The sequence below is a fragment of the Triticum aestivum genome, chromosome 6D (assembly GCF_018294505.1).
Source record: "Triticum aestivum cultivar Chinese Spring chromosome 6D, IWGSC CS RefSeq v2.1, whole genome shotgun sequence".
Taxonomy (NCBI): Eukaryota; Viridiplantae; Streptophyta; class Magnoliopsida; order Poales; family Poaceae; genus Triticum; species Triticum aestivum.
Window position 1 is genome coordinate 107,489,178 of NC_057811.1, and position 72,089 is coordinate 107,561,266.

Here is a 72,089-nt window from a genome sequence, read left to right on the forward strand (position 1 = left end):
AAATTGTGAATGTGAACCACATTGGTATGTTGCAAGTGACCAAATGCTTTCCTTATAAATACAGAATCTAAGCAATCAATCAACAGACAAATGCTTTCCTTCATAAATGCTAATGAAAATCCAAGCTGGATTCTTGACATTCCCTGGATTAACCCAACACTTTTCTTTTGAGGGAATCCCCCCCCCCCCACACTACTTAATGGAAACATATAGTATATTTTGTTGCTAGGATCCTGCCTTGGAATGTTTACTTCATAGTTATACAATGGTGACATCCTAGCTGCATATTTTTGTAATTCATCATAAGTATTTGCACAAGAGGAAAATCTCTGGCCAGGTTAATTTTATGAGGCTGGACAATAGGCCTGCCTACAACATTTGGTTTATAAAATTTTGGGCAAGGACAATATTTCAAGGCCATGTTACTGTTTTTGAGGCCACCCTTCTGCAATTGTAAAGTGAGTTATCTCTTAGCCCCCTAAATATAAAATTACATCCATTGCTACTAATTACAGAAGCCAACTACAAATTTTAATATGCACAAATTACTGTTTTTGGGATAATGCAGCAAAGCTCCTACACATATTAACATAATGCAGTAGTTAATTAGGTACAACTTCAACTATAAATGCATACATCTCCAACAAACATCTAAAATTTCATTACTTACCTAAACAACAACAAATTATACTATAGATGAATCTTGTATCATCTAAATCAATTCATTGGCACATCAAAATTAATGCATTCCAAATCAAATATGTTTCCATCCAGTATCATTGAACCACAGATCAAATCAAATAATCATATATGTCTGCAGCATTGAACTACAGATCTAATAATCATATGACGTCTATCTGACCTTAAATTCCCCCTTAAATAAGGTATTCAACCTCATACTAATTAAAATCTAACAAGCAAAAATTCCACTACTAACCACTGAAAAAACCCCAAGGTGCTTTTATCTCTGAAGCAACGGCATTGGAGAGGATGTTCAATGCTGTAAATATCTCTGAAGCAACGGCAAAATTCCACTACTAACCCAAACTAAATAAGCATAGACTGCCCCTTCCCCTCTCCTTCAGAAGCCCCAATCCAACACAAACAAATCCAGCCCTTGAGAAGCTCTTTTTGATTAACATGACAACACCCATTACATGAGCACATCCTTCACTATATTTACAACCAAACTAATGCACCATCTAATCACCTCAGGTAGACATTTTCCAAAAACACAAGGACATGCACAACCCATCTCATAGCCTCTGCCTGACAGGCATCAATCAAGCATCAAAGAACTGCAACTATGACAACATGCATCAATCAAGCATCTAAGAATTGCAACTATGACATGCATAATCCCTAGAACTAAGCATCCATTTAATTAATCATCAAGCCAAAGAACTAAAGCAGGCACCAACCCAAACCAATAGAGAAGTATATATTTGACTAATCCATCGTCTAATCCTCAAGCCAAACACCTAAAGAATTGCAAAAATTCCACTACTAATCTAATAAGCATCTGAAAAAAACCCATCCCTCAATCCGGCTACTTCTAACCTAATCTAATAATCATATGAGGTCCACCATTCTTGCACGAATCAAATACACAAAAACCCTAATGCAGAGAAAACCCTACATCCAACAAATCTAACCAAAAAACCTTCTGGCCACAAACCCTACAATCTAAAAACTACCACATTAAAGTGATAAGCAGATACCTTCTGCTCCGCCTGCTCCTCGCCAGAGCCGGCCTCCACCTTCCCTTCCACCTCGTGCGCCTCGCCAGAGCCCGCCTCCACCTTCTGCGCCTCGCCAGAGCCCGCCTCCACCTTCTGCGCCTCGCCGGAGATCGCCAGAGCGGGCGCATCTGGCTGGACTGCGCCGCTGCAGCCCGCCCCCGCCTTCTCCAGATCTGCAGCGGGGGGAGCACCGCGCTGGACGCCGGCATGTCCCCTCACAAAGGTGCCCGCAGCGACCTGCCGCGCCTGCTCCACCAGATCTGCGCCCCAATCGGGGCGCTCGCCTCCTGCGTCCGCCATGGCGATGGAGAGGATGCGGTGAGGGCGACGAGGAGGTTGGAGAGGAGAGGGAGTGGGGAGAGGGAGACGATGCGGCGGGGGGAAATGGTGGGTGATGCGGCCGGAGGTGGTTGCCGTCCACATTTATATGATGGGACGGTTTTGAAATCTACCCGTGACACGTGCTGCCCCACGCGCGGGCGGCTCCACGCATGCACGAAACGCCGCCATATACAAATACGTATACGGCCGGGCATACGATCTAACCGGGCCCGTACGGGCCTCCCAGGGCTCCTCGACGGCTATACGCGGGGGCAACAAAGACGATCCTGCCCCTCGTTATGAATCCTTTTTGGTTCATCCTGGTCGTCGACGTGTTTTTTCACCTCGCGTTCAGCCCGGGGGACCACCGGAGCAGAAACGGCATTGTGTCTGTGGAAAAGCTAGCACCTGACATCCATGGACCTCGCGGCGCGCAGACCCGGACGCGGAGGTGGTGGCGCTCTCTCCGCGGGCGCTGCTGGAGCGGAAGACGTACGCGTGCGAGGTCTGCGACCAGGGGTTCCCGCGGGAGGCGAGACTGCAGACGCACCGGCGGTGGCACGGCGTGCCGTGGGAGCAGCCGCCGAAGCGGCAGGCCGGCAATGCCAATGCGGCGCCGCCGGCCCGGAAGCGGGTGTTCGTGTGCCCGGAGCCCAGCTGCGCGCACCACCACCCCTGCCACGCCCTGAGAGGCCTCGCCGGCATCAAGAACCACTTCCGCCGCAAGCACGCCGCCCACCGCCAGCGGGCATGCTCCCACTGCTCCGGGTCCTACGCCGTGCACGACGGCTACATTGCCCACCTCAAGGCATGCTGCGCCCGCCTCAGCTACCCCTGCCGCTGCGGCTGCGTCTTCTTCCGGTACGTAATTTACGACGTGATTATTGGTGCCCGGCCCTCTACTAATCGGTGGCCGCGTCTCCAAATGCAGTGCAGGGTGGACAAGTTTGCAAAGCACCAGTACACGTGCAGTGCCGGCCCTCCACAGGCGGACGCGTCGTCGGCGCCGGTGTGCGGGGCGTTGTCGGAGCCGCGGCAGCTGGCGACAGCACTGTCCCTGTCATGCTTCGCCAGCCCGTCCAGTGACATCCTCGTCGGCGGGGTGATTTGGACCGGCGACGCGGCAATGCGGAGACCGAGCGCCCCCACGTTCCACCGGCTCTTCGACGAGCTGCCGCCGCCCGACACCAGTTGCGTCGGGCACGACCTCGAGCTGCGGCTCATGCCGCCATCATGCCACGCAGCGCCGCGCTCACCGCCGGCGCCCATCTCGCGGGGAGACGACGACGCCATCCAGCTGCAGCTTTCAATGGCCCAATGCAGCGGCGAAAGCCGTGGGGCAGAGGTGCGGCAGAATTAGATGATGCATGCCCGTGTTTTGAGTGTTTTGATGTGCATGCATGGAACTTTCCCATTGGTTTTCTTGAAATATCAAAAGTCAAGTGTACTGACCGAAATGGACGCGCTGCTGCATGCATGCAAATGCAACTGGACAAAATTTAACCGAAACATGGTTCACGAACCGGCTTAGCTAACTGGAGGCGCTTTATTTTAATAAAAAACTGGCTACGATGAGGATTATAGAACACCCCGTTTTATAGCACTTCTAGTGTACAACTGTTCATACGAGAGACATGCATGAACAATAGCAATCTCTAGAAAGAGACGAGGCCGGAGACCATGCTGGCACGCTGCTGGTACATGGTGCAACAAAGTGTCCTTGATGGTTCGTTAGTGAAATCAGAGAGAGCCCCTCTTTCTTTTATTACTACTAAAAAATGAGTAAGGTTCTTTTACCAGCGGACTGCGTTCCGCCAAGTTTTCGTCCGTTCCTCCACCGCAACCCTCATCCTCTTTTTTGAGTAAAATGCATCCGCGGTCACCGAACTTGAGCCAAAAACTCACTTTAGTCACTGTATTTAAGAATACGATCAATACGGTCATTATATACGACTTCCGATGATTATACGGTCACTGACTCTTTGTATAGATCCGTATTTCACTTCGTTGACCGGTCAAAATAGTCGTCAACACTGTCACATCATGCGGGTCCCGCCCGTCAGTGGATGAAATAATGTAATAAGGAAATAATAAAATAATTTACACTAAAACAGTATTGTTATATACACACGGCCAGACCCGAGAGGACTATGTGCAACTGTTCGTTGTGCGCGTGCGTCAGTGTGTACCAGTGCATGCGTGCTTTTTTGATAGAAAACTGTATGATATGCGTGCGTTTTTTTATCAAAAAAATGTGTGTTGTGCACGAGGAAAAAATAAGTTAACACATTTATCAAAAAAAATGTATGATGTGCGTGCGTTTTTTACCCCAGTTTGGAGGAGAAGCAGGGTCTTTATCAAAAAACTTCCTATGCGGGTCCCACCTGACAGTGAGGAAGAAGTAAAGAAAATAAACCAAAAGGCATGCGGTATGGTAATCGAACAAAGGATCACACACGCTGTAGCCCACAACACATACTTGCACTCACGCACGCACACAACACACTGGTCATGTACACGCACAACACGCATCTTTTTTGATAAAAAGAAACGCACGCACATCACACGTCTTTTATCAAAAAAAAAAAACACGCATGCACTTATACGCACAAACACGTACGCGGACTGGGATCTGGTCGTGTCAATGAGAAATAAGTTAACGCTCTAAATATTTATCATGACTGGTTATGTGCTCAAATGGCTAGCTGCCGCGGTTTGTAGCGTGAGATCCCCGGTTCAATCTTTCGTCACTGCATATTTTAAATATTTCTTTATTACTCCACTGGCAGGCGGGACCCGCATAAGGATGAGTACTTTGACCGGTCAACAGAGTAAAATACAAAGCTATACAGGGTGACCGTATAATCATCAGAAGTCGTATATAGTGACCGTATTGATTGTATTTTTAAGTACAGTGACCAAAGTGAGATTTTGGCTCAAATTCGGTGACCACGGATGCATTTTACTCCTCTTTTTTTTGTCCCTCGGTCCACCCTCTCCGGTGCTTCTCCCTTCTCTCCCACACCAGCGCACCTACCGACGAACTCTGCACGCCACCGCATCTACCACCCCTCGCCATCGCCGCCGCACCGCATGAGCCTCTTCTTTGTACCCCGTTTTGCCATCATCTCTGCCCTGCGCGGAGCCTTTCATCGATCTGGTCGTGTTTCCCGTCCGACATCTCCATGCCGCGCTCGTCTACCCTATGATGTCGTATTGGACGTGTGGGGGCGGCGTTGGGGGCTGCAGGCATAACATATCTTCAACCAAGAACTGGAGTTGACTAACACCTTGTGTTAGAAAAAAAATCATTTTGTTATTCTGTGTTTGTGAGCAGTCTATCATGATTCTGTTCAGTTGGACGGTCTTCTATGGCTGCATAAGAAATAGTACGCATCTAACCATCCAAGATCCAACATTCTAAGATTTGCTTAGCAACTTCTTTTTTGATGTACTTGGGCAGCTAATTAACTGATTTTAAGGTGGATTGCGGAAGAAATTGCAATAGATAGTCATGATATTTGGCACTTTTAAGGTGACTAAAAAATAGCCGTATGTGCCTTGTTGAATTTTATTTTGAACCGTCCATCATATTAGACACAAGATGTTGGCTTGAAATATCACATGCCTTTATTAGGCATCTTTAGGAATGGAGGTTAGGCATTGTCAGTGAGTGGGTGGGGGGAGGGAGGGAGGTGGGGTGTGAAGCATACCATTTCTGAAATTACCAACAGCTACCGATACTTGGTTATTCTGAATGCACAGAAGTTTCATTGTTTGTCAATTTTATCCACGACCTTCATGTATTTATAGGAAATTATTTTCAATACTATGATTGTCACTCTCACTATCTATTATCCTCCTTGATTATCTTGCATTGCAGAATTGTTGTACGATTTGAAGTATCGATCGAGAAAATAAGCGTCTAAATACCAAGTAATTTGTCCGAGAATTTGACACTTCGGTTTAGGAATTCAGTACTGTTTTCTTCATCGTACTATCTTGAGTTTGTTGCGTAGGAAGTATTGACTATCTTTCTAAAAGGATAATTAGAAGCCATGTGATCATAATGCACTACTACTTTCTTCATCTTTACATGGAAGAATGGATTGGTTAAAGAGGACAGGCAAGTACCATTTTAATTTGAAGTGGTACAGTATGTTTTGTTGTTGTGAGAAAACTTTTTAATATGGTACTTAGAGATTTACATATATATATTTGACTCAAGCATGGAATGAACACACGCTATGGAGGAACTTTTTAATCAACCGATTGATGTATGGCGGGAATCCCCTATATTTAGTGATTTATGATTCATGCAAGTATATGGGGAGTATTTTAGCCACATCGTAGGAAAATAATTTAAAATAGAGAGTTGTGGTGAACTTGGCTACAATGATGTGAGCTTGCTTCCTTTTATTTGAACTTCGTGTTTAGTATCCTTGATTCATGCTTGCTTTGACACTAATACGTGAAATTGATGCTTACATATCTCAATGTTGCTCAAAATACCATGTTTGTAAGATCAGGTAGATCTTTTGGTGATCTCATAGCTGTTGGAAATATGCCCTAGAGGCAATAATAAAATGGTTATTATTATATTTCCTTGTTCATGATAATTGTCTATTGTTCATGCTATAATTGTGTTATCCGGAAACCGTAATACATGTGTGAATACATAGACCACAACATGTCCCTAGTGAGCCTCTAGTTGACTAGCTCGTTGATCAATAGATGGTTACGGTTTCCTGACTATGAACATTGGATGTCATTGATAACGGGATCACATCATTAGGAGAATGATGTGATGGACAAGACCCAATCCTAAGCATAGCACAAGATCGTGTAGTTCGTTTGCTAGAGCTTTTCCAAATGTCAAGTATCATTTCCTTAGACCATGAGATTGTGCAACTCCCGGATACCATAGGAGTGCTTTGGGTGTGCCAAACGTCACAACGTAACTGGGTGGCTATAAAGGTGCACTACGGGTATCTCCGAAAGTGTCTGTTGGGTTGGCACGAATCGAGACTGGGATTTGTCACTCCGTATGACGGAGAGGTATCTCTGGGCCCACTCGGTAATGCATCATCATAATGAGCTCAATGTGACCAAGTGTTTGGTCACGGGATCATGCATTACGGTACGAGTAAAGTGACTTGCCGGTAACGAGATTGAACAAGGTATTGGGATACCGACGATCGAATCTCGGGCAAGTAACGTACCGATTGACAAAGGGAATTGTATACGGGATTGATTGAATCCTCGACATCGTGGTTCATCCGATGAGATCATCGTGGAACATGTGGGAGCCAACATGGGTATCCAGATCCCGCTGTTGGTTATTGACCGGAGAGTCGTCTCGGTCATGTCTGCATGTCTCCCGAACCCGTAGGGTCTACACACTTAAGGTTCGGTGACGCTAGAGTTGTAGAGATATTAGTATGCGGTTAACCGAAAGTTGTTCGGAGTCCCGGATGAGATCCCGGACGTCACGAGGAGTTCCGGAATGGTCCGGAGGTAAAGATTTATATATGGGAAGTCCTATTTTGGCCACCGGAAAATGTTCGGGATTTTTCGGTATTGTACCGGGAAGGTTCTAGAAGGTTCCGAAGTGGGGCCCACCTGCATGGGGGGACCCACATGAACGTGGGTAGTGGGGGCAAGGCCCCACACCCCTGGTCAAGGCGCACCAAGATCCCACCTTAGAAGGAATAAGATCATATCCCGAAGGGATAAGATCAAGATCCCTAAAAAGGGGGATAACAATCGGTGGGGAAGGGAAATGATGGGATTTCTTTCCCCCACCTTTGCCAACGCCCCAATGGACTTGGAGGGCAAGAAACCAGCCCCCTCCACCCCTATATATAGTGGGGAGGCGCATGGGAGCAGCACCCCAAGCCCTGGCGCCTCCCTCCCTCCCGTGACACCTCTTCCTCCCCGCTTGCGCTTGGCGAAGCCCTGCCGGGATCCCGCTACTTCCACCACCACGCCGTCGTGCTGCTGGATCTCCATCAACTTCTCCTCCCCCCTTGCTGGATCAAGAAGGAGGAGACGTCCCCGCTCCGTACGTGTGTTGAACGCGGAGGTGCCGTCCGTTCGGCGCTAGGATCATCGGTGATTTGGATCACGACGAGTACGACTCCATCAACCCCGTTCTCTTGAACGCTTCCGCGCGCGATCTACAAGGGTATGTAGATGCACTCCCCTCTCTCTCGTTGCTAGATGACTCCATAGATTGATCTTGGTGATACGTAGAAAATTTTAAATTTCTGCTACGATCCCCAACAGTGGCATCATGAGCCAGGTTTATGCGTAGATTCTATGCACGAGTAGAACACAAAGTAGTTGTGGGCGACGATTTGTTCAATTTGCTTACCGTTACTAGTCTTATCTTGATTCGGCGGCATTGTGGGATGAAGCGGCCCGGACCGACCTTACACGTACTCTTACGTGAGACAGGTTCCACCGACTGACATGCACTTGATGCATAAGGTGGCTAGCGGGTGTCTGTCTCTCCCACTTTAGTCGGATCGGATTCGATGAAAAGGGTCCTTATGAAGGGTAAATAGCAATTGGCATATCACCGTTGTGGCTTTTGCGTAGGTAAGAAACGTTCTTGCTAGAAACCCATAGCAGCCACGTAAAACATGCAACAACAATTAGAGGACGTCTAACTTGTTTTTGCAGGGTATGCTATGTGAGGTGATATGGCCAAAAGGATGTGATGAATGATATATGTGATGTATGAGATTGATCATGTTCTTGTAATAGGAATCACGACTTGCATGTCGATGAGTATGACAACCGGCAGGAGCCATAGGAGTTGTCTTAATTTATTGTGTGACCTGCGTGTCAATGAAAACGCCATGTAATTACTTTACTTTATTGCTAACCGTTAGCCATAGTAGTAGAAGTAATAGTTGGCGAGACAACTTCATGAAGACACGATGATGGAGATCATGGTGTCATGCCGGTGACGAAGGTGATCATGCCGTGCCTCGAAGATGGAGATCAAAAGGCGCAAGATGATATTGGCCATATCATGTCACTTTATGATTTGCATGTGATGTCTGTCATGTTTACATCTTATTTGCTTAGAACGACGGTAGCATAAATAAGATGATCCCTCACTAAAATTTCAAGAAATGTGTTCCCCCTAACTGTGCACCGTTGCGAAGGTTCGTTGTTTCGAAGCACCACGTGATGATCGGGTGTGATAGATTCTAACGTTCGCATACAACGGGTGTTGACGAGCCTAGCATGTACAGACATGGCCTCGGAACACATGCGAAACACTTAGGTTGACTTGACGAGCCTAGCATGTACAGACATGGCCTCGGAACACAAGAGATCGAAAGGTCGAACATGAGTCGTATAGTAGATGCGATCAACATGGAGATGTTCACCGTTGATGACTAGTCCGTCTCACGTGATGATCGGACATGGCCTAGTCGATTCGGATCATGTATCACTTAGATGACTAGAGGGATGTCTATCTAAGTGGGAGTTCTTTAAATAATTTGATTAATTGAACTCATTGTCATGAACATAGTCTAAATTGTCTTTGCAAATTAAGTTGCAGATCAATAGCTCGTGCTTAAGCTCCCTGTTTTAATACGTTCCTAGAGAAAGACTAAGTTGAAAGTTATTGTGAGCAATTGTGCGGACTAGGGCCGTAGTCTGAGGATTGTCCTCACTGCTACACAGAAGGCTTCTGTCCTTGATGCACCGCTCGGTGTGCCAACCCCTCTAGCGTCGTCTGTGGATGTTGTGAACATCTGGCAGACACATTCTGATGACTACTTGATAGTTTAGTGCGCCATCCTTTACGGCTTAGAGTCGGGGCTCCAAAAGCGTTTTGAACGCCATGGAACATATGAGATATTCCAAGAGCTGAAATTGGTATTTCAGGCTCATGCCCATGTTGAGAGGTTTGAGACCTCTGACAAGATCTTTGCCTACAAGATGGAGGAGAATAGCTCAGCCAGTGAGCATGTGCTCAGAATGTCTGGGTACTTCAATCGCTTGAATCAAGTGGGAGTTAATCTTCCAGATAAGAGATTGATTGACAAAGTTCTCCAGTCGCTATCACCAAGCTACTAGAACTTCGTGATGAACTATAACATGCAGGGGATGGAGATGATCCCGGAGCAGTTCGCGGTAGGCCGCGGAAGTAGAAATGAAGAAGGAGCATCAAGTGTTGATGGTTAACAAGACCACTAGTTTCAAAGAAGGGAAAGGGCAAGTAGGGAAACTTCATGAATGGCAAGCCAGTTGCCGCTCCAATGAAGAAACCCAAGAACCCAAACCCGAGACGAAGTGCTTCTATTAGGGGAACTGTCACTGGTAGCGGAACTGCCTCAAATACTTGGTAGATAAGAAGGCTGGCAACTTCAACAAAAGTATATTTGATATATGTGTTATTGATGTGTACCTTACTAGTACTCCTAGTAGCACATGGGTATTAGATACCGGTTCAGTTGCTAAGATTGGTAACTCGAAACAAAAGCTACGGAATAAACGGAGACTAGCTAGGGGCGAGGTGACGATGCGTGTTGGAAGTGTTTCCAAGGTTGATGTGATCACCATCGCACGCTCCCTCTACCTTCGAGATTAGTGTTGAACCTAGATAAATGTTGTTTGCATTGGTGTCTGCGTTGAGCATGAACATGATTAGATCATGTTTATTGCAATGCGGTTATCCATTTAAGTCAGAGAATAATGGTTATTCTGTTTACATGAATAACACCTTCTATGGTCATGCACCCCATGTGAATGGTTTATTGAATCTCGATCGTGGTGATACACATGTTCATAACATTGATGCCAAAAGATGTAGAGTTGATAATGATAGTACCACTTTTGTGGCACTGCCGCTTAAGGTCATATTGGTGTAAAGCGCATGAAGAACCTCCATGCCGATGGAGTTTTGGAGTCACTTGATTTTGAATCACTTGACACATGCGAGCCATGCCTCATTGGCAAGATGACTAAAACCCCGTTTTCTGGAACAATGGAACGGGCAAGTGACTTGTTGGAAATCATACATGCTGATGTGTGCGATCCGATGAGTGTTGACGCGTGCGGTGGATATCGTTATTTTCTCACCTTCACCAATGAATTGAGTAGATATGGGTATATTTACTTAATGAAGCATAAGTCTGAAACGTTTGAAAAGTTCAAGCAATTTCAGAGTGAAGTTGAGAATCATCATAACAAGAAGATCAAGTTCCTGCGATCTGATCAAGGGAAAAGTATCTGAGTTGTGAGTTTGGCAATCACTAAAGACAAGGTGGAATCGTTTCACAGTTGACGCCACCTGGAACACCATAGCGTAATGGTGTGTCCGAGCGTCGTAGTCGCACCCTATTGGTTATGGTGCGATCTATGATATCTCTTACCGATCTACCGCTATCGTTTTGGGGTTATGCATTAGAGACAGCTACATTCACTTTAAATAGGGCACCATCTAAGTCCGTGGAGACGACACCGTATGAACTATGGTTTGGCAAGAAACCTAAGTTGTTGTTTCTTAAGGTTTGGGGCTACGATGCTTATGTCGATAGGCTTCGGCCAGAAAAGCTCGAACCCAAAGCGGAAAATTGTGTCTTCATAGAATACCCAAACAAGACGATTGGGTATACCTTCTATCTCAGATCTGAGGGCAAATTGTTTGTCGCTATGAACAGGTCCTTTGTCGAGAAAGAGTTTCTCTCGAAAGAATTGAGTGGGAGGAAGATAGAACTTGATGAGGTTGTTGAACCTTCACTTCAATCAGAGAGTAGCGCAGCACAGAAAGATGTTTCTGTGGCACTTGCCTCAGTTGAAGAGAAAGCTAATGATGATGATCATGGAGCTTCAGATCAAGTTACTATCAAACCTCGTAGGTCGACAAGGGTGTATACAACTTCTGAGTGGTCACCCTGTCTTAAAGGTCATGTTGTTGGACAATGATGAACCTATGAGCTATGGAGAAGCGATGGTGGGCCCAGATTCCAACAAATGGCTAGGAGCCATGAAATCCGAGATAGGATCCATGTATGAGAACAAAGTATGGACTTTGGTGGACTTGCCCAATGATCGGCAAGCCATTAAGAATAAATGGATCTTTAAGAAGAAGACAGACGCTGATGGTAATGTCACCATTTATGAAGCTCGACTTGTCTCAAAGAAGTTTCCGACAAGTTCAAGGAGTTGACTGTGATGAGACTCTCTCAATCATAGCGATGCTAAAGTCTGTTAGAATTATGTTAGCAGTTGCTGAATTTTCATTTACGAAATCTGGCAGATGGATGTCAAAACAAAAGTTTCCTTGACGGTTTCCGTGAGGAAAGGCTGTATGTGATACAACCAGAAAGTTTTTGTCGATCCTAAGGATGCTAAAAGGTATGCAAGCTCCAGCTATCCCTCTATGGACTGGAGCAAGCATCTCGGAGTTGGAACATACGCTTTGATGAGGTGATCAAAGTTTTTGGGTTTATACAAAGTTTGCAAGAAACTTGTATTTACAAGAAAGTGAGTGGGAGCACTACAACATTTCTGATAAGTATATGTGGATGACATATTGTTGATCGGAAATGATGTAGAATTTCTGGAAAACAAAAAGGGTTGTTTGAATGGAGTTTTTCAAAGGAAGACCTTGGTAAAACTGCTTACATATTGGGTATCAAGATCTATAGAGATAGATCAAGACGCCTGATAAGACTTTCACAGAACACATACCTTGACATGATCTTGAAGGAGTTCAAGATGGATCAGTCAAAGAAGGAGTTCTTGCCTGAGTTGTAAGGTGTGAAGTTAAGACTTAAAGCTCGACCACGGCAGAAGAAAGAGAAAGGACGAAGGTCGTCCCCTATGCCTTAGCCATAGGCTCTATACGATATGCCATGCTGTGTACCGCGATGTGCCTTGCCACGTGTCTGGCAAGGGGGTATAAGAATGATCCAGGAGTGGATCATTGGACAGCGGTCAAAATTGTCCTTGGGAATAAGGAAATGTTTTCTCGATTGTGGAGGTGATGAAGAATTCGGCGTAAAGGGTTACGTCGATGCAAGCTTTAACACCAAGCCGGATGACTCTGAGTAGCAAACCGGATACGTATAATGGAGCAACCATTTGGAATAGCTCCAAGTGGAGCATAGTAGCAACATCTACAATATGAAATAGAGATTTGCGAAGTACACACGGATCTGAATGTTGCAGACCCGTTGACTAAAACCTCTCTCACAAGCAGAACATGATCAAACCCTAGAACTCATTGAGTCTTAATCACATGATGATGTGAACTAGATTATTGACTCTAGTAAACTCTTTGGGTGTAGTCACATGGCGATGTGGACTATGAGTGTTAATCACATGGCGATGTGAACTAGATTATTGACTCTAGTGCAAGTGGGAGACTGTTGGAAATATGCCCTAGAGGCAATAATAAAATGGTTATTATTATATTTCCTTGTTCATGATAATTGTCTATTGTTCATGCTATAATTGTGTTATCCGGAAACCGTAATACATGTGTGAATACATAGACCACAACATGTCCCTGGTGAGCCTCTAGTTGACTAGCTCGTTGATCAATAGATGGTTACGGTTTCCTGACTATGGACATTGGATGTCGTTGATAACGGGATCACATCATTAGGAGAATGATGTGATGGACAAGACCCAATCCTAAGCATAGCACAAGATCGTGTAGTTCGTCTGCTAGAGCTTTTCCAAATGTCAAGTATCATTTCCTTAGACCATGAGATTGTGCAACTCCCGGATACCATAGGAGTGCTTTGGGTGTGCCAAACGTCACAACGTAACTGGGTGGCTATAAAGGTGCACTACGGGTATCTCCGAAAGTGTCTGTTGGGTTGGCACGAATCGAGACTGGGATTTGTCACTCCGTATGACGGAGAGGTATCTCTGGGCCCACTCGGTAATGCATCATCATAATGAGCTCAATGTGACCAAGTGTTTGGTCACGGGATCATGCATTACGGTACGAGTAAAGTGACTTGCCGGTAACGAGATTGAACAAGGTATTGGGATACCGACGATCGAATCTCGGGCAAGTAACGTACCGATTGACAAAGGGAATTGTATACGGGATTGATTGAATCCTCGACATCGTGGTTCATCCGATGAGATCATCGTGGAACATGTGGGAGCCAACATGGGTATCCAGATCCCGCTGTTGGTTATTGACCGGAGAGTCGTCTCGGTCATGTCTGCATGTCTCCCGAACCCGTAGGGTCTACACACTTAAGGTTCGGTGACGCTAGAGTTGTAGAGATATTAGTATGCGGTTAACCGAAAGTTGTTCGGAGTCCCGGATGAGATCCCGGACGTCACGAGGAGTTCCGGAATGGTCCGGAGGTAAAGATTTATATATGGGAAGTCCTATTTTGGCCACCGGAAAATGTTCGGGATTTTTCGGTATTGTACCGGGAAGGTTCTAGAAGGTTCCGAAGTGGGGCCCACCTGCATGGGGGGACCCACATGAACGTGGGTAGTGGGGGCAAGGCCCCACACCCCTGGTCAAGGCGCACCAAGATCCCACCTTAGAAGGAATAAGATCATATCCCGAAGGGATAAGATCAAGATCCCTAAAAAAGGGGGATAACAATCGGTGGGGAAGGGAAATGATGGGATTTCTTTCCCCCACCTTTGCCAACGCCCCAATGGACTTGGAGGGCAAGAAACCAGCCCCCTCCACCCCTATATATAGTGGGGAGGCGCATGGGAGCAGCACCCCAAGCCCTGGCGCCTCCCTCCCTCCCGTGACACCTCTTCCTCCCCGCTTGCGCTTGGCGAAGCCCTGCCGGGATCCCGCTACTTCTACCACCACGCCGTCGTGCTGCTGGATCTCCATCAACTTCTCCTCCCCCCTTGCTGGATCAAGAAGGAGGAGACGTCCCGCTCCGTACGTGTGTTGAACGCGGAGGTGCCGTCCGTTCGGCGCTAGGATCATCGGTGATTTGGATCACGACGAGTACGACTCCATCAACCCCGTTCTCTTGAACGTTTCCGCGCGCGATCTACAAGGGTATGTAGATGCACTCCCCTCTCTCTCGTTGTTAGATGACTTCATAGATTGATCTTGGTGATACGTAGAAAATTTTAAATTTCTGCTACCTTCCCCAACAATAGCATCATGTTTTTTCATTATAATCTTGGTTGTGTTGAAAAAATGTTCGCTCCCGTAGCAACGCAAGGGCAATTACCTAGTTGGTAAAGAAAACACGGTGCAACAAAGAGACAACAAACACTATTGCATAGGGCATCTCAAACGCGAACCGCTAAAATGGACACGATATCCGTCCGTAAACATCCGAGGATATGGATACAGGAGACGACTTTCCAACCGTGTATCTCAAACGGCTAGACACATTTCAAAAGGAATTAGAACAATGTGAACGATTTCATGCAAACCCCGCATTCATGAGACTTTCGACATACTTCATTAAATAGAAGTGACCGAAAGTTAAACTAGTCTAAATCTTCGCCGACGTCCATGCTACAAGTCCTTGTTCCTTCCTATGCCCGGCATTTTTTGCCAGCCGTGAGCTCCAAGTCCTTGTTGTTTCCTATGTCCTACATTTTTTGCGAGCCGTGAGCTCCAAATCCTTGTTGTTTCCCATGCTTGATGATGCAAGGTACAAGCGCCCCAGCTCGTATCCTACGTCATACTAAAGGGACACAATGACCCCCTGGATTCCATGGCGCTTGACAGTTCACGTTACGAGCGCACGAGCTCGTATAGACGGTCATACCACCCTTCGATGGAAGCAACATAAAGCATTGTTTGCCAACGATGGGTCATGGTATGAGAGAGCTGCTCGTACCACCGGTTGTACCGTCCTTGGCGAAAGTAACAGTGGATCTTGATTTCCAAGACGGCCTTTAGTAGAAGCTGGCCGCTTCTACCAGCGGTCGTACCAGTCTTCGACTTCACCAACAGGTTTGAAAAAAAAAACTCAAGGCCACTAATGGTACGAGCGGCGGTACACGCGCTCGTACCATAGGCCGCTGATCGGTCTGTTTGCCCTATTCTTTTCAGATTTGGTTTTGATTTTATTCTAACTTCTTCTATAAGATTGGTCTCGAGGATATTAGGGTTCGTAACTATTACATAGGGGTTTTGTTTACAGGTGTCTCTTAATGGGCAATTCCTGACCAAAAAGAAAACAACCGACCGAGACATGTATTTTTTTACGGGGTTATTTAAATAGAAAACGATGATCCAAACAGGGCTTTTGCCACTAAATTATGTAGTTTTGGAATGTCGCCGTGTATCCTTGAAGCGCAGTCTCTTCGCTCTTGTTGAAGTAGCAGTAGTCAAACGGAACGTAACCACTAAACTAAACTTTGCATCTCTCTCTCTCTCTCTCTCTCTCGCTCTCCCCCTCCCTCCCTCCCTCTCTCTCTCTCTCTCTCTCTCTCCTGCAACTGCATGCTAATCTAGTCTAGGTCTCAGCGTTGCATAAATATGTGATGTGTTCTTCGTGCAATATAGTGTGTCTTCTTGTGTTTGTGCTTTTCGTGACAGAAAATGGTGTCGTCTTGCCGAGGTGTTTAGCCCAAGCCAGGTCCGTGGACGATTGGAATCTGGAAGTAGAAAAACCTCGGGTCCTTCCCCATTTTGCACTGCCAGCTCCATTTTTATGGTAGCCATCAAAGGAGGGAAACAAAGATGGCACGTCAAACAGTTGCCTCTTCCGTGAAAGACAAACCCCGAGAGGTTGCCACAGCCTGAACCAGCAGACGGCAGCTCCTGTGCAGCAGCCCGGCCGCATGCATGCATCTTGTCGCTTTGTCCACAGGCTCTTTGCGGTCTCGTCTCTCGTCGTTTCCATCGTTTAACGTGTTTCGTGTCATCGAGATCTTGTAGAATCTGCGTGACTTGGTCCGCCTGTAGCCATGCATCAAAGGAGGCAAGCAAGGGATGAGCGTTCGTCAACCGGTTGATTGCCTCTTATGGGAAAATAGAAAAGAGACCTCTGAAAAGTTGACATGCAGCCTGCTCAGGGGTCGCAAAGAGGTTTTCACAGGTCTGCAGCAGCCTTGCTACATCTACTGTGCACCGGCCAGCACCGCATATTTGTCTTTTTGCACGGACTTGCGGTGTACTATCTGCGTGCATGCATGCATGCATGGTCTACTTTCTCTTGCAGTTTACACGACGGCTGTTCTTGTGGGAGTACAAGGCACGACCAGGGAGTTCTTCATTTTCTGAGTACTGTAACCATTTAATAGAGTATGCGATCATTTTATAGAGCACTGTTGCCATATCGCATGCAGTATATATGGATGTCGTTCAAGGTTACAAAATAAACTAGTGGTACTAGCTAGTGTTAAGACGGATGTACAAATGTACACTCGACCGTCGTGTTATTACATGTGATAGTATATATGGATACTACTCCCCGCTTCCACCGCTTTTATACTAGTACTACCTCGGTCTTAGTTTATTGATGCCCTTGTATTTTATGTCAAAATTTGACCTTAAATTTCACTAATAAAATGTTAATGCATGTAATAAAAAAATATCATTAGAAACTATGTTCAAATACGAATCCAACAAAATATTTCTTAATGACATGCATTATTATTATTTTTGTTAAATATACTATTAAAATTTAGCACTAAATACTAAACCAGGACGGAGGTAGTAGTACTTCATCCTACACTAGCAATGAAGGTTCCTTAATTTTGCCCAATTTGGTGCCCTACGCCCCTACCCCATCGTGTATCCATCTTCATTAATTGTCACCACCTGAACATTCATCCTGGCGACCCGGCATAAATGAAGCGTGAGCAAATGATTAACCCAAATTTTAATGCCGCATGCGAAGCATCCAAACCTTAAATGAACGGCGAGTTGCCTACCGTTGCAAAAGTTCACTCTTGCAGCGAGACGAGGTGCGCTCATAGATTGTGTCGTTCAATGCGACTCAAGACCCCCAGGTCTCTCCCTCACCATCCGTCTCCTGCATTTATTTCACCGCATGCGACGATAACCCGTGCAGGTCATTGCATTCAAGCATAGCCCGGGTGAGAAAACTTCATTTCACATACACATGTCTTGTATAAAAAATCTTAAAAATATTTAGCATACTGTAATAATTTGCTCATCTAGTTACAAAAAGACTGCATTCTCACAGCTAAAAAAATACTTTCTGGGCATAACAAAGGAATAAGAATTGCCATGCCATTCAGAGTTAGCAACACTTTTGAAACATAGGAGTACAAGTTTTTTGACTTTAAAACATGCTTTTACTCTTGTTCTTTTGTGCAACAGTTCCAAGCTGCCCCAAACATACACCCATCATATGTGTAGAAACAAAAAGTCCTAATTTCTAGGAGTGGCCTACAGCGTGACCGTCGCGCAGCGCACATGCAGCTGCAAAAACCTCAAGACGGTGGAAACCTCAGTGCCTCCTTTTTTGTCTGTCTTCACTCCAAGACTCTGCCTTTCCCTCCCCATCTCTCCTGGCTGCCTTTCTCCTTACAATAGTCGAGATGAGCACGATCGCCACGGCCGCGCCGGCTACGAACGAGGTCGAGGAGACGGCGGAGCCGCCGTCCGGGTGGCTGCAGATCGCCGCCCCCTCCTCCGCGACCAAGAGAAAGTGCCGGCCAGCCGGCACACCAGGTAATCGACACCGATGCATGCATTACATTCGTAGGTCGATCGGTGCCAAGATTTGGTAGCCTGCAGTGTGTATGTGGAAATGTGGAATGGCACCTCACATCCATGCGTGGACCTCGCGGCGCGCAGACCCGGACGCGGAGGTGGTGTCGCTCTCCCCGCGGACGCTGTTGGAGCCGAAGACGTACGTGTGCGAGATCTGCAACCGGGGCTTCCGGCGGGCGACGAACCTACAGATGCACCGGCGGCGGCACGGCGTGCCGTGGGAGCAGCTGCAGAAGCGGGAGGCCGGCAAGGCGGCGCCGCCGGCCCGGAAGCGGGTGTTCGTGTGCCCGGAGCCCAGCTGCCCGCACCACCACCCCTCCCGTGCCCTCAGCGGCGCCAGCGCCGTCAAGCACCACTTCCGCCGCCAGCACGGCGCCCACCGCCAGTGGTCCTGCTCCCGCTGCTCCAGAGCCTACGCCGTCCACGGCGACTACAAGGCCCACCTCAAGACCTGCGGCGGTAGCCGCACCCGCGCCCGCGTACTCCGCTACCCCTGCCACTGCGGCCGCGTCTTCTTCCGGTACGTAGTTGACGCTGTGATCATTCGTGCCCGGCCGCGTCTAAAACTGTGAATGCGGTGCAGGGTGGACAAGTTCGCATATCACAAGCAAACGTGCCGCGCCGTTCCCCCACAGGCGGGCGTGCCGTCGGCGCCGGCGTGCGGCGCGTCGTCCGCGCCGCAGCAGCAGGCGACATCACCGTCCCTGTCCAGCTTCGCCAGCCCATCCAGTGACATCCTCATCGGCGCGGTGTTTCGGCCCGGCGCCGCGGCATTGCGGAGCCCGACCGTCCCCACGTTCGTCGGGTTCTTGCCGCCGCCAGACACCAGTCGCAGCAGGCACGACCTCGAGCTGCAGCTCATGCCGCCATCGTGCCACGCAGCGCCGTACTCACCGCCGGCGCTCATCTCGCGGGGAGACGACGGCGCCATCCAGCTGCAGCTCACCATAGGCCTATGCAGCACCGACAACCGTCGGGGAGAGGAGTTCAGGCCGTCGTCATTCCAGGCGCCACGTGGTCGAGCCCGGTGGCGGCGTGCAGTCCACCTCCACCGAGGAGCAGGAGGAGCTGCGGCCGGTGATGGCCGTGAAGGCGGAGCTGCAGCCACGTGCTCTCCATCGTCACCGAGCCCCTCATCCTCGACGGCATACGGCGGCGGCGTCACCAGCCTGCAATGGGCAATGCGTAGCTTGCCATCTTGGACTGCCTCTTAATTAGTTGCCTTTCTGTTTTTACCGCGCGGTGAGGTGTGGACTGTCGTGCGGTTGATCAAGCTGCATGAAAGCTAAGCAATATGGTAGTCTGCTGATCGACTAGCTAGTTTGTGACTGATGTCCTTTCCTGTTGGATTTTCTTCAAACAATCTCATCTATCTTAGCCGGAGCTGGGGAGAGTTCATGTTGCTACCTGCAAATTGAAGGTCAGATGTTCGAAAACATGCCCAGAAACCGGCTTAGCATGCATACTGAAGGTTGGTTTTATAATTAGTTAAACCCGCTATGACGATCGTCCCAAACGGATGCAGGCGGACAAAATGGATCGCCCCATTGGAGTTGCTCTTAAACCTGCAATGGGGAATTGATGAACTTGCAGTGAGGGATTGATGAACTTATGCCGGAGGAGGAAGATGTGACTCCTGATGAGGTGATAGCTCTGGCCATGGCGTGGAGGCGTTCGACAACGAAGAGTGGAAGAACAAAAGATTAAAGTGGGCTCAGGCAATGTGGATAACAGAGGTCAGATAAGAATCTGAAGCAGAAGAACAAGAAGAAGAAGCAGCAAAAGAAGAGAAGAAGAAGCAGCAGCACAGCAGCACCGGAGGAAGAGGAAGAGGAAGAGGATGAACTTCCATCTAGTTAGCATCGTTGAACCTTCCCCTATTCAGCCATATTGACTCTTAATAACTTGTAATGTCATTTGCTAGTAGTTAGGATAAAACGCCATATATTTCCTAGTTAGGTCAAGACAATGTTCAGTGTGAGTGCGGTAAGGTCACGCTAGTGAGAAGTGGTGATCACATCTTTAGCAGTTTGCAACCAAACAACGACAAAGCAGGCCATCAAATAACATGCTAACTAATTGCTCTCTTCATACATGAAGCCTACTACATGCATATGTTGATTTTTACTCTACATTTGCCCAACCAGACCCAATCGAAACAAATATATAAAATGCCCTGATACAAAGATGTGAACCAAAAAACTACCGCCACCAAATCAAACACTCGGAACTGGTAGAACCCTCGAGCTGCATGCACGCAATGCTATGCTGCTTCCGGAATGCAAAAAACCGCAGGGCTCAACACGTAAGACAAACTTTTCATAGAAATAACACAAGCCGACATGACCTACCAAACATTACATTGACAAATACAGGGCTACAGGATAAGGAAGTGATTATACTATATGGAGATACAACGACCAGCATGAAAAGTTCGACCACTCAAAAGAAAAAAAGTATGAAAATTTCGAAAAAGGACAGAGAAGATGCAGCGACAGGGCTGTGCTACGATAATGTCCAAAGTCCGGCAGCCTTTCGTCCCCTGCCCCTGCCCCTGCCCCTGCATTTGCACCAAAAGAGAGAGTCAAAACATGTCTAGACTCCGGATTTGACCGTGCCACGCCACCGGCAACGAGCAAGGGCTGTTACTCTTTTTTTCTTTTTTTTAGGGTCCAAAGCCTGTTACTCTTGCGAGTAATATGGTAACTAGTCTTACTTGGCGACTTTTTTTTATCATCAAAGCACTCTTTTTTCTCCCTTTCTTCCTTCCCGACTAGAAATATTTCTCAGTGATATGTGAGTGGATAAATTTACAACCATACTAAAATATCAAGAGCTAAAAACATATTTATTGAAAAACATTTATGTAACACATTCAACATGAAATTTATGATGTCTGGCAGATTGGAAACAAACACAATGATGACTTACCACCAAACCCCAATTAGGATGTCCGTAATGGGAGTATCATATGTAGTATCATGCGAGCCAGCTAGACTATTTTGATGAGGTGGCATAGAATTAAATGAAGAAAAAAAGAGTTGAGTATCATATCATGATATCATATCATGTTAAATTATGTGCTACTATGTGTCATGCATGACAACAAATGAAGTCATCTATGATACCAACATATGATACTTGTATCATATACTATTATCATATGCATGATACTAGTATATGATACTCCCACTACGACCAGCCTTATATTTCCGAACGTGGTTGTCACACCAATGTGTACCTGCAAGATCTCCCCCTTCCTCCAACCCTCCCTCCCCTCCCTCTATATCTCTCCCTCCCCCTCACTTTCTCTCAATCTCTCTTGATCTCGAGTGTGTCTCCTTCTCAAGAAGGCTCTAGCGCTCTAATAGTCGTCTCGTGAGTAAGTCGTCATTGTTGCCCTTTGTGGTGGCGGCGACGATGAGGAGGAACACCACAACAGGTTGTTGATGTTCTCGACCTTTTCCCCGTGGTCATGGTCACCTCTGTATTAGCAAAATGTTCTAGACAATTGTACTCCATTTGGGGAAGTCTATATAAGTAAAAAAGTTTTTTCCCAATTTGGGGGAGGAGGTGGGAGGGGAGGGCATTGGCCCCCTACCCCCAAATGAAGTTCCAAAAGTTGTTCATTCACCAAATCATAAAGGCAACTTATTGGATCAAACATATGAACTATTACCGTAGTGAGATTGAATAAAATAAGTCTAGGTAGTACTGCCCAATTTGGTTGATCTAGATGGTAAGTCATAGAAAGGATGCCAAGTTTTTGTCATATATGCTAACTAGGCGTGCAAAGTGATACATATGATGAGTACAAGAGCAACTCAATATATTGCGATAATGTGTGATGCTTGCCCAGAGCTGGTATATTTCTTCGCAGCGTGGTAGTGACACCGGGTAGCCTAGTGTTGAATGTTGTTGATTATCAAGTGTTTAAACTGATGCAAACTAGAAGAACGAGATTTTAGCTTACAATCACACAATTCATCCAACCCAGGCGCATGTTTTCCAAGTTATGGACAATATGCTTGTCCGCTAGAACATTTTGTCCAATGATTCCAATTGTTAGCAGAAAAGACAAGATCGACTCATGCATTACACTTGCTAAGAATGTTGCTAGGAAAATAGATTTGAGGATTTTGCTAATCCAATATGGCAACTCAACAACTAAATTTTGTACTAAAAGTTAGTTTACTATACCTCCAAGTGCTTGACGGTAATGTATTCTTTTATCAACAAATAGGTACAAATAAACAGTGTATATGTGATTATAGATTAATGCTGATTATAAGATATAAGTGCCCTAATATACAAAACTGGTTGACAAAAGACAATTTGCGGGGGTGGGTAAGGGGCTATAGCCCCCCGCCCCCGCCTAATGCTAATTTGGGCAGTCGTTCATAGTTAATAAAGTTAGTTAAGTACTTGGAAGCGCATGTAGAGTATGTTTTACAAACCAAATCCAAAAAATAGTATATTTTACAAACCAGATCCGAAAAAGAGTAGGTTTTACAAATAAAATCATGTTACACACCAGGAGTACTCCGTTTTACCATGATGTTCTGGGAAATTCTACACAAGCAACAAAGTTCTTTTTCTTTTTGAGGGAAATAGCAGGACTCTGCTGTGTATTTTTATGAACTTTTAGATAAGTAATACAGAAGTAATGTCCAAAAGGATGAAACAATAACTACACGGGCACTAATTAAGCAAAAAAAAAAGAACCTAAGAGAAGAAGAAAATAACCAATAGAATACAACATCAAGAGCAGAATCATCTAAAAGCCATATCCAGTCTTCAAAGTCACTGCATCCTTCCTCTTAACTCTGTAAATGACCCATTCTAGTTCCTCTTTGAATTTTCTCCTGAAAGTATATAGGCTTGGGGTGATATGTTAAAGATGAAGTCATTCCTAGTAGTTCAAATAACCCAAGAAACTAAGATGATGATCTCCATAGCAGAAGTCACATTCAGAGGCTGTTTAATATTTACAATTTCCTCTTGTATGCCAAAATGATCAGGGGTCCAATTGGCACATGTGTATTGGCAACAGAATTGAGCAAAAGGGCAGTAGAAAAAGAGATGATCTCTTATTTCTAGCTCCTCCATGTGGCACAAGTATAGTCCTCCATAACGATATTTTTCCTCCGCAAAAGAGCTCTCGTATTCAGTCTGTTATTAACGAGAAGCCAAAAGAAAATTTTATATTGTACTTGAGTGGACAACAAATTTTCCAAAGCCATTTTAGAATTGGCAAAATCTCTGAGGCTATGATCAAAGCTTTATATGCCTTGGAAACCTTATAAATGGCAGAACCAGGAGAAAATTGCCATAGGTCATGAGCATCAATTAAATATGTATTTTTGCAGGGAGCATCAATAAAATTCAACTCCTGCATAGTTTTTCAAACTCCCGGTATTCTTAATTTTGCCTGATTGGCGCCCTAGCCCATCCTCTATCCTGAGTGTATGTAGTAGGTGTATGTTAGTATCCACGATGTACCGTGTTCAAAATAAATAAATAAATGGCACATCCTCTGTCCTCAATACATTCTCAACTCCTGCATAATTTTTTTCATCCTCTGTCCTCAATACAGTCTTAACTTCTACATAATTTTTTTCAACTCCTGGTACGTTGGCTACAGAGGATTAGCACTGCAGTAGTAGTACATGAGATTAGGGGAACCGTTATTATTTGGACATGAAATTAAACTAAGTTAACCTACATAGGGAAGCATTAAATGAGTGAGCCGATCGAGCGGCACTTCCAGCCCACCACTGCAATTTCTACGTTGTGTCACTCTTGTCCCAGTGACTACCACTGCATATACTCTTCCACTGTAGCCAACGTACGTGTTGAGACGAGACACGTTGGGGTGACGCTTACAGCCATCTCTTCGACCTTTTCTTGCAAACTGCGACACATGAAGAGAGAGAGAGAAGCAGTGAAGGAGAGAGAAGAAGGAGCGAAGGGGCTAGCTGTGACGTGAGACCCGTGCTCTCCCATCCGTGACACGACGGAGCGGTCCGCTTCCGTAGCGACACATGCGAGGCAGAGAGGCCGGGAATTCGTCGGAAAACGTAGCCATCGCCGTTTGCTCCATGGAGAGACGAGACGGGTGCTCCGCGGCAGTACACCAGCCGTGCTTCGCATCACACAGTGTGTCACCAATCCATGTCCATCCACGCCAGAGCTTCGATCTGCTCCTGCTCATCGAACCAGTGTCCGACTCACGCCCATGCGTCGCGGCCCCGCTCACCCCACGGCCGGCCTACCTGAAGCCCTAGGCTCGGTAGGAGGCAACGGGGCAGGCACTGGGCCAGTGGTGCACCGGCGAGGGCGGCAGGTGGCAGAACCGGAGCAGAAGGCTGGCAGAGGGTATACATGTCTTTGCACCGATTAGGCAAACAGAACGCCGCGACCAATGAGGATCCAGATCGGCCCTACTGGGAAACCCTGCAGTGCAGCCCATGGAAGGCTGCATGCTTCTGCTGCGGCCAAGGTGATGCAGAGGCTTGCGCATGCATGCGAGGGAACGAGAATTTTTTCCTTGTGATAATAAAAAGGAAAGAGGCCAGACCGTGCATCGGTGCATGCATGCATGGTGCACGGCACAACATTAGCAGGCGTACGGTACTGGAGATCATGAGGAGCGCGTCCAATCGACATCGACACGTCAATTTTCTTCTTCTTTCGATTATAAGTATATACTCTTGGGTTCGAATCAAAAGGCCAGGGGCATCATTACGTCCACAGGCTCATGCACCATGCGAGCGACTTGACAATGAACCGAGAAACCGGCATGCAGTTGGCTGAGCACAGCTTGTTACACCGAACCATGGATGGATGGATGGACGACTACTGCAGCAATCTGCGCAGCATGCTCTACCCATCATAGCGGCATGCTCTACAGCGAACAATAACAAATGGCTAGTATTACTAGATTTTGTGTGTGTTTATAAGTACTCCATCTAACTAAAATTGTTATCCCCTAAAAAAACACTAAAACTGTTACTCTAGCGCCGATAATGACAATGTGTCAAATTGGAAGAGTCCTTTTGTTTCTCAGGTTAGCGCAACTCCAACGGCCGACCCAAACCGACGGTGTTTTTGTCCGTTTTTTGTCTGTTTGGGTTGGCCGCCCGCCCGTCGTCCGTCCTCTTTTAGTTTTGGGTCGGCAGTGCGCCCAACGAGCCGAGCCATTTCATGACCGCGCGCGTTTAAGATCATGTCGTCGCCCTGGTTTTGGCGCTCCAGCGCGCAGGAAAGGTTCGCGCGCACGGGGAAAGCGGCCTAGCGCGCGCTGGTTTTGGCGCTCCAGCGCGCGCGAAAGCTTCGCGCGCGCGCCGCGGCCGGCGCTCGTTATAAAGAAGGCGCTCCTTCCACACTCTGTCCGCCGCCCACTCTCACCGCCTCTGCGCCACCATGTCGATCCGCCGCCTGGGCGCTTCGGATTTTCGCGGAGTCCGCGAGCGCCGCTCCGGCGCCTTCTCCTCCGAGATCTGGTTTCGCGAGAAACGTCTCATCCTCGGCACCTTCGACACCGTAGAGGAGGCCGCCTGCGCGCACGACGCGGCGGCGTGGCGCCTCCTGAGGCCTCGTCGGGATATGTATTTTCCCAACGTGTCGAGCCAGCGGGCGCAGGATCTGGCGCCTCTCCCGCGGCTTTTCACCGACGAGGATCGTCGTGTCCACTGGAGGCGGCAGCGTCGCCTCGCCATTGCAGAGAAGGACGTGGAAGCCTTGGTGGTGTGGCGCGGAGGCTTCCCGCAGGACATCGTCGACGAGCGCCAGTTCTACAAGCAATTGAGGTTGGAGAGGGACGCGAGGAGGAGGGAGCGAGCCGTCTATCGGGAGGACAAGCGTTCGCGGAAGCAGGCAGCTCAATTGAAACTGAAGCTACGAGAAACGTCGGGTTGGGACTTTGAAGACGAGCAGCTTGCTGACGCCTACCTTGAGACTTCAGAGGAGGACATTACCGAGTCGGAGTCAGAAAGCGAGGAGTAGTAGTCTTTTTCTTTTATCTCTGTAAGCTAGAACTATCTATGTATCCATTTTAATCTGAAAAAATGGCCGGCGGCATCGATGACGTAGCAAGCGGGCGAGGGTGTGAATCCACTGTGCCACCGACCAGCGAGCCCGGTGAGGAAAGAGGGCGAGCGCGCTCGTCCGTCTTGTGTCCGCGCCGACGCAAATCAGGCTCAAAAAATGGACCGGGAATGGGTCGCCAGGCGGACAAAAGCGGACGCGCGTCCTTTCGGATCGGCGCGTTGGGCCGGCTTTTTTTGCGCGCCCGAAATGTTGTTACTGCATGACGAATTGGAACAGAGACCAACATGCATGCACGCCCAGCTGCTGACTGCTGATGGGACAGAGACGCAAGAGGCACCTGTTTGCTAACGCACTTCTGCTAACAACAGATTACATGGAGAGCACAGGGCTATAGGCCAAGACACTGATGCTAAAGTGATACTACTAGCTTGGAAATGATCCGAAGTAGAGAGAGAGAGAGAAAGAGAGAGAGAGAGAGTCCGGCAGCCTTCACCTCCGCCCCTGCCATCGTTGCACCAAATGAGAGGGGGGAGGCATGGCGAGACTCCGGATTTGACCTTGCAACGCCACCGGGAACGAGCAAGGCAACAAACGAGCACGCGCAGATCCACGCAGCAGCTTGCGTCGTTTGACCTCAGGGCCTAGCTGCTAGGATCGAGCAGCTAGCTAGCCTCCTCGACGACGCGCGTGCACGGGCCTCCACGCCGGCCGGTCACGTTTGCTGCGGTGCTGCGGTGGCCAGCGGCTGCGCTCGCCGACGCACGTGACGAGGGACGGCGGTGGCGAGAGAGAGCACGCATGGTGCGCCCGAGGTAGATAGCATAGCTCCCTACTGAGACGAGAAGATCTTCCGTGCATTTCGCACGTAAAGAAACAAGGTGCGCGGAACGAAAAGCTGGCTATGGCTACTCTGAAGATAATAAGCAAGTTAAAAGCATCCGGAGTCCTAGAACTTGCTCTCAATGTGATACTTTAGTCCTCTAACTTGAAATTTGATCCTACCCAGTCCCTCAACTTGCATAAGATATGCAAATTTGGTCCTGGCGAATCAGAGAGCGCCATATGGATGTGTGGGTGCATACCCGGTCAGCGCGTGCTCTTTTGCAAAGAGGCCCCTGACGTTGCTGTGAATTAACCCGCATTGGCAACAGCGTCGTCATCGTCGCGATCCTTCTTGAAGGTGTTGTTTGGTATGCGGCGGTCCGGAGTGCTAGGAGCGTGGTGGAATTTTCCGGTGGGCGCGGCGGTTGCGGGTCCTCATCGTTTTCGTTGATCCGCCGTTGTTGGCATTATTTTCTCTTCAGTTCTTTTTTCTTTTTTTGGGCTTGCTTGTGCTGAGGCCCCAGCGCGGCGGTTGCGGGTCCTCATCGTTTTCGTTGATCCGCCGTTGTTGGCATTATTTTCTCTTCAGTTCCTTTTTCGTTTCTTTTGGGCTTGCTTGTGCTGAGGCCCCAGCAAGTGTGTCGTGTGGTCGTTGCTTTATAATATAAAGCGGGGCAACCCTTTTTCGGTAATTAACCCGCACAGACCAAACCATCAACTCAAACGGAAAAACCAAAACGCAAGCTCACGTCCGTCCGTCCGAAACGCAACCATCAACCATGCATGCATGCACGCATGCCACAGATATAGGTAACCAGCTAGAGGACATGGGGGCGCAGAGAACTCTCCTCGCGAGCTTCCTGCTCGCCGCGTTGGCCACCCAGGCCTTCGTCGCCATCTCGGCCAGGACCGGCCCGACGGACAAGGCAAGCCAAGGTGCGTACCTAGCTACTCTGGATCTTGTGCATGCAGCTTGTGGTGAGTAGTGAGCTAGGTTGTAACAAATGTCGTCTCGTGGCGTGCTCGCAGATGACGTGAAGAAGCCGGACTATACGCCGTCGCTCGACCCGCACAACTTCCCCGGCCACAGGGGCACCACCGTGCCGCTTCTCCGGCACGCCGCCTTACCACAGACAGGGGCGAACCCACGTTATGGTGAGTGGGGGCCCAGGCACCCACTCAAAAATAGAAAGTTCAGTAAGATTTGCTTGTGTTTTTCGGAAAATATGCTTAAATTCTTTGAATTCTGTAGAACATGCCCCCACTCAATTAGTTTGCCCCCACTCTAAATACTTTCTAGGTCCGCCACTGACCACAGAGGCTCCGGCACTACGCCGTCGCACGGCGGCTCCGGCTTGACTCCGTCGCACAGCGGCTCCGGGTCGTTGCCTGACCCGTCGCACGGCGGGTACGGGACGCCGCCTTCGCACGGCGGCTCTGGTTCGTTGCCTGACCAGTCGCACAACGGAGGAGGTTACGGGTCCACTCCGGACGCGCCATCCCACGGCGGAGGCGCGTACGGGAGCTCCCCGACGCCTTCCACTGGCGGTGCCTACGGCAGCTCACCCACGCCGTCCCACGACGGGCCTACGGGAGCTCCTCGACGCCGGCCCACGACGGAGTCTCCTACAGCGGAACTCCGGCTGCACCGTCGCACAGCAGCCACGGGTCTGTCACACCGACGCCGCTCATCCCAGTCGACCCCAACAGCCTCGGGACATGCGAGTAAGCCACTTACACCGGCACGTAACATTTTCTTTCTTCTGCGCATACCACGAGTTAAGTCACTGACGTGTTGGGCCCGTGACGCTCCACTTGTTTTTGCACGTAGCTACTGGAGGACGCACCCCATGTAGACCTGGTCGGCGCTGGGGAGCTGGCCGAGCTCGGTGAGCCACTTCTTCGGCGCCGCCGGTGGCGCGGTCGCCGGCGGCCCGAGCGTGAGCATCAAGGACGCGCTGGCGAACACGAGGACCGACGGCGCCGGCGCGCTGCTGTGCGAGGGCACCCAGCGCTGCTCAACTCCATGACCCGCCCGGGGTTCGCCTACACCACCCAGCAGGTGAGGGACGCATTCGCGGCGGCGGCGGCGGCTGGTGGCTCCGACAGTGCCGCGGCGACACAGGTGGCGGCGTTCAAGAAGGCCAACTAAGGGAAGAAGGCATAAATCGACTGGATTGCCATCGAGTGGGCTTTAGCTAGCTTAAAGCTGCAGGTGGGACTGATCGTGGGAGTCCCACCACAGCCCCACTTAATCCCAACACACTTTGGTGGGTGATAGCCAACACTCCATCAGTTTTTATGTGGGTTTATATGGGCATAAGTAGGATCCCACTTCCGAGCGACACGAATCAAACTGGCCTGACCATCACCAACGCCAAACAGAAGGCGCTTTTCTTAGACCGGCCGACCAACAACCTAATTACCCCCTGATCTCTTGATCTTGCTATCCTGCATAAATATGCATGCACGTCCTGTTGTCTGCACTATGCATCAAGCAAGCTGACAACTAAACCTGCACTGAAGCAGGTACAAGCCGCTCGTCGGTGTCGTCGTCCGCGAACGTAAAGACCCGACAGCAGGAGGCGATCTTGTCGATGAGGCTCTCGGCCTCGGGCTCCGGCGATGGCGGCGTCAGCTTGCTGGCCTCCGCGGCGAAGACGAAGACATCCTCGGGATTGTCGAGTTGGAGCAAAGTGCAGCAGCGTGGTAGACATCCTCTTCTTAGGCATCCTTGACACGTCCATGTTGACGTCCGGTCGGCACTGGCGTTGGCGAGGCCAAGTGCGAGCGCCCGCTGCAACGCCTGCCGCTGTCCCAGGCATCCCCGCGCCGAAGCCGCCGGTGCCCACCATTCCTACAATGCCACCAGTGCCAACCGTGCCCGCGCTAACCACACCGCAGGTCACATGCAGTGCCGCCGATGCTGGCCGTGCCCACGCTCACCGTTCCCCAGGTCATGTTGCTGCCCATGCGTGCCGTCCCCGTGATCACTTATCTGGGATTTATGTTGCCGGCGACCTGTAGGTCGGGGTTGCGGCTGGCGGCGACCTAGCCATCCCGTCCGGCCAGGGTAGCGCAGGAGGGAGAGGTGCGAGGAAGGGGAGGACGGGAGGGGATGCGGCGGCGGCGGTGCGGCTCCCCCGCGGCGCCTCTGTTTCTGTGAGGGTAAGTGAGAACCCGATAGGCTGATATAGGTACCCCAGTTAATTTTTCTTTTTGAGGATGTCTCAAAAAAAACTGCAGTGTGAAGCTAGCTGGTTACCTATATCTGTGGCATGCGTGCATGCATGCATGGTTGCGTTTAGGCCGGACGGACGTGTGCTTGCGTTTTGGTTTTTTCGTTTGAGTTGATGGTTTGGTCTGTGCGGGTTGATTCACAACAATGCTAGGGGCCTCTTTGCAAAAGAGCACACGCTGACCGGGTATGCACCCACACGTCCACATGGCGCTCTTTGATTCGTCAGGACCAAATTTGCACATCTTATGCAAGTTGAGGGACTGGGTAGGGTCAAATTTTAAATTATAGGACTAAAGCATCACATTGAGAGCAAGTTCTAAGACTCCGGGTGCTTTTAACTCATAATAAGCAGGCGCGTCGAATCCAATCGATCTCGATCCGTCAATCTGTTCACAGTCCATCATTGCGTCTGCGGGCTTCAGCTCCATCGCATCGCATCGCTCGACCGACCGACCTGACATGGAACTGTGAGGTGCATCCTCGAAAGCACAAGCACCTGTCAACTGCGAATGTGCGATACCAGCAATGAGCGCGTTCGCTCGGGCGGTTTGTGTTAGACTGATGGATTCTCAGATTAATGCATCCGCTACGTATCTACTATACCACTGTACTGGTTGCGGATAATTTTGGTTATTGGTTGTTGGATGAACGGTGAAGAGTTGGCAAATCCAAGCATAGTTATCACTGGATATCCTATTCACCACACCAGATTAATTTTGCCGCATGTCATATCTAGATGATTCCATGGCTGAGATGAAGCACAAAGCTTTTAACTATGTCCAAAACTCAAAGCACTATATGTTTCTCCCCTGTTCTAGAATCTTCCATAATTTAATTCTGCAAATTCTTTTGCTAGCGTTCTTGTTTTATTACTTTTTTTATTATCAATGCAAAATATGCAAAAACCTCGTGGCTTTATTAAAGAAAAACAAAAATAAAAACTTATTGGTGCAATAGCATATCAATGTGCACATGCCTCCAAAAGAATTGTCATCTACTTTTGCTTTATTTTATTTTTTGTATCGAAAGCCTTTGACGATATCTTCATAAACTGACCTATATTCATTTTCAATGGGATGAACTACGATAATAAAATATAAATCTCATGTGTCATGCATATATGACTCTAAATTTACATACTTTTCCTACAATAATGTGATATGTTAATATTATATTAATTGTACTTTGGTTACGTAAGTTCTCGTCTGCAATCCATATGTTCCTTAGACGGTTAATGTCTACCAATATATGTTGCTAGCCATAATCCTACACGTAGAAAACATTTGTTATGGGAGGAACTTACGGGCATACGTGTCACCCCCACCAATCTCTACCACACCTAATTTTCAGGGTGAGCCCTTCCTTATTCCCAACCACCACATGCCAAGCTGATGTTCGTATGTCTAGTCCGTAAAACGCATCCATCCTCACTTGCACCATAGCCTCAATTAAAACATAATTTCTCAAGTTTTCATTTAGCTAATGCATTAGCCAAATCCTCGAAGGTAAATATCTTATCACGGTCACCCCAATAGTAGGAGACCTTGTGGCCGATGATCTGCAACAACCGGAAGCGCCGGGAGTACCAGGATCCCATCTGAGTTCATCCTGCTCTAGCGTGGTTAGGGCTCTCCAACGCTGACCCTCAAACCATAGGGGAATCAAAGCATGATTGACCGGTAAGAGGAGCTTGGAGGCCGGAGTGCATTGCATTACTGAGAATTGTTTGGAGGAAGTCAACATCCATAAGAAACAACAAAGGAGATAAAGGTGTTAGAAATATGCCCTAGAGGCAATAATAAATTTGTTATTATTATATTTCCTTGTTCATGATAATCGTTTATTATCCATGCTAAAATTGTATTGATAGGAAACTCGGATACATGTGTGGATACATAGACAACACCATGTGCCTAGTAAGCCTCTAGTTGACTAGCTCGTTGATCAATAGATGGTTACGGTTTCCTGACATGGACATTGGATGTCGTTGATAACGGGATCACATCATTAGGAGAATGATGTGATGGACAAGACCCAATCCTAAGCCTAGCACAAGATCGTGTAGTTCGTCTGCTAAAGCTTTTCTAATGTCAAGTATCATTTCCTTAGACCATGAGATTGTGCAACTCCCGGATACCGTAGGAATGCTTTGGGTGTACCAAACGTCACAACGTAACTGGGTGGCTATAAAGGTGCACTACAGGTATCTCCGAAAGTGTCTGTTGGGTTGGCACGAATCGAGACTGGGATTTGTCACTCCGTGTAAACGAAGAGGTATCTCTGGGCCCACTCGGTAGGACATCATCATAATGTGCACAATGTGACCAAGGAGTTGATCACGGGATGATGTGTTACGGAACAAGTAAAGAGACTTGCCAGTAACGATATTGAACAAGGTATCGGGATACCGACGATCGAATCTCGGGCAAGTACTATACCGGTAGACAAAGGGAATTGTATACGGGATTGATTGAATCCTTGACATCGTGGTTCATCCGATGAGATCATCGTGGAACATGTGGGAGCCAACATGGGTATCCAGATCCCACTGTTGGTTATTGGCCGGAAAACGTCTCGGTCATGTCTGCATGGTTCCCGAACCCGTAGGGTCTACAAACTTAAGGTTCGATGACGCTAGGGTTATAGGGAATAGATATACGTGGTTACCGAATGTTGTTCGGAGTCCCGGATGAGATCCCGGACGTCACGAGGAGTTCCGGAATGGTACGGAGGTAAAGATTTATATATGGGAAGTCCTGTTTTGGTCACCGGAAAAGTTTCGGGTGCTATCGGTAACGTACCGGGACCACCGGGAGGGTCCCGGGGGTCCACCAGGTGGGGCCACCGGCCCCAGAGGGCTGCGTGGGCCAAGTGTGGGAGGGGACCAGCCCCAGGTGAGCTGGTGCGCCCCCCACCAGGGCCCAAGGCGAAGAGAGAAGGGAAAAGGGGAAACCCTAGGCTCAGATGGGCCTAAGGCCCACCTAGTGGTGCGCCCCCCTCTCTCCCCCCTTGGCCGCCCCTCCAAGTCCCATCTAGGGCTGGCCGCCATCCCTAGAGGTGGAAACCTTGGTGGGGGCGCAGCCCCTCCCTTTCCCCTATATATAGTGGGGGTTTGGGGCTGCCATAGACACGAGAACATCTCCCTCTTGGCGTAGCCCTACCCCTCTTCCTCCTCGTCTCTTGCGGTGCTTGGCGAAGCCCTGCTGGAGTGCCACGCTCCACCACCACCACGCCGTTGTGCTGCTGCTGGACGGAGTCTTCCCCAACCTCTCCCTCTCTCCTTGCTGGATCAAGGCGTGGGAGACGTCACCGGGCTGCACGTGTGTTGAACGCGGAGGCGCCGTGGTTCGGCGCTTAGATCGGAATCAACCGCGATCTGAATCGCTACGAGTACGACTCCTTCATCCGCGTTCTTGCAACGCTTCCGCTTAGCGATCTACAATGGTATGTAGATGCACTCCCCTTCCCCTCGGTGCTAGATTACTCCATAGATTGATCTTGGTGATGCGTAGAAAATTTTGAATTTCTGCTACGTTCCCCTACAGTGGCATCATGAGCTAGGTCTATGCGTAGTTTCTATGCACGAGTAGAACACAAAGTAGTTGTGGGCGTCGATTTTGTCAATTTACTTGCCGTTACTAGTCTTATCTTGATTCGGCGGCATCGTGGGATGAAGCGGCCCGGACCGACCTTACACGTACACTTACGTGAGACAGGTTCCACCGACTGACATGCACTAGTTGCATAAGGTGGCTAGCGGGTGTCTGTCTCTCCCACTTTAGTCGGATCGGATTCGATGAAAAGGGTCCTTATGAAGGGTAAATAGAAATTGGCATATCACGTTGTGGCTTTTGCATAGGTAAGAAACGTTCTTGCTAGAAACCCATAGCAGCCACGTAAAACATGCAACAACAATTAGAGGACGTCTAACTTGTTTTTGCAGGGTATGCTATGTGAGGTGATATGGCCAAAAGGATGTGATGAATGATATATGTGATGTATGAGATGGATCATGTTCTTGTAATAGGAATCACGACTTGCATGTCGATGAGTATGACAACCGGCAGGAGCCATAGGAGTTGTCTTAATTTATTGTATGACCTGCGTGTCAGTGAAAACGCCATGTAATTACTTTACTTTATTGCTAACCGTTAGCCATAGTAGTAGAAGTAATAGTTGGCGAGACAACTTCATGAAGACACGATGATGAAGATCATGATGATGGAGATCATGATGTCATGCCGGTGACAAAGATAATCATGCCGCGCCTCAAAGATGGAGATCAAAGGCGCAAGATGATATTGGCCGTATCACGTCACTTTATGATTTGCATGTGATGTTTGTCATGTTTACATCTTATTTGCTTAGAACGACGGTAGCATAAATAAGATGATCCCTCACTAAAATTTCAAGATACGTGTTCCCCTAACTGTGCACCGTTGCGAAGGTTCGTTGTTTCGAAGCACCACGTGATGATCGGGTGTGATAGATTCTAACGTTCGAATACAACGGGTGTTGACGAGCCTAGCATGTACAGACATGGCCTCGGAACACATGCGAAACACTTAGGTTGACTTGACGAGCCTAGCATGTACAAACATGGCCTCGGAACACAAGAGATCGAAAGGTCGAACATGAGTCGTATAGTAGATGCGATCAACATGGAGATGTTCACCGATGATGACTAGTCCGTCTCACGTGATGATCGGACACGGCCTAGTTTGACTCGGATCATGTATCACTTAGATGACTAGAGGGATGTCTATCTGAGTGGGAGTTCATTAAATAATCAGATGAACTTAATTATCATGAGCATAGTCAAAAGGTCTTTGAAAATTATGTCATAGCTTACGCTTTAGTTCTACTGTTTAAGATATGATCCTAGAGAAAATTTAGTTAAAAGTTGATAGTAGCAATTATGCGGACTGGGTCCGTAAACTGAGGATTGTCCTCATTGCTGCACAGAAGGCTTATGTCCTTAATGCACCGCTCGGTGTGCTGAACCTCGAGCATCGTTTGTAGATGTTACGAAACATCTGACATACACGTTTTGATGACTACGTGATAGTTCAGTGTGTGATGCTAACGGTTTAAAATTGTGGCGACAAGACGGTTTTGAAACGTCGCAGAACATATGAGATGTTCCAAAGACTGAAATTGGGATTTCAGACTAATGCCCACGTCAAGAGGTGTGAGACCTCTGACAAGTTTCTTAAGCCTGCAAACTAAGGGAGAAAAGCTCAATCGTTGAGCATGTGCTCAGATTGTCTGAGTACTACAATCACTTGAATTGAGTGGGAGTTAATCTTCCAAATGAGATAGTGATGGTTCTCCATAGTCACTGCCACCAAGCTATTAGAGCTTCGTGATGAACTATAACATATCAGGGATAGACATGATGATCCTTGAGCAACTCGCGATGTTTGACACCGCGAAAGTAGAAATCAAGAAGGAGCATCAATTGTTGATGGTTAGTAAAACCACTAGCTTCAAGAAGGGCAAGGGCAAAAGGGATACTTCATGAAACAGCAAATCATTTGCTGCTCTAGTGAAGAATCCCAAGGTTGAACCCAAACCCGAGACTAAGTGCTTCTGTAATGAGGGGAACGGTCACTGAAGCAGAACTACCCTAGATACTTGGTAGATGAGAAGGCAGGCAAGGTCGACAGAAGTATATTGGATATACATTATATGAATGTGTACTTTACTAGTACTCCTAGCAGCACCAGGGTATTAGATACCGGTTCGGTTGCTAAGTGTTAGTAACTCGAAATAAAAGATGCGGAATAAACGGAGACTAGCTAAAGGTGAGATGACGATATGTGTTGGAAGTGTTTCCAAGGTTGATGTGATCAAGCATCGCATGCTCCCTCTACCATCGAGATTGGTGTTAAACCTAAATAATTGTTATTTGGTGTTTGTGTTGAGCATAAACATGATTGGATTATGTTTATTGCAATACGGTTATTCATTTAAGGAGAATAATGGTTACTCTGTTTATTTGAATAATACCTTCAATGGTCTTGCACCTAAAATGAATCTCGATCGCAGTGATACACATGTTCGTGCCAAAAGATATAAAATAGCAATGATAGTACCACATACTTGTGGCACTGCCATTTGAGTCATATTGGTATAGAACGCATGAAGAAGCTCCATGTAGATGGATCTTTGGACTCACTCGTTTTTGAAAAGATTGAGACATGCGAACCATGTCTATTGGTATATATGCATGAAGAAACTCCATGCAGATGGATCGTTTGGACTCACTTGATTTTGAATCACTTGAGACATGCAAATCATACCACATGGGCAAGATGACTGAAAGGCCTCGTTTTCAGTAAGATGGAACAAGAGAGCAACTTGTTGGAAGTAATACATTTGATGTGTGCAGTCCAATGAGTGCTGAGGCACGCAGTGGATATCGATATGTTCTTACTTCACAGATGATTTGAGTAGATGCTGAGAATATTTACTTGATGAAACACACGTCTGAATTATTGAAAGGTTCAAGTGATTTCAGAGTGAAGTTGAAGATCGTCGTGACAAGAGGATAAAATGTCTGTGATATGATCATAGAGATGAGTATCAGAGTTACGAGTTTGGCACACAATTAAGAAATTGTGGAAATTGTTTCACGACTAATACCGCTTGGAGCACCATAGTGTGATGGTGTGTCCGAACATCATAATTGCACCCTATTGGATATGGTGCATACCATGATGTCTCTTATCGAATTACAACTATCGGTTATGGGTTAGGCATTAGAGACAACCGCATTCACTTTAAATAGGGCACCACACAATTCCGTTGAGACGACACCGTATGAACTATGGTTTAGGAACCTAAGCTGTCGTTTCTTAAAAGTTTGGGGCTGCGACGCTTATGTGAAAAAGGTTTCAGGCTGATAAGCACGAACCCAAAGCGGATAAATGCATCTTCATAGAATACCCAAAACAGTTGGGTATACCTCCTATTTCAGATCTGGAAGCAAAAGTGATTGTTTCTAGAAACGGGTCCTTTCTCGAAGAAAAGTTTCTCTCGAAAGAATTGAGTGGGAGGATGGTAGAGACTTGATGAGGTTATTGAACCGTCACTTCAACTAGTGTGTAGCAGGGCACAAGAAGTTGTTCCTGTGGCACCTACACCAATTGAAGTGGAAGCTTATGATAGTGATCATGAAACTTCGGATCAAGTCACTACCAAACCTCGTAGGACGACGAGGATGCGTACTACTTCAGAGTGGTACGTGATCCTGTCTTGGAAGTCATGTTGCTAGACAACAATGAACCTACGAGCTATGAAGAAGCGATGGTGGGCCCGGATTCCGACGAATGGCTCGAGGCCATAAAATCCGAGAGAGGATCCATGTATAAAAACAAAGTATAGACTTTGGAAGAACTACTTGATGGTCGTAAGGCTGTTGGGTGCAGATGGATTTTAAAAGGAAGATGGACAATGATGGTAAGTGTCACCATTAAGAAAGTTCGACTTGTCGTTAAGATGTTTTCCGACAAGTTCAAGGAGTTGACTACGATGAGATTTTCTCACTCGTAGCGATGCTAAGAGTCTGTTGGAATTATATTAGCAGTTACTGCATTATTTATGAAATCTTGCAGATAGGATGTCAAAACATTGTTTCCTCGACGATTTTCTTGAGGAAAGGTTGTATGTGATACACTGTTGGGGATCGTAGCAGAATTTTAAAATTTTCTACGCATCACCAAGATCCATCTATGGAGTATACTAGCAACGAGGGGAAAGGAGTGCATCTACATACCCTTGTAGATCGCGAGCGGAAGCGTTCAAGTGAACAGGGTTGATGGAGTCGTACTCGCCGTGATCCAAATCACCGATGACCGAGTGCCGAACGGACGGCACCTCCGCGTTCAACACATGTACGGAGCAGCGACGTCTCCTCCTTCTTGATCCAGAAAGGGGGAAGGAGAGGTTGATGGAGATCCAGCAGCACGACGGCGTGGTGGTGGAAGTAGCGGGATTCCAACAGGGCTTCGCCAAGCGCAAGCGGGAGGAGGGAGATGTGTCACGGGAGGGAGAGGTGTTGCAGGGGGAGAGGGAGGCCAGGGGCTGTGGTGCTGCTGCCCTCCCTCCCCCGCACTATATATAGGCCCCCTGGGGGGGCGCCGGCCCTGGATCCCATCTACAAGGGGGGGGGGGCGGCGGCCAGGGGAAACTTGCCCCCCAAGTCAGGTGGGGCGCCCCCCACCCTTAGGGTTTCCAACCCTAGGCGCAGGGGGAGGCCCATGGGGGGCGCCCCAGCCCACTAGGGGCTGGTTCCCTTCCCACTTCAGCCCATGGGGCCCTCCGGGATAGGTGGCCCCACCCGGTTGACCCTCGGGACCCTTCCGGTGGTCCCGGTACAATACTGGTGACCCCGAAACTTTCCCGGTGGCCGAAACTTGACTTCCTATATATAATTCTTCACCTCCGGACCATTCCGGAACTCCTCGTGACGGCCGGGATCTCATCCGGGACTCTGAACAACTTTCGGGTTTCCGCATACTAATATCTCTACAACCCTAGCGTCACCGAACCTTAAGTGTGTAGACCCTACGGGTTCGGGAGACATGCAGACATGACCGAGACGCCTCTCCGGTCAATAACCAACAGCGGGATCTGGATACCCATGTTGGCTCCCACATGTTCCACGATGATCTCATCGGATGAACCACGATGTCGAGGATTCAATCAATCCCGTATACAATTCCCTTTGTCAATCGGTACGTTACTTGCCCGAGATTCGATCGTCGGTATCCCAATAGCTTGTTCAATCTCGTTACCGGCAAGTCACTTTACTCGTACCGTAATGCATGATCCCGTGGCTAACTCGTTAGTCACATTGAGCTCATTATGATGATGCATTACCGAGTGGGCCCAGAGATACCTCTCCTTCATACGGAGTGACAAATCCCAGTCTCGATCCGTGCCAACTCAACAGACACTTTCGGAGATACCCGTAGTGTACCTTTATAGTCACCCAGTTACGTTGTGACGTTTGGCACACCCAAAGCACTCCTACGGTATCCGGGAGTTGCACGATCTCATGGTCTAAGGAAAAGATACTTGACATTGGAAAAGCTCTAGCAAACGAACTACATGATCTTTTGTGCTATGCTTAGGATTGGGTCTTGTCCATCACATCATTCTCCTAATGATGTGATCCCGTTATCAATGACATCCAATGTCCATAGTCAGTAAACCATGACTATCTGTTGATCAACGAGCTAGTCAACTAGAGGCTTACTAGGGACACGTTGTGGTCTATGTGTTCACACATGTATTACGATTTCCGGATAACAGAATTATAGCATGAACAATAGACAATTATCATGAACAAAGAAATATAATAATAACCATTTATTATTTCCTCTAGGGCATATTTCCAACAACAACCAGAAGGTTTTGTCAATCCTGAAAGATGCTAACAAGTATGCAATGCTCCAGCAATCCTTCTAAGGATTGGAGTAAGCATCTCGGAGTTTGAATGTACGCTTTGATGAGATGATCAAAGATTTTGGGTTTATACAAAGTTCATGAGAAACTTGTATTTCCAAAGAAGTGAGTGGGAGCACTATAGAATTTCTGATGAGTATATGTTGTTGACATATAGTTGATCAGAGATGATGTAGAATTTCTGGAAAGCATACAGGGTTATTTGAAAAGTGTTTTTCAATGGAAAACCTGGATTAAGCTACTTGAACATTGAGCATCAAGTTCTATAAGGATAGATAAAAAAACGCTTAATAGTACTTTCAAATGAATACATACCGTGACAAGTTTTTGAAGGAGTTCAAAATAGATCAGCAAAGAAGGAGTTCTTGGCTGTGTTACAAGGTGTGAGTATTGAGTAAGACTCAAGACCTGACCACAGCAGAAGAGAGAGAAAGGACGAAGGTCGTCCCCTATGCTTTAGACGTAGGCTCTACAGTATGCTATGTTGTGTACCGCACATGAAGTGTGCCTTGCCATGAGTTAGTCAAGGGGTACAATAGTGATCCGGGAATGGATCACATGACAGCGGTCGAACTTATCCTTAGTATCTAGTGGACTAAGGAATTTTCTCGATTATGGAGGTGGAAAAGGAGTTCGTCGTAAAGGGTTACGTCGATGCAAACTTTGACACTAATCCGGATGACTCTGAGTAGTAAACCGGATTCGTATAGTAGAGCAGTTATTTGGAATAGCTCCAAGTAGCGCGTGGTAGCTGCATCTACAAGATGACATAGATATTCGTAAAGCACACACGGATCTGAAAGGTTCAGACCCGTTGACTAATAACCTCTCTCACAAGCGAGATATGAACAAACCCCATGGGTGTTGGATTCATTACAATCACATGGTGATGTGAACTAGATTATTGACTCTAGTAAACTCTTGGGTATTAATCACATGACGATGTGAACTAGATTATTGACTCTAGTGCAAGTGGGAGACTGTTACAAATATGCCCTAGAGGCAATAATAAATTTGTTATTATTATATTTCCTTGTTCATGATAATCGTTTATTATCCATGCTAAAATTGTATTGATAGGAAACTCGGATACATGTGTGGATACATAGACAACACCATGTCCCTAGTAAGCCTCTAGTTGACTAGCTCGTTGATCAATAGATGGTTACGGTTTCCTGACCATGGACATTGGATGTCGTTGATAACGGGATCACATCATTAGGAGAATGATGTGATGGACAAGACCCAATTCTAAGCCTAGCACAAGATCGTGTAGTTCGTCTGCTAAAGCTTTTCTAATGTCAAGTATCATTTCCTTAGACCATGAGATTGTGCAACTCCCGGATACCGTAGGAATGCTTTGGGTGTACCAAATGTCACAACGTAACTGGGTGGCTATAAAGGTGCACTACAGGTATCTCCGAAAGTGTCTGTTGGGTTGGTACGAATCGAGACTGGGATTTGTCACTCCGTGTAAACGGAGAGGTATCTCTGGGCCCACTCGGTAGGACATCATCATAATGTGCACAATGTGACCAAGGAGTTGATCACGGGATGATGTGTTACGGAACGAGTAAAGAGACTTGCCGGTAACGAGATTGAACAAGGTATCGGGATACCGACGATCAAATGTCGGGCAAGTACTATACCGGTAGACAAAGGGAATTGTATACGGGATTGATTGAATCCTTGACATCGTGGTTCATCCGATGAGATCATCGTGGAACATGTGGGAGCCAACATGGGTATCCAGATCCCGCTATTGGTTATTGGCCGGAGAACGTCTCGGTCATGTCTGCATGGTTCCCGAACCCGTAGGGTCTACACACTTAAGGTTCGATGACGCTAGGGTTATAGGGAATAGATATACGTGGTTACCGAATGTTGCTCGGAGTCCCGGTTGAGATCCCGGACGTCACGAGGAGTTCCGGAATGGTCCGGAGGTAAAGATTTATATATGGGAAGTCCTGTTTTGGTCACCGGAAAAGTTTCGGGTGCTATCGGTAACGTACCGGGACCACCGGGAGGGTCCCGGGGGTCCACCAGGTGGGGCCACCGGCCCCAGAGGGCTGCGTGGGCCAAGTGTGGGAGGGGACCAGCCCCAGGTGAGCTGGTGCGCCCCCCCCCACCAGGGCCTAAGGCGAAGAGAGAAGGGAAAAGGGGAAACCCTAGGCTCAGATGGGTCTAAGGCCCACCTAGTGGTGCGCCCCCCTCTCTCCCCCCTTGGCCGCCCCTCCAAGTCCCATCTAGGGCTGGCCGCCACCCCTAGAGGTGGAAACCTAGGTGGGGGCGCAGCCCCTCCCTTTCCCCTATATATAGTGGGGGTTTGGGGCTGCAATAGACACGAGAACATCTCTCTCTTGGCGCAGCCCTACCCCTCTTCCTCCTCATCTCTTGCGGTGCTTGGCGAAGCCCTGCTGGAGTGCCACGCTCCTCCACCACCACCACGCCGTTGTGCTGCTGCTGGACGGAGTCTTCCCCAACCTCTCCCTCTCTCCTTGCTGGATCAAGGCGTGGGAGACGTCACCGGGCTGCACGTGTGTTGAACGCGGAGGCGCCGTGGTTCGGCACTTAGATCGGAATCAACCGCGATCTGAATCGCTACGAGTACGACTCCTTCATCCGCGTTCTTGCAACGCTTCCGCTTAGCGATCTACAATGGTATGTAGGTGCACTCCCCTTCCCCTCGGTGCTAGATTACTCCATAGATTGATCTTGCTGATGCGTAGAAAATTTTGAATTTCTGCTACGTTCCCCTACAAAAGGATCTCCCTGCCTCACTCCCCTTCTGCACTTAATAGAATTGGGATTCAAAGACATCATTCAAAAGAACATATGAAGTGGATATACACAAAATACCTTTCAGCCAAGAACACCTTTTAGTCCCAAAACCCTTTTGTTGTGATGTGAGCAGTATCATCTGATGTCCAAGCTTGTCAAAGGCCTTCTCAAAATTCAATTTTTGAACCACAAGATAAGCCTTGGACCTATACCAATTGATGTAGGTATTCATAAGCGAAAGCAACACAATCCTGAATGGTTCTAGACTTGAGTAAGCCACATTAATTAGTATGAAACCCATTCAAGAATAATTGCACCTCCCAACCCAACTGAAACTCCATAGTAGCTCGACAATGGAATCGATCCCACTCTCCCCACTCCTCCCTGCCCAAAGACGAGTTGTCCGAATCTATGTTTCGTTTAAATTTGTTCAAATTAGTTGTGTATTTTTTCTATTTAGAGTTGTGTATATGACATTGGATTTTGACTCTGTTAGTGTAGAGGAGCTCGATTAGCACTATAACCTCAATGTGCTCAATGGTAGAGCAGTTCTTGGATTGTTTGTTCTCCTCAGATGATTCAGATACCGAAGCTCTCCAAGACGATGATGATGGAGAGGTTATATAGTTGTGCAATGGGAGATGGAGGGTGTTAAAAAGAGGGGCCAAGCAAGGACGCAACACGACCGTTTGTGATTTCACCTAAATAGACTGGCCGACCAAAATTTGCCCAGGTTAGAACATTTTTTTGCCATTATGTCTGTACACTTCGTATCACTTTCTGCGGTGCTTTCGGATGTATAAGCGGTTGTTCGAGCGCATTGCCCACGTTTTTCAGGTTTTACTACACAGTTGTTAAATTTGTTCAAATTTATTTATTCACAAACAGTTTGGCTTATTTGTTGCATTCGGACCCTAATGTTCTTTGCATTTAGACCTTTTATTTGTTGAAAATTTTGAGTTTATTTATTTGAAATGTTGTTGAATTGTGTGGTGTTGAAACATGACAACGTTGATTTATACTGATGCAAAATTGAACTTACAATGGAGTTTATATGTAAAATGGTAGAAGAGGTCAAATAATAAAAGTCGCTATTTCTGTCAATCTGAGTTTGCATATTTATGTTGCGGTCTTTTAAATGTTCTGAAGGACGCTGAAAACAGGTTTTAAAAACAGCGGATTCGGAGAAAGTTGCTCTATTTTGGCCGATGGACCTTACTCGGAAGCTCAAAGTGTGATCAAAGTCATGCATGCTCCTGCTACCTGCACTTGTGCAATATGGGAAGACACAAACCTCTGCACATGCGATTTTGCAAGAGAAACACGAATTATTTCTTGTACTTTACTAGTAGGAATTTAAAGTTTGAACCATTGGTCATAAAGCCTTTTTTGGCGCCTCTGTGTAGTCTACCTTTCCGGGGCATATCCTAGAGAGAACATGCGGTTGAGGGAGCTCCGTTTTCACGGAAGAGCAACGTACTTTTGCTTGCCCCATTTAATGGCGACCGTCGAATCACATGGACAGAGAGACAGAGATTCTTCTGGTACAAACGGATAAACATGCATGCATCATGCATGCCATGCTATGCCAATGCTAGTACCGGCGGCCCGAAAGCACCACAGACTAGCTTCTAGTTCCAACTTCCAACCCCACACACAGAGCTTGCAGCACCAAAGGTACAATGCCTGCGCCAATGGGGACTCGGCGACCAGCAGTAGACAATCTTTTGCTTTGAGAGAGCAGAACAAGACACATGCTACGGACACATTACACAGCCAGCACAGGATAGACCGATAGAGGCTGATGCTACACTACACACACAGGAGAAATTTCATGGAGATTTCTAACTAGAGACAAAGAGACACGCAGTGGTAGAGCAGTGCCATGCTTGCTCAAGACCAGAGTCCAACAGCCTTCCCTCCCTTCCCCAGAGCGCCGTTGCACCGAAGGAGAAAGGGAAGGCATGGCTGGACTCCGGTTTGACCGTGCGACGCTGCTGCTGGTTACCACGACCAACAACATACGCCTCACATGCATCTTGTGGCGCTGCTGGGCTTTGCGACCCCGCGCTGGCGACGCCCACGGACCACGGGCTTGCCTGCCAGCCGCTGCGCCCGTGGCGTGGCCGGCAGAGGAGTGGCGGGAGTGACGCGGGTGCCGACGCGCGTGGCCTCGCCGGCGACGGACGGGTCGGCGGCGCCGTCGCGCGGCGGCGAGAAGACGGCGGGGAGCCAGTCGTCGGTGGCGCACGGGAAGGTGGAGTTGCTGAAGTGCTTCACCAGCGCCCTCTTGCCCTGCAAAACCAACACCATCGAGCGTGCGTGAGACTCCGTTGTTTGCGCCTCTATACATCAATCAGCACGTACGCCTAGCGCATGCATGGTGGCTAGGCCGGGATCATTGCGCGTTTGACGCGAACGAACGATGGCGAGCGAGGCGTGCGGTACGTACCTGGATACGCGCGGCGCAGATGTCGATGACCTTGTTGGTGCCGAACACCGTCCAGCGGGCGCCGTGCAGGGCGGCGTGGAGCCCGCGCGCCGCCTGGGCCGACGTGAGGTTCACGAACGCGTACCCCAGGTTGCAGCACAAGCTAGAGGCAACAACCAACGATTTCTCTTTCGTCAGGATTTCTTCGTGCAATTTTTCCAACAGATCCACTCGAACAGATAAGTAATGGAGTATAAGATTATTCAAGAAAATGTACTAGTACGAACAAAATATACGTCTACTCTGTAAAGTACTGATGCTTTCTGCCAAAATATATTTAAAAAATGCTTAGCACAAATACTTCTTTTCCAGGCTTTATCCAGACCAAGGACCAGCGAGAAATGCAGGAAAGAACATCATGCTAAGCTAAGCTTATAGCTTTCACAGTGTTGTTTCGCACACAACGAGAAATAATCATAGCAGGAAAGAACATCGTGCTAAGCTAAACTAAGCTACTACTAGTACATTTCTTGAAAAGACAAAGGAGCAGTATCTGCTGCTAGCTTATCCATTAACATGGACATGTTTTATTCTTCTTGTTCGTCTTGTCACTTTGTTCTTTGCCTTTGTCCGACGAAAGACGACAGGGGAAGAACATAAAAGGAGGTTTAACTTAACTTGGCACCGATCCACTTGTTACAAAGATAACCTTTTTGTTGCACAGTTTCTTTATTTAAAGAAAACTTTTCGTTCCAACTTTTCACAGGCTTTGAGTACTAGTACTGCACATGTAAAAAAAAGAGTACTAGTACTGCCCAAAAAAGGAAGAAATGCAGGCGGTAATTTCATGTTCTTGTGTGGGGGTGTTGCGGCATTTTATCACCTGAAATCCATGGGCAGGTAGAGGAAGTCGTAGGCGGCGGGCACGTCGCCGGCCTTCTCCTTCCTGTTCTCGCGGGCGCAGTGGTCGTCCAGCAGCTGCATCATCTCCGCCGGCCTGCGCGCGTAAAAACGCCAAGATTCATCGGCTTAAACGCACGAAATAGACGGCCATGCAGTGAGGATCTAACTGGAAGGAGAAGGTCGCCGGATATGTACTTACTTGAGCCTGTTGGGGATGTTCCGGATCATGACGGTGGTGACCTGCGGGTCGCGCCACTCCGGCGCGGGCCGCGGCGTCGGCGGCCTCGTCGTGAACGCCGGCGAGGGCGACCTCGCCGCCGGCTCGCAGGCGAGCTCGGCTGGAGCAGCCTTCGCCTGCCGCCGCCAGAGCTCCCTGCTCCTTCTCCTCCCCGTCCTGTGCTGCTGCGCCTGCATCCCGCGACGCGGCCCGGCCTTCCGTCCGCGAGGCTTCACGGACTGGGCCGCTCCCGCGATGGCCGCGGCTTGCGCCTGCTTCTTCTCGTCGTCCACGTCGACGGCCCAAAACATGAGCCTGTGCGGAGGGAGGCCGTGCGGCCGCGCCGAAACTTTCGGAGCCTTGCGGCTCGAGGGCACCGGCGCTGTGGGCGGTGGCGACGAGGGGACAGCCTCGGTGCTCCAAGGCACCGGCGCAGCCGGCAGCGGCGGCGAGGGGGCTTCCTTGCCGGGGAAAGTCTTCACCGCTGCCTGCTTTGGTGGCGCCGAGGGGACAACCTTGCCGAGGCGGCACTGCGGCGCGGTTGGACGCAGCAGCGAGGGGGGAACCTTGCGGAGGCGGCGCTGCGGCGCGGTTGAACGCAGCAGCGAGGGGGGAACCTTGCCGAGGCGGCACTGCGGCGCGGTTGAACGCAGCAGCGAGGGGGGAGCGAAGTGGACATGACACCGGAATGCCGGCTGCGGTGGCTGAGGGACGCCGTAGATTGGTCCGGGAGCGGGAACGAATGGCGGGGGCGGGGACGGGTAGCTGGCGAAGACCGGGAAAGTCATCGGGCAGGCCGCGGCGTGGTACTGGGGGCCGCCCATCGCCGTCTTGTGATGAGGAGGTGGGGGTGGAGGGAGGGGGCCGCCCATGGCCGTCTGTTGACAAGGAGGCGGGAGTGGAGGAAGCTGGAGGTTGCCGTGGTAGACGTACTGCGGCGCGTCCGCGCTAAGTTTGCTGGTGGTGACGGCCATGGCCGGAGAAGAGGCGTGGGTGGAAGCGGCGAGGTAACAAGAACGTTCTCCGGCGAGAGCGAGCGAGTGACAGAGGCAGCTCAGCTTTGTCTGGCCGGGGACAAGGGCGGGCTGGGTTTATAGCCAGTGGGAAGTACTGGTGGTAGGGCACCTCCTTTTTGGGTGCAGACTGGGTCACTGAAACCGGGCCCTACTTACGGATACGTATACTGAGGCTCTTGCGCGGCCAAAACCCGGTCGAATTTGAGCGCGGGCGATCGAAACGTTTCGGCCGCTTGATCGGTGGAACAGGATTTACACTTTTTTAAGGAAAGGATTTACACTCTTGGTTTTCAAGCAAGGTTAAAAATGATTAGAGCAACTCGAACGTGCAGACTTTTGTTTACTTTTTGTCCGTTTAGATCGTTCACCCGCTCGTCGTCCGTCTTTTTTTTATTAGGTCGATCGTTTACAAGCTAAATAAATAATAAAGTGTCTCAAATATATATTAGAAAAAGATACATCTATTGGTTGCCAGCGTAAGCCCACATATACTCAACCAAATCATCTTACAGCTGAATGTAATGCATTTGATGATGAAATTGGATGAATTGTGCAAACGTTGCCGCTCCTCCATACTCAGGCACAACATTGTCACCCTGAAACTGAAACCTTTGGTCGTAGATACATTCCGGACGCTCATCCTTTACGATCATATTATGCATGATCACACAAGAAGTTGTCACCTCCCATAACTTCTTGGTGCTCCAAGTTCTAGCATGATACCGAACGATGCCCCCATCGAGATTGCAGAACATCAAAGACACGCTCCACATCCTTCCTAGCACTCGCTTGCTCTTGTGCAAAGCTCCTCCTCTTCTCTCCTACAGGTTTGGAGATTGTCTTCACAATAATAGTCCACTGAGGATATATATCATCAACTAGGTAGTATCCTTTGTTATAGTTGTGGCCATTGATGTTAACATTCGCTGGCGGGCAATTGTCTTCGGCAAGCCTTGCAAACACCGGAGACCGTTGAAGCATGTTGATATCATTTTGAGATCTGGCCATGCCGAAGAAAGAGTGCCAAATCTAGAGATCTTGTGAAGCCACAGCCTCAAGTATGACGGTGCAAGCTTTGACATGGCCCCTATACTCATGCATGTCGGTACAATCATGGAGTCGAATGATGCGACTTTCTTTGAAGATATCTTTCCCATGAACACTACTAGGAAAACCTTATACACGGAATATTACCAGCAGCGCTGTTTAAAATAAGGTGTTACTGCTACTTAGCAGTAGCGCATGGCACCAAACCGTGTTGCTGATATACACGTAGCAGTAGCGCGGCAGCAGGAAAGAGCGCTACTATTAAAATTGCCACGACGTTGCCTCCAGACTAGGTATAGTAGTAGCATTGTTTTGGTAACCGCGCTACTGCTATTGTACTTAGCAGTAGCGCGTTTCTCCAACACACGTTGTTGCTATGTTTAGTCCCCTCTTGGAACTAAGTTTAGTCCCACCTCGCTCCGCGAACAGGGTGTTTACCACCTTAAATATGTTAGTTCTCAAACTATCACAACCACTTGGTCTTTATTGAACTCTATGTGTAGGATTTGTGGCCGCAATATGAGTCTTCACCGGTTCCTAAACGGTGAGGAATCATACTGACAATTTAGATTCTACACAAAAAGATCTTTGATGTATTTTTGATGCTTTTTTTGCATGCTTAGCCTTAGCAGTAGTGTGTTTCCGGGAAAAAGCGCTACTGCTATTCCTTAGCAGTAGCGTGTTTTCTCGTAAAAGCGCTATTGCTATTGGGCCAACGCTACTGCTATGGGTCCCTTATCCCCAGTTCCTCCTTCGCACCCGACCTTCTTCTTCCTCCCCTCACTCTGCCTCCGCAGCCGCCGCATTGCCATCTCCACCGCATTGCCGCCGCCGTCCTCCCTCCTCCTTCCTCGGTATGCCCTCCTCCCTCCTCCTCCCACTGCCCTCCTCCCTCCTCCTCCCACTGCCCTCCTCCCTCCTCCTCCGGCCAAGCCCTCGTCCCTCCTCTCCTCCGCCAGCCCTCCTCCCACCCCCTCCCTCCTCCTCCTCCTCCAGCCAAGCCCTCCTCCGCCAGCCCTCCTCCCACCCCCTCCCTCCTCCCCCTCCTCCTCTCTCCTCCCCCTCCCACTACTAGGGAAAAGCCTAGTAGTAGCGCGGGTTTAATGCCTACTAGTAGCGCGGGGAACCGCGCTACTAGTAAGGCGCTACAGCTATTACTTAGCAGTAGCGCGTGCGGCACACGCTACTGCTAAGACATATAGCCGCGGCGCGTGTTTACTCCAGCGCTACTGCTAATCTAACTAGTAGTAGCGTGTTTCCTGTCCATCGCTACTACTATTATTTTTTTCATTTTTAGTGTATTTATACGTCATTATACAAGTTTTGGTACAATACCAATTATGAGGTTGTTATATCATTATGTTCATAACAGTGTCGGAAATGAAGGTGGATTAGGTTCAAGTGAGGCAACATGTGGTGCACGTCGAAAGTACTACTAGTTTACTAGTAGTACTTTCGACGTGCACCACATGTTGCCTCCACTTGAATCTAATCCGCCAACACAAGCTATATAATCATCATCATAGTCATTACCACCAACACTAGCTATTTAATCATCATAGTCATAGTGTAGCACATCATCATCTTCAAACTCTTTCTAATTAACTAGCTAATCACTCCTACTGCTCTCTCTCAGGTAAAATAGCATAAAACATGTGTAGCACTCCTGCTTCATCATATTGGAGCATGCAGATGAACCTGTCTCCTAATTGTAGATTGCGCTTCTGATTTTTGCCCCCTAGTACTTCTCTGCGATCCTTCACAATTTTGCTCCAGTCTTTGACTATTAAGCATTCCTCGGTGTTAGAAATCCTGAATGCAATAAAGTACAATGTAGGATGTCTTGGCCGTAAACTAACCATTCTCATGCGACCTTTAGTCTCGATCCAATGAGGCACAACATTCATGGAGAGTCCTTGTTGAACAGTTGAAGAACATCGTAGTAACATACTTAGCAATGAAGTTTAGCTTAAAAAATAATGCATGCAAAAGATGCACTCAGAACAAATATTAAAAATCTTACCATCCTTCCTAAATAGATGTGACCGTAGTTCAATACGAACACTATTGGTCGCACGTTTTGAGTACTAAGATTTTTAAGTCTAGGATAATAATTTGTCTTGACAGCATCAAGATCCTGAAGCCATGAAACATAATGACATATCTCCTCGCAGTTTAGTTCAGCCTCGGGACATTGGATGGTCATGTCTACCAAGCGCCGGACATGTTTGCTTGAATGAAAATAAGTTTTCAATAGAAATTAGTTGTCAACTGTTTTTGAATAAACAATATCCAAGACATAAATATGGTTGAGAAACTCACATAGTGGTAGAACTGGAGGCGTCTACACATCGACCCAGATGTCTCTATTACCTTCAATATCATCTTCCGGACGAATATCAAAGGTGATAACCATATCAGGCTCAAATGCATAAGCCTTGCATAGTCCTTGCCAAGTTTTGCATTCAAAATAGGTGTAGGTGTCTGCATTGTATAATTTTGCGTCGAAAGTATAACCATGCTCGGTCTTCAAGTAAAATCTCTTTACCTCCATAATTTTGATAAGACTGAAACCTATCTTATCCAAGACAAAAACTCTTGCATGGCAGGGGATATGCTAGTAGAATAGTAAAAAAATTAAATTATAAGTTGAAGTAAATGAAGCAGAAATCATGCTTAATTATGAATAAAAAAGACTTGTCGTTGTGACTTACTGTATCCACTTCGAAGGTCTCGTCCAACTTGATGCTGAAGCGCCTATCATCAACTAGGAAGATTCTGTCGCACAGGCCGCGCCCGTCTTCGCAGTATTCGCAAATACCGAAATCCTTTTCGTCGTTAGACATTTCCTATGTTCATAGTTGAAACATTAATTGAAAATCGATCGAAGGCAACTAGTAGGAAACTCAACACACAAATCCGGGCCACTCGATATTTCCTACATATTCTAGCACAAGTCATGCCAAAATTCATGAAAAAATCCGGCATGACCTTTGCTAAAAAAGGACATATCGAGCGCCTGAAATTTGCCGGAACGGAAATTAGTCAACACTCCGGCAAAACATAGGCCACTCGGAGGTGTAACCTGCTAACATGACCATTGATGGTCATTGCATCATCATATGATCATTCAAACTTGATTGTCATTGCATTTCAATGGTTGAAAATATGAGCAAAAACATTTTAAAATATCTTATAGGACTCATATTGACATGGAGATTTGGCTGGTCTCACCTCGAGGTCGGAGGGGGTCGGTGACGGGGACGACAGCGGGGATGCTGGAGGGGCTCCTACATTTCTGCAAAAACAAAAACCCTATAAGCTATCAACTAATCAAATGCATATGCCTTGCATAGTGGGGTCCAATTTGAGCATTCAAAATAGGAGTACTCCAGTTTGAGCATTCAATAAGAAAAACAAAATCGTAAAATAAATAAGTATAGAAATTAGCGTGCATTCAATAAGCAAAAGTAAATCATGTCTTGTGTCTATACATCGTCGAATATTATCACTAATACATCCCGAATAGTATCATACATATGACATCACTAATACAACTAAAACCCTAGCGCACGACGGGTATCGGCGCGGGCGGCGGAGACCCAAAGAGAAGGAACCATCACAGGATCATAGCTCCAGTGAGATCCCTGGAGAACGTGACAGGTATTGGAGAACCTGTGCTCCAACGCAAACAAGTAGCGACGGATGTGCGCGTCCTCCTCGTTGACACGGTGACCTACCACCTCCGCGGGGTCCTCAAGCCTCTGCATCGTCACTCGCCCACGCGACCACCACCAAAGAAGGTTCGGGTCAACGACGGGCTGGCTCCTCACCAAGCTGCGCCCCCGGTAGGTAGCGCCTCCCAGTACCAGCCCGGCGGAGCCCAGTACCGGACATGCCCCATCTGGTCAAGCAGGTGTCCTCCGCCGAGTCGACGACGAGGATGCGGGATAGGCATCGTCGACGTCGATGCGGGAATAATTGCTTTAACTAAAAAAATAACAACAAATGTGACATGTTCAACTAGTTCTATTAATTCAACTAGTTCTTACTAAAAATAAACTTACTATAAATAAAAATAAACTAGTTCTTACTAAAAATAAACTAGTTCAACTAGTTATATTAATTTTATTACTAAAAATACACCTTTTCTATTAATTCAACTAGTTCTTACTAAAAATAAACTTACTATAAATAAAAATAAACTAGTTCTTACTAAAAATAAACTAGTTCAACTAGTTATATTAATTTTCTTACTAAAAATACACTTGTTCTATTAATTCAACTAGTTCTTACTAAAAAACTAGTTCAACTAGTTCTATTAAATTTCTAACTAATTCTATTAAACACTACTGCCCTAGTTCTTACTAACTAATTAGTACCTAGGAACTACTGCCCTAATTACCATCTAATTTGATGAAACCTAACTAATTTGATGCAATCTAAAATTTGAAGAACCCTACAAAATTTAGCTAGGCAGAGGTTGGGGAGGGGGAGGAGGAGGCGTGCTCACGTCGGGTGCCTGCGGCGAGGGAGTGGCAGGCGGTGTCGAGGTCGGGGTCGGGGCCTCGGGCGCGCGGCGGAGGGCGGCGTCGAGGTCGGGGGCGGCGTCGAAGTCGGGGTCGGGGTCGGGGTCGAGGGTGTGCAAAGAGCGACGGGAGAGCGCGCGGCGGCCGACAGTGATGCAGGGCAGCGACAGCGGAGGAGTAGGGATTTGAGGGAAGTGGCCGTGGGGGAAGAACGAACCGTGCGGTTAAGTCAAAAGTAGCAGTAGCGCGTTCCAGGAAGTGCGCTACTGCTACGTTAGATATAGCGTGTTTCTGAACATGCGCTACTGCTATTCCTTTCTCTTTTTTATTTGCTTTCCATTTAATTTAATTTTCGTTAGCAGTAGCGCCTTTCTTCGTAAATGCGCTGCTACAAAACAAGTAGCAGTAGCGCTGTTTCTATAAGATCGCTACTACTATGTGTAGCCTATCGGCTTAGCAGTGGGAATTTTAGTAGTAGCGCTTTTATGGCTAGACGCGCTACTGCTATATATGTATCTGTAGCGCGATTTTCGCCAACGCGCTACTGCTAGTTAGCACTAGCGTGCTTTTTTAACAAGCGCTACTGCTAAAGTTCTGTGTATAAGGTTTTCCCTAGTAGTGTCCCATCCCCTGCTCCCTCCTCCCTCCCTCATCTCTCCTCCCTCCTCCTCCCTCCTCCCACCCCCGTGATCCCTCCTCCCTCCATCATCTCTCTCCTCACTCTGTTTTTGCATTATGTAGTTTTCTTTAATGTTTTTAATACAATAGAATGTAGATTATTTACATTGAATAGAATGTAGATTATTTCAATGTAGGTCTTTTGAATAGAGTATAATTTTTAGTAAATGTAATTCATTTGGATAAATAAGAAAATTAGTAAATATAGGTCTTTTGAAATGAATATTTTCAATGTAGGTGTTTGAATAGAGTAGATTTTTTTAATAAGTGTGACTGAGCGCCAAGTTTGTATGCTCATGTGTTTATGCTTAGTTGATAGCTTATAGTGTTTAGAGTCAATTAGTAAAAATTCAAACATAGTTAATAGATTTAGTTGATATGTAACACTTTGATTGTAGAATGTAGATTTTTTGAATAGTATGGATAGGTAGAATTTTGTTGTAGATGGTTGATATAAATTGTTTTTGTTTATATTTTGTTTCAAATATGATGGAGATTTAGACATGTCATATGTAGTGTTGTGTACTACTAGTGCTTGCTCAAGTGGCCTATGTTTGCAGGGAACACCTTAGAGTGGCCTATGTTTTTTCGGAGACTTTATTAATTTCCATTCCGACAAATTTCAGGCACTCGATGTATGTCCTTTTTAGCAAAGGTCATGCTGGATTTTCCGTGAATTTTAGCATGGGTTTTGCTAGAATGTAGGAAATATCGAGTGCCTTGGATTTGCCTGAAAGAGCATTAAACGACATTTTGGGTTGACTTTAAGTTTGTTGGGACTCCATACATGACAGTCTAAAAACAGTGAGGGAGTGTCCACCATATATGAGAGAAGAAGAATGCCGACTGTTGTCGTGGGGGTCGCTCTTCCTCTTCTTTCTCATGATGGACCTTTTGGTAATGCACGGGAAGGAAGAGAAGAGCGACCATTGATACGTCTCCAACGTATCTATAATTTATGAAGTATTCATGCCATGTTTACAATAATTTTATATGGTTTTGGTATGACTTGATTAGAACTAACCTGGACTGACGTTGTTTTCAGCAAAACTACCGTGGTGTCGTTTTTTGTGCAGGAATAAAAGTTCTCGGAATGGCCTGAAACTTTACGGTGATTTTTTATGGATCAAAAGAGAACCCCGAAGCACAAGAGTTGGACCAGAAGAGTCCCGAGGTGACGACAAGGTAGGGGGCGGGCCCTACCCCCCGGGAGAGTGCTCCTATCTTTTCGCTGCCTTGTGGACCCCCTTGACTTGAGACCGACGACAAAACTTCCTATAAATACCAAAACCCCCCAAAAGAAACCTAGATCGGGAGTTCCGCCGCCGCAAGCCTCTATAGCCACAAAAACTCAATCTAGGCCCTCTCCGGCACCCTGCCGGAGGGGGCCATCATCACCGGAGGCCATGGAGGAGGAACCCGGAGGGGGCCATCATCACCATGGAGGCCAAGGACCAGAGGAAGAACCTATCCCCATCTAGGAGGCAGGCCATGGAGGAAGCACAAGGGGGAGACCCTCCCCCCTCTATCTCGGTGGCGCCGCCGCCAGGGGAACCATCGCTGCGGAGATCGTCTTCATCAACATCACCATCTTCATCACCTTGCTCAACTCTTTTAAGCGGTCCACTCTCCCACACCCCGCTGTAATCCCCTATTTGAACATGGTGCTTTATGCCACATATTATGATCCAGTGATGTGTTGCCATCCTATTATGTTTTGAGTAGATTTCTTTTGTCTTTTGGGTTGATTGATGATCTAGATTGGTTTGAGTTGTATGTTTTGTTTTGGTACTGTCCTATGGTGCCTTCCGTGCCGCGCACACGTGAAGGATTACCGTTGCAGGGTGTTGCAATACGTTCATGATTCGCTTATAGTGGGTTGCTAGAGTGACAGAAGTTTAAACCCAAGTAAGGGGGTTGTTGCGTATGCGATAAAGGGGACTTGATACTTTAATGCTATGGTTGGATTTTACCTGAATGATCTTTAGTAGTTGCAAATACTTTCTAGAGTTCCAATCATAAGTGCATATGATCCAAGGAGAGAAAGTACGTTAGCTTATGCCTCTCCCTCATATAAAATTGCAATAATGATTACCGATCTTGTTAACAATTGCCTAGGACAACTCCGCACACCGTTCCATCATTATTCCACACCCGCTATTTATAATATATAGTAATATATTCTAGCTTTATGTTAACATCACCTATTTTTATATTTTAGCTCTCCAATATCATGCAAAGTTATCCTCTTCATACCCACAACATAGTTTATTTCTCATTTCTAGATGGAAGCAAACGTTCGGTGTACGTAGAGTCGCATGAGTGGCACATAGGACTTGATAGAATATTGATCTTACCTTTAGCTCCTTGTGCGTTCGATACTCCATACTTATCACTTCCACCTTTGGAAATTGCTATGATGATTCCTTGCACTTGGGGATTATCAAGCTCTTTTCTGGCGCCGTTGCTGGGGAGCAATTGCGTGGGGTTGATATTCTCGTGTGTGCTTGTTTGCTCTTCACTAAGTAGATTTTGTTTTCCCTTTGTTTTTGTTTTCTTTAGTTGTGTGTTACAGAAGTATACGAAGTTTCTAGATTGCTACAGACTGTCTTGTTTTTGATAGATTCTGTTTTCTATGTGTTGTTCGCTTATTTTGGCGAACCTATGGGTTGTATCGAGGGGTATGAACCATGGTGAAGTTGGAATACAGTAGATATAATGCTAATATGAAATTGGAATGAGTTTACAACAGTACCTAAAGGTAGTGATTTGCTTTGTTATACTAATGGATCTCACAAGGTTTTTTGTTAAGTTCTGTGTGGATGAAGTGTTGGAAGATCGAGGAGTTGTTGATATGAGAAGAATAAGGAGAGGCAAGAGTTCAAGCTTGGGGATGCCCAAGGCACCCCAAGTAAATATTTCAAGGATACTCAAGCATCTATGCTTGGGGATGCCCCGGTTGGCATCCCATCTTTATTCCTCAACAATTATTGGTGTATACCTCGGTTTTTGTTTTGTTCCATGATATGTGTCTTTTCTGTTTACTTTTCTTTTCTTTTCCTTTATGCACCATGCTATTATGGGATGGTCCTTCATTGATTTATAAAATGCTTCATGTGCTTTGATACATCTCCAACGTATCTACTTTTCCTAACGTTTTCCTCTTGTTTTGGACTCTAATTCACATGATTTGAATGAAACTAACCCCGGTCTGACGCTGTTTTCAGCAGAACTACCATGGTGTTGTTTTTGTGCAGAAATAAAAGTTCTCGAAATGGAAGGAAACTTTGTGAGGATTTTTTACGCAATAAAAGAGAATTTCTGGAGCCAAGAACCATCGGAGGGGGGCACCTGGGTGGGCACAACCCACCAGGGCGCCCCCCTCCAGGCGCGCCCAGGTGGGTTGTCCTCACCTGGTGGCCCTGCAGACCCTGACACCGACGCTATAAAATCACATTTTTCTAGAAAAAAATCAAGGAGAAAGAATTATCGCATTTCACGTGACGGAGCCGCCGTCACCTCCTGTTCTTCATCGGGGGGCCAGATCTGGAGTCCGTTTGGGGCTCCGGAGAGGGGGATCTTCGATCTTCGTCATCACCAACCCTTCTCCATCGCCAATTCCATGATGCTCCCCACCGGGAGTGAGTAATTCCTTCGTAGGCTCGCTTGTCGGTGAGGAGTTGGATGGGATTCATCATGTAATCTAGTTAGTTTTGTTAGGGCCTGATCCCTAGTATCCACTATGTTCTGAGATTGATGTTGCTATGACTTTGCCATGCTTAATGCTTGTCACTTTGGGCCCGGGTGCCATGATTTCAGATCTGAACCGTTTATGTTATCACAATTATATCCATGTTCTAGATCTGATCTTGCAAGTTATAGTCACCTACTACGTGTTATGATCCGGCAACCCCGGAGTGACAATAGTCGAGACCACTCCCGGTGATGACCGTAGTTTGAGGAGTTCATGTATTCATCATGTGTTAATGCTTTGTTCCGGTTCTCTATTAAAAGGAGGCCTTAATATGCCTTAGTTTCCAATTGGACCCACGGGAGGGCAGGACAAAAGGTGTCATGCAAGTTCTTTCCATAACCACGTATGACTATTTACGGAATACATGCCTACATTATATTTACGAACTAGAGCTAGTGCCGTATCGCCCTAGGTTATGACTGTCACATGATGAATATCATCCAACAAATTACCGATCCAATGCCTACGAATTTATCTTATATTGTTCTTGCTAAGTTACTACTGCTATCGTTACTGTTGCACTTGTTACAAAACTACTGCTATCATTGTTACCGTTTCTATTGCTATTGCTACTATTATCAAAACTATCATATTACTTTGTTACTGATCACCTTGCTGCAGATAATTAATCTCCAGGTGTGCTTGAATTGACAACTCAGCTGCTAATACTTACAAATATTCTTTGGCTCCCCTTGTGTCAAATCTATAAATTTGGGTTGAATACTCTAACCTAGAAAACTGTTGCAATCCCATATACTTGTGGGTTATCAAGACCTTTTTCTAGCACCGTTGCTGGGGAGCATAGCTATATTTGTTGAGTCACTTGGGATTGTTATCAATTTATCACTATGAAGAATCTGAAGGATGCTAAGACTAAGATTTATCCGTCTAAGACGAGGGGAGGTAAGGAATTGCCATCTAGCTCTGCTTTAGATTCACCTTCTGTTATAAGTAAACTTGCAACACCACCACATGCTATTAATCCTGATATGTCACAAATTATTGATGATGCTACTTCTGCTATGAATGATACTTATGATGATGCTAGTACCTTGCTTGATGATGATGATGATGTGCCACCAGGTGACTTTTCTTGATGAACAAATTGCTAGAGTAAGACAACATGATATTGTTGAAACTGATGATGAGCTTGAAACTGAAAATCTTGAAACACCTACTAGAACTAGCCCTCCTAGATATGAATTGCCAAAAGTACCAGAAGGTTATGTTATGAATGAGGAGACACTAGAGATATTCTTGCTTGTAAGGATAGAGATGATCTAGATAAATTATTATGCAAATATAAAGAAAAATTCTTGAATGCTAGAATGCAATATGATCCTAATTTGCTACTTTACCTATCTTCATTGATGATAAGGATTATGAATTCTCTGTCGACCCAGAGTTAATTACTTTGGTTGAATCTGATCCTTTCCATGGTTATGAAACTGAAACTGTTGTGGCACATCTTACTAAGTTGAATGACATAGCCACCCTTTTTACTCATGATGAGAAAACTCGCTATTACTATATTCTCAAATTATTTCCGTTTTCATTAAAGGGTGACGCTAAAGCTTGGTACAATACTCTTGCTCCTGGTTGTGTGCATAGTCCCCAGGATATGATTTATTACTTCTTTGAAAAACATTTCCTTGCTCATAAGAAATAAGCTGCCTTACAGGAAATATTTAACATTGTGCAAATTGAAGAAGAGAGTCTCCCAGAAGCTGGGGGAGGCTTTGTCAATTGCTTAATGCTTTTCCTGATCACCCTCTTAAGAAAATTGAAATACTTGATATCTTCTATAATGGACTAACCGATGCTTCTAGGGATTTCCTAGATAGTTGTGCTGGTTGTGTTTTCATGGAACGAACTATTGGGCAAGCTGAAGAATTATTGAATAACATATTGAAAAATTATGATGATTGGACTCTTCCTGAACCACCGCCTAAACCAACTCCGAAGAAGAGGGGTATATTAGATCTCAGTCCCGAAGATATGCAAGAGGCAAAGAAATCTATGAAGGAAAAAGGTATTAAAGCTGAGGATCTCAAAAATTTACCTCCTATTGAAGAAATACATGGGCTTGATACACCACCACCACCTAAGGTGGTAGAGGTAAATTCTCTAATGAAATTTAATGATAATGGCAATCCTCACAATATGCACCCTAGCCAATGCCTTTATGAGTTTGAAGATTACATCAGAAAGCAAGATCACTTCAATGCAAATGTTATGAAACAATTGAAATACAATTCTGATATGATTGCTCGCTTGAGTGACTTGTTATTTAGAATCTCAAATGATGTTAGAGGTGTGGGAAAGCATGCTTCTATGGTTCGAACTCAGTTAGAACAAGTTGTTAAATCTCAAAGGGAGTTGCTTGATGAAATGAATAATAATATAAGTGACTTTGCTGTTAGAGTAGCAACTAGAGGAGGTAAAATGACTCAGGAACCACTTTATCCTGAGGGACACCCAAAAAGAATTGAACAAGACTCTCAAAGATTTAACACTGATGCACGTAGTCCTCTAAAAAGAAAAGGAAGAAGAAAAATGATTGGACTTTGCATGCCTCTAGTGAACCTGAAGTAGAAAAACCTCCTGATAATGATAATGAAGTTTCTATCTCTGATGCTGAAACTTGGTCTGGTAATGAACACTCACCTTCTGATAATGGAAAACATAATGATGAGGTTCGTGAAAATACTCAAACAAATAGTAAAGAACCAGACAATGATTTGGAGATAGAACCTGCAGTTGATCTTGATAATCCCTAACCCAAGAATACAAGATATGATAAAAGAGACTTTATTGCTAGAAAACACGATAAAGAAAGAGAACCGTGGGTTCAAAAACCTATGCCCTTTCCACCTAAGTCAACTAAAAACAAATATGATGAAGAATTTGAACGCTTTGCTGAAATGCTGAGGCCAGTCTTTTTGTGCACTGGCTTGACTGATATCTTGAAAATGCCTCCTTATGCAAAATACATGAAAGACATAATCACCCATAAGAGAAAAATACCGGAAGCTGAAATCTCCACTATGCTTGCTAATTATACTTTTAAAGATGGAGTATCTAAAAAACTTGGAGATCTGGGAATACCAACTATACCTTGCTCCATCAAAAGAAACTATGTGAAAACTGCTTTATGTGATGTAGGAGCTGGTGTTAGTGTTATGCCTTTCTCTTTATATAAAAGACTTGATTTGAATAAACTCACACCTACTGAAATATCTTTGCAAATGGCTGATAAATCAACTGCCATACCTATCGGTATTTGTGAGAATGTGCCCGTTGTTGTTGCTAATGTTACTATTTTGACTGACTTTGTCATACTTGAGATGCCCGTGGACGACAACATGTCGATTATCCTTGGTAGACCCTTCTTGAATACTGCAGGGGCTGTTATTGATTGCAATAAAAGCAAGGTCACTTTTCACATCAATGGTAATGAGCATACGGTACACTTTCCGAAGAAACAATTCCAAGTGAATGGTATTAATGTTATTCAAAAATCTCCATCAATCACTATTGGAAGTTTTCAACTACCTCTACCTACAGTTAAAAAGAAATATGAAATGCTTATTGTTGGGGACATTCATATCCCCGTTGAGGTAAGTTAGTGCTTTACGAAAGTTCTCCGGTTTCATGCTAATCAAAAGTGGTTGTTAATAAGACTTGATCAACCTTATTAATGGATCATTTTTGAGAGGTATGAAGTTGATGAATTTAGTAAGCACTACCTTCTGTCCCTACCTTTTTTTTGTTTTATTAGTTAAATAAAAAATGCCATGTTTTGTCTGTTTTCCGAATTTCCCATGCAATAAAAAATGACCCAAAAATAAAAGTTCTCAGAATGCTATGAAAATTTAATACGATTTTTTCTGAATATTTAAGAATTTCTCATGCAAACAATATCAGAGGGAGGTGCACCAAGTGGGCACAACCCACCTGGGCGCGCCAGGACCCCAAGCACACCCTGGTGGGTTGTGGTCCCCATGTGGGCCCTCTCACTTATCTTTTCATACCACTTCATCACCTAACTCCAGAAAAAATTCACCATTGCTCTCTCTCGTGTTCTTGCTCTCAAACCCACGGATTTCGATCTCTTTGCTCGAAGCTCCGTTTCCGAAACTGTTTCGGGGGATTGTTTCTTTGTATGTTACCTCTCCGTTTGTCCAATTAGTTTTTGCTTTAGTGGTTTATATTTTGAATAATTAGATACTCTTGGTGCCGCTGAGCTTGCATGTTGAATTCTTAGAGTTCTAAGTAGTATGAATGCTTGCTATGGCCTCTATGTATCCCTATGAGTAGTTGCTATCAATCTTGTAAAGTTTTGTTGTAAAAAATTTGGGGACTATTTTTTTCAGAATTTTGTTCATAGGAAAAAGATGAATATATTTAGGAAGTTTGCTTCCAAGAAGAACTCCAAGGGAGTTATAGGGGAGTCGTCTGACAGTGATCTCCATACCCGGAGATTGGCAGAAGTGCGGCTGTGCAAATGGCCGCATACCCCGTTCATGGAAGGGGCTGGAATCCTTCAAGAGTTTGCACAATATGCTGCTAATGCCGGCCTCACCGACTTCATCACAGCTGAATGTGACCAGTATCATCTCCTCACAAACTCCTTTGTGCAAAGTTTTACTTTCCTTCCTAGGAATAATCCTCCTGAGGTGTAGTTTAATTTATACGCCGAACCCCATTAGATACCTCTTACTGAGTTTTGTGAAATATGCTTGCTTCCTTCTGATGGTGGTTTGGTAGAGCCTAGTGATACGTCTCCAACGTATCTATAATTTATGAAGTATTCATGCTATTATATTATCCATCTTGGATGCTTAATGGGCTTTACTATGCACTTTTATATTATTTTTGGGACTAACCTATTGACCCAGGGCCCAGTGCCAGTTCCTGTTTTTTCCCCTTGTTTCAGTGTTTCGAAGAAAAGGAATATCAAACGGAGTCAAAACGGAATGAAACCTTCTGGAGAAGTTATTTTTGGAAGGAAAGCTACCCGATAGACTTGAAGTGCACGTCAGGAAAGAAACGAGGGAGCCACGAGGTAGGGGCGCGCCCACCCCCCTAGGGCGCGCCCTCCACCCGCGTGGGCCCCTTGTGGCTCCCCTGACGTACTTCTTTCACCTATATATACCCATATACCCTAAAACGATCGGGGAACAGAATAGATCGGGAGTTCCGCCGCCGCAAGCCTCTGTAGCCACCAAAAACCAATCGGGACCCTGTTCCGGCACCCTGCCGGAGGGGGGAACCATCACCGGTGGCCATCTTCATCATCCCGGCGCTCTCCATGACGAGGAGGGAGTAGTTCACCCTCGGGGCTGAGGGTATGTACCAGTAGCTATGTGTTTGATCTCTCTCTCTCTCGTGTTCTTGATTTGGCACGATCTTGATGTATCGCGAGCTTTGCTATTATAGTTGGATCTTATGTTTCTTCTCCCCCTCTACTCTCTTGTAATGGATTGAGTTTTCCCTTTGAAGTAATCTTATCGGATTGAGTCTTTAATGATTTGAGAACACTTGATGTATGTCTTGCCGTGCGTATCTGTGGTGACAATGGGATATCGCGTGATTCACTTGATGTATGTTTTGGTGATCAACTTGCGGGTTCCGCCCATGAACCTATGCATAGGGGTTGGCACACGTTTTCGTCTTGATTCTCCGGTAGAAACTTTGGGGCACTCTTTGAGGTTCTATGTGTTGGTTGAATAGATGAATCTGAGATTGTGTGATGCATATCGTATAATCATACGCACGGATACTTGAGGTGACATTGGAGTATCTAGGTGACATTAGGGTTTTGGTTGATTTGTGTCTTAAGGTGTTATTCTAGTACGAACTCTAGGGCTGTTTGTGACACTTATAGGAATGGCCCAACAGATTGATTGGAAAGAATAATTTGAGGTGGTTTCGTACCCTACCATAATCTCTTCGTTTGTTCTCCGCTATTAGTGACTTTGGAGTGACTCTTTGTTGCATGTTGAGGGATAGTTATATGATCCAATTATGTTATTATTGTTGAGAGAACTTATACTAGTGAAAGTATGAACCCTAGGCCTTGTTTCCTAGCATTGCAATACCGTTTACGCTCACTATTACCACTTGTTACCTTGCTGTTTTTATATTTTCAGATTACAAAAACCTATATCTACCATCCATATTGCACTTGTATCACCATCTCTTCGCCGAACTAGTGCACCTATACAATTTACCATTGTATTGGGTGTGTTGGGAACACAAGAGACTCTTTGTTATTTGGTTGCAGGGTTGCTTGAGAGAGACCATCTTCATCCTACGCCTCCCGCGGATTGATAAACCTTAGGTCATCCACTTGAGGGAAATTTGCTACTGTCCTACAAACCTCTGCACTTGGAGGCCCAACAACGTCTACAAGAAGAAGGTTGTGTAGTAGACATCACCTAGGTCTGTGGAGTTTGAAGGCTTTTATCGTACTCTGACAGTGGGTGATGAGAGAGGGGTGTCGAGTATCACCGCCGCTGGCCTGCATTTTCCCGCTGTTCATTATTTTACTCTTTTCATTGCAAAATGCTTGCTTGCTAGAGAGAGGGTGGGTGCACTTAGTGCCCCAAACCTTGCTGTTTTACGTCGTGCACTTGAAGGAGACAACACTTATAGCTTGGGAGCTATTGTGGCACGTCGCCTTCACATTAATAAATCCAAGGGTAAAATACATGGAGGTATTTACGCCACTCGTTTGGCGGCTCGCTTTAACGTTGAGATACGCTTGCATGATTATCCTTTGCCCAAGGTTTACCTACATCGCACAACGGAACACCACCAGTTTATTGCTACTGATTACCCTAACATCCCTATTTCGTATATCCTTTTTCATTGTGAGAACTCATGATATTATTCCATTTCCTGCACCTGCTTTGTTTGATCCTATTGCCAGGGGTGGATGCAGGATTATGCCTGCGGATATCATCGTCTACCGGAACAACTAGGCTGCAACAGAGGAGGAGCCTCAGCAGTGGGATCCATAGGTGCCCGCTCCTCAGCAGTTCGACAGGGGACCCCGAGGTTTCTTCGACTACTGACTGATTACCAAGTTAGGCCAAAAGCCTAAGCTTGGGGGAGTACATATTCTCACCGACATTACATTCATGTTCACACGTTTCATTCCAGTTGTCGGTGTCCACACTTTTTCATTGTATTATCCATGTTAAATTTATTTTCTTGCTTTCTTCTTGTGTGTTTGAAAAACCTTGAGAAAATACAAAAATATTTCCTACTTCTTTTTTATTTTTCTTTCTAGAGTAGTTAGCTCTAGCACTAAAAGAAAACCCAAAAATATTTCCTTGTTCTTCTTTTGCTTGTTGGGAGCTTTCCCGTGTAAATAGTTTTTCTCGTTTTTGCTTTTCCCTTTTATTTGCTTGTTCAAGAAAACCAAAAACTCCAAAAATATTTCAGTATGTTCCTCTGATTTTCTTTTCTTTTTATTCGAGTCGTACCGAGGAGAAGACCACGATGAAAATGTTGAGTGGCTCTCATATGCATAATTGTTGATCTAACAAAGAGCCCATATTACCTTGTCTTCTCCTGTTGAATAAAATGTTTGCAGATTCCAGCTTAGTCCATGATACTCTTGTACTATTATTATTTTCACATCATTTAATCGTGCAAGTGAGAGGCAAGAATGACGATATTTGATGAACTGGTCGTGGCAGAGAGAAACGGGTATGAACTCGGCTTGTTCTGTTTTTGTAAATATGTTTAACCTAGTATCCATGATTCAGCCCATTATGATTAAACATATTTGCAATGACAATTAGAGATTATAGTTTCTCATGCCATGCATAAGTAGCTAGGGGTGGATAATGATTTATCTTGGATATCAACATTGCGTTAAAGTGATTGTGATGTAGTATGATGATATGGTATCCTCCTCTGAATGTTCGCGTGGCTTGACTTGGCACATGTTCATGCATGTAGTTGAATCAAAACCAACATAGCCTCTATGATATTTATGTTCATGGTGTTCATATCCTACTCATGCTAGTGTCCAATGTTACTTATGCATAATGCATGTTCATCACCGTTGTTGCTCTCTAGCTGGCCGCTTCTCAAACTATTTGCTAGCCTTCGCCTGTACTAAGTGGGAATTATGCTTGTACATCAAAAACCTTGAACCCAAGTTATTCCAGATGAGTCCACCATACCTACCTATATGCGGTATTACCCTGCTGTCCTAAGTAAATTTGCATGTGCCATCTCTAAAAACTTCAAATAAATATCCTTTTTGTGTGCCTAGATCGTCCATGGAATGACATGAGGTAGTCGGTACCTTCCATGCTAAGCGGGTTATTCTTAGGATGAGTGTTTATTCACTCACCATCGCACGAGAAAAGGGCGGTAATAGGGATTCCCAGTCCCGAACTCAAATTGGAAATAATTAAACAAAACTCCCCCGAGACTATTGTTGGTATGGACAACACTCGTTGTTTCGGACAAGCCGTGGAGTGTGATTCTTGGTGGAGAGGGAGTAAACCTTTACTTTTATTGCTTGGGAACTGCCACTAGTGTGCTTACCATGGAAGATATTGATAACTGATGGTCGTGAAGTAAACAAGAAGGGTGCATTTCTTAAAATATCATTTACCTCTGTTTTAAAAACTTGAGCTCTGGCACCGCTGTAAATCACTGCTTCCCTCTGCGAAAGGACTTTCTATTTACTTTTATGTTGTGTCATCACCTTCTAAAATAAGCGCGAGGAGCTGAGAGCACTGCTGTCATGCTGATGCATTGTGTGTAGCTAATGTTGGGTGCATCATGACTGGATCTTTTCTACCATGAATTACGTTTAGTCGCTGCTTGAACTTTGGAGGTGCTCTACATTTATGTTTTGCGGTCTCATAAAGGGCTAGCGAGACACCACTATTGTCATCTTATATCATGGTTGTTTTGATAACGTGTTGCCATTTGAGATATCTTATTATTGCTTGCTAGTTGATTATGACATTGATATGAGTTAATATAATTTTTAAGAGTTATTGTCGACATGGTTAGTTATAATATTGGCTAAAAACATGGGTGCGGTTTAAGCTTATTTATGCAAACAAGAGCAAAAGAGTTCGTAAAAGTTTTTTCTTTTTCACTTTCAGTTTATCAACTGAATTGCTTGAGGACAAGCAAAGGTTTAAGCTTGGGGGAGTGGATACGTCTCCAACGTATCTACTTTTCCTAACGCTTTTCCTCTTGTTTTGGACTCTAATTTGCATGATTTGAATGAAACTAACCCCGGACTGATGCTATTTTCAACAGAACTACCATGGTGTTGTTTTTGTGCAGAAATAAAAGTTCTCGGAATGGAACGAAATTTGCGAGGATTTTTTACGCAAAAAAAGAGAATTTCTGGAGCCAAGAACCACCGGAGGGGGGCACCTGGCTGGGCACAACCCACCATGGCGCCCCCTCTAGGCGCGCCCAAGTGGGTTATCCCCACCTGGTGGCCCCGTAGACCCTGAAACCGATGCTATAAAATCACATTTTTCCAGAAAAAAACCAGGGTGAAAGAATTATCATGTTTCATGAGACGGAGCCGCCGTCACCTCCTGTTCTTCATCAGGAGGCCAGATCAGGAGTCCATTTGGGGCTCTGGAGAGGGGGATCTTTGATCTTCATCATCACCAACCCTTCTCCATCGCCAATTCCATGATGCTCCCCACTGGGAGTGAGTAATTCCTTCGTGGGCTCGCTAGTCGGTGAGGAGTTGGATGAGATTCATCATGTAATCTAGTTAGTTTTGTTAGGGCCTGATCCCTAGTATCCAATATGTTCTGAGATTGATGTTGATATGACTTTGCCATGCTTAATGCTTGTCACTTTGGGCTCGGGTGCCATGATTTCAGATCTGAACCGTTTATGTTATCAACTTATATCCATGTTCTAGATCCGATCTTGCAAGTTATAGTCACCTACTACATGTTATGATCCGGCAACCCCGGAGTGACAATAGCCGGGACCACTCCTGGTGATGAACGTAGTTTGAGGAGTTCATGTATTCACCGTGTGTTAATGCTTTGTTCCGGTTCTCTATTAAAAGGAGGCCTTAATATCCCTTAGTTTCCAATTGGACCCCGTGATCGCTCTTTGACTATAGCGCCAGAAAAGCTCCTGTCTGCTAGGACTACGTCGGTATTTCCCCAAAGAGGAAGGGATGATGTAGCACAACGATGGTAGGTATTTCCCTCAGTGAAGAAACCAAGGTTATCAAACCAGCAGGAGAACCAAGCAACACAACAAAAAGAGCACCTGCACACAAATAACAACACCTCGCAACCCGACGTGTTAAAGGGGTTGTCAATCCCTTTCGGGTAACGATGCCAGAAAATTGTAGTAGATTGAAATAATATATCGCAAATAAACAAAGTGCAGCAAGGTATTTTTGTATTTTTGGTTTAATAAATCTGAATAAAAATGCAAAGGAAAAGTAGATCGCAAAGGCAAATAATATGAGAAAGAGACCCGGGGGCCCTAGGTTTCACTAGTGGCTTCTCTCGAGAAAGATAGGAAACGGTGGGTAAACAAATTACTGTTGGGCAATTGATAGAACCTCAAATAATTATGACGATATCCAGGCAATGATCAATACATAGGCATCACGTCCAAGAATAGTAGAGCGACTCCTGCCCGCGTCTACTACTATTACTCCACACATCGACCGCTATCTAGCATGCTTCTAGTGTATTAAGTTCATGGAAAAACGGACTAATGCAATAAGAACGATGACATGATGTAGACAAGATCCTTTTATCTATTGCGTTAGATATAGATCCCATCTTTTTATCCTTAGTAGCAACGATACATACATGTCGGTTCCCTTTCTGTCACCGGGATCAAGCACCGTAAGATCAAACCCACTACCGGAAACCTCTTCCCATTGCAAGATAAATAGATCAAGTTGGCCAAACAAAACCAAAATATCGGAGAAAAATATGAGGCTATAAGAGATCAAATAAACTCAAATAACTTTCATGGATATAAAAAGATATGACTGATCATATACTCAAAGTTCATCAGATACCAACAAACACACCGCAAAAAGAGTTACATCATATGGATCTCCAAGAGACCATTGTATTGAGAATTCAGTGAGAGAGAGAGAGCCATCTAGGTACTAACTACGGACCCCGAAGGTCGACAAAGAACTACTCACGCATCATCGGAGAGGCACCAATGGAGGTGGTGAACCCCATCCGAGATGGTGTCTAGATTGGATCTGGTGGTTCTGGACTCTGCGGCAGCTGGATGAATATTTCGTCGACTCCCCTAGGGTTCTGGTATTTTTGGGGTATTTATAGAGCAAAGAGGCGGTCCGGGGGCACCCGAGGTGGGCACAACCCACCAGGGCGCGCCTGGGCCTCCTGGCGCGCCCTGGTGGGTTGTCCCATCCTCGGGACTCCCCCAGGTGCAACCAGCGCCCAACATCTTCCTTATAGTCCATAAAAATCTCTGTAAAGTTTCGTGGCATTTGGACTCCGTCTGATATTGATTTTCTGCGATGTAAAAAAACATGAAAAAAACAACAACTGGCACTTGGCACTATGTCAATAGGTTAGTACCAAAAAATGATATAAAATGACTATAAAATGATTATAAAACATCCAAGATTGATAATAAAACAGCATGGAACAATCAAAAATTATAGATACGTTGGAGACGTATCAGCATCCCCAAGCTTAACTCCTGCTCGTCCTCGAGTAGGTAAGTGATAAAAACAGAATTTTTGATGTGGAGTGTTTTCTATCATGTCATATCATATTCTTTTCTTTATAGCATGGACATTTGGACTTTTATGTGGTTCAAAGCAATAGTCTAGTTTTGACATAATAATTTAGATACTCAATCATATCAACAAGCAACCATGTCTTTCAAAATACCTACGCTAAAATGAGTTATCCCTAGCCCATCATGCTCAAACATTCATCCATTCATGAAACACACTCGAATATTAGCTACACCCAATACTTAAGTACGATCATATTGCCTCCTAGTTGGTGCTTTTTATGAGAGAAGATGGAGACTCAAAATAAAAATAAAAATTGCATAAAGTAAAAGAAAGACCCTTCGCAGAGGGAAGTAGGGATTTGTAGAGGTGCCAGAGCTCAAAGCGAAAAAACTTAGAGATAAAAACATTTTGGGAGGTGTATCCATCCCACCAACGAAAACGACTTAGAGTTCCGAACACTTTCCATGCTAGATATGCCATAGGCGGTTCCCAAATAAAAAATAAAGTTTATTCCTTTTTCCACCATACTTTCACTTTCCATGGCTAGCCGTATCCATAGTTGCCCTCCATACCAGCACTTTCCAAGGAATTTATTATTTGACAACACAAAGTAAATTCAATTTTTTTTTGCATTTCGAGACTCGGCATCCCTTATACCTTTGCCTTACTCTCGTGCAATTACAAGTGAATAAACACTCATCTTGAGAATAACACATCTAGCATGGAAAATATTAGCCACCCTTCACCGCTTCGCGAGCGAAACAAACACACAAAAAAGAAGTTTATTTTGAAAGTTAGAGATGCACATGCAAATTTGCTTAGAACGGCAAACGAATACCGCTTATAGGTAGATATAGTGGACTCATGTGGCAAAACTGGTTTAAAGGATTTTGGATGCACATGTAGAGGTCATATTTAGTGCAAAATGAAGGCTAGCAAAAATATTGAGAAGCGACCAACCAAGAAACAAGTAATCTCATAAGCAAGCATTAAGCATAATTAACACCGAATAATGCACCACAAGTAGGATATAATTTTCATTGCATGATTATTGAATTTCATGCATGCATAGGGAATCACGAACCTTAACACCAATATTCTTACTAGGGCACAATTACTCATCAACATAACTCACATATCACATCATCATATCTCAAAACTATTACTAAGAATCAAGTTTATTTTGTCCAATGATCTTCATGACATTTTTCTCTTTTCTTTATCCCTCTTGGATATCTATCACTTTGGGACTAATTTTCATGTGTTGCTTTTCATAAACTCAAACAAATATAAGTGAAGATCATGAGCATAACAAATTTTCTTTCTCTCAAAACAATTTAAGTGAAGCAAGAAAGAATTTCTTCAAAATTTTACTAACTCTCAAATAAATATAAGTGAGTCAAGAGAGCATTTCTTCAAAAATACTAAGCACACCGTGCTCAAAAATATATAAATGAAGCACTAGAGCAAGTCCATTGCTCATAAATATTTAAGTGAAGCATGGAGAGCAATTCTAACAAGTCATGACATAATTCTGTCTCTCTCAAATAGGTGTGTCCATAAAAGATTGATGACTTAAAACACAAAATAAACCAACCAAAGACACATATCATACAAGACGCTCCAAGCAGAACACATATCATGTGACGAATAAAAATATAGCCTCGAGTAAAATACCGATGGTCGTTAGAAGAAAGAGGGGATGCCACTCGGGGGCATCCCCAAGCTTAGTTGGTTGCTCATTCTTGAATAATAGCTTGGGATGCCGGGGCATCTCCAAGCTTAGGCTCTTCTATCCTTTTTTCATCCATCGTAAGATAACCCAAAACTTGAGAACTTCAATCACACAAAACTCAACAAAACCTTCGTGAGATCCGTTAGTGAAAGAAAGTAAACCGCTACTATAAGTGCTGTGTCAAACCAATTCTTATTTTGTTTTTGTATTATATCTACTGTATTCCAATTTTTCTATGGCAAAAACTCATCAAAGAAAACCATAGAGCCATCAAAATAAGCACACAACACAAAGAAAACAGAATCTGTCAAAACAGAACAGTCTGTAGCAATCTGACTTAAACGAAAACTTCTAGAACTCCAAAAATTCTGAAAAATAGGACGACCTGAGAAATTTGTATATTAATCTTCTGCAAAAAGAATCAGGGCAAAAGCTCTTTCTGATAAAAAATAAGAATTAATTTCGTGAGCGCAAAGTTTCTGTCTTTCTCAGCAAGATCAAACAAATATCACCCAAGAAGATCCTATCGGTTCTACTTGGCAAAAACACTAATTAAAACATAAAAAACACAATCTTAACAGTAGCATAATTGTGTAAGCACACAAGAACAGAAAGCAAAAAGCAAAATAAAATTTATTCATTGGGTTGCCTCCCAACAAGCGCTATAGTTTTACGCCCTTAGCTAGGCATAAGAATTTCAATGATGCTCACATGAAAGATAGTAATTGAAACACAAAGAGAGTATCATGAAACATATGACAAACACATTTAAGTCTAACATACTTCCTATGCATAGAAATTTTATAAGCAAACAAATTATCATGGCAAGCGAAAACTAACATATGCAAAGAAGAGGAATAAAACATTAACGATCTCAACATAACGAGAG

At 45.9% G+C, this 72,089-nt stretch overlaps 3 protein-coding genes and 1 pseudogene across 3 annotated transcripts in view; 3 read left to right on the forward strand and 1 right to left on the reverse strand.

Annotated features, from left to right (window-relative positions):
- LOC123142510 (protein indeterminate-domain 14-like) overlaps positions 1–3,423 on the forward strand; it is a 22,837-nt gene extending 19,414 nt beyond the window's left edge. The window contains exons 3-4 of the mRNA XM_044561398.1: positions 2,501–2,924; positions 3,000–3,423. Coding sequence (XP_044417333.1) covers positions 2,501–2,924; positions 3,000–3,423 — 848 coding nt within the window. The remainder of the gene's footprint in view (positions 1–2,500; positions 2,925–2,999) is intronic.
- Positions 3,424–18,556: 15,133 nt separating this feature from the next.
- Positions 18,557–20,119, forward strand: LOC123141254 (protein indeterminate-domain 16-like). The gene is made up of 3 exons (XM_044560442.1): positions 18,557–18,705; positions 18,832–19,267; positions 19,331–20,119. The coding sequence occupies exons 1-3, from the start codon at positions 18,573–18,575 to the stop codon at positions 19,959–19,961; spliced, it is 1,200 nt and encodes a 399-aa protein (XP_044416377.1). The 5' UTR covers positions 18,557–18,572; the 3' UTR covers positions 19,962–20,119.
- An 8,329-nt stretch (positions 20,120–28,448) lies between these two features.
- LOC123141255 (mucin-1-like) lies at positions 28,449–29,788 on the forward strand (annotated as a pseudogene).
- A 14,883-nt stretch (positions 29,789–44,671) lies between these two features.
- On the reverse strand, positions 44,672–47,801 carry LOC123141256 (protein MEI2-like 7). Its single transcript, XM_044560443.1, has 4 exons — positions 46,651–47,801; positions 46,432–46,545; positions 45,570–45,711; positions 44,672–45,412 (listed from the first exon to the last, which is right to left on the reverse strand). The coding sequence occupies exons 1-4, from the start codon at positions 47,640–47,642 to the stop codon at positions 45,146–45,148; spliced, it is 1,515 nt and encodes a 504-aa protein (XP_044416378.1). The 5' UTR covers positions 47,643–47,801; the 3' UTR covers positions 44,672–45,145.
- Positions 47,802–72,089: the final 24,288 nt, after the last annotated feature.

What these genes read in the sequence shown, in the direction of transcription:
- LOC123141254 (XM_044560442.1), top strand. Translation starts at nt 18,573, where the DNA reads ATGAGCACGATCGCCACGGCCGCGCCGGCTACGAACGAGGTCGAGGAG. An exon ending in CCGGCCAGCCGGCACACCAG is followed by an intron (nt 18,706 to 18,831) that starts GTAATCGACACC and finishes CGCGGCGCGCAG; the next exon opens with ACCCGGACGCGGAGGTGGTG. An exon ending in TGCGGCCGCGTCTTCTTCCG is followed by an intron (nt 19,268 to 19,330) that starts GTACGTAGTTGA and finishes AATGCGGTGCAG; the next exon opens with GGTGGACAAGTTCGCATATC.
- LOC123141256 (XM_044560443.1), bottom strand. Translation starts at nt 47,642, where the DNA reads ATGGCCGTCACCACCAGCAAACTTAGCGCGGACGCGCCGCAGTACGTC. An exon ending in TACCTGCCCATGGATTTCAG is followed by an intron (nt 45,712 to 46,431) that starts GTGATAAAATGC and finishes TGTTGCCTCTAG; the next exon opens with CTTGTGCTGCAACCTGGGGT. An exon ending in TCTGCGCCGCGCGTATCCAG is followed by an intron (nt 45,413 to 45,569) that starts GTACGTACCGCA and finishes TTGGTTTTGCAG; the next exon opens with GGCAAGAGGGCGCTGGTGAA.